Source organism: Mchenga conophoros, linkage group LG7 (assembly GCF_057382185.1).
Source record: "Mchenga conophoros isolate Kocher_MC1m ecotype Shallow Benthic linkage group LG7, M_conophoros_male_GT1.1, whole genome shotgun sequence".
Lineage (NCBI taxonomy): Eukaryota > Metazoa > Chordata > Actinopteri > Cichliformes > Cichlidae > Mchenga > Mchenga conophoros.
This window is the reverse complement of record NC_140532.1, coordinates 8,412,165-8,484,001: the sequence shown is the minus strand read 5'-3', so window position 1 is coordinate 8,484,001 and position 71,837 is coordinate 8,412,165. Positions and strand designations below refer to the sequence as shown.

Sequence of the window (71,837 nt, the reverse complement as noted above, 5' to 3'; positions counted from 1 at the left end):
AGAAAAATGAGAGCACAAGTTAGCTAAATGTTGCTTATGTTGTCTGATATGAACAACGTATGGTTTTCTGGACTGTGGATGAAAAGCAGTCCATCATTACTAGTCTTTAAAAAGGGACTAATCGATCACCAAGGTGGCAATATGGCTCAACGAGGCCATAGACAGAGTTAAATAGGCAATCACTGTTAAGCACTGAAAAGCCCCAGTAACCTGCAGCTATAATAAGGCCTACTGCAGCAACACCTAAACCTATTTTAAGTAGGCGTTTGGCACCATGACGCCATGAACCACTAGTCGGAGCCACGTCAGGAGATGGTTCTGAGACAGGAGAATCAAGCTCCTCAGGTTGAAGACCAAGATTCTCCTGTGTCGGAACCACGTCAGGAGGTGGTTCCAAAGCAGGAAAAAAAAGCTCCTCGGGTTCAGGAGCAAAATTCTCCTGTGTCAGGACCACAGGTGGTTCCAAGGCAGGAAAAAAAAGCTCCTCGGGTTCAGGAGCAAAATTCTCCTGTGTCAGGACCACAGGTGGTTCCAAGGCAGGAAAAAAAAGCTCCTCAGGTTCAGGAGCAAAATTCTCCAGCTGCAGAGCCTCCAGAGATTCCACCTGTGACTGTTGTTCTTGGTACTCAAGAGGCTCTAAAGTTTTCTTGAGTTCGTCTCTCTCCCTTTCAATAAGTGACAACTGAGCAGCAATGCTGCTGTTCTGTCTAAGGAGATATTCTTCCTTTTCCAGAAAGTCACGATCCATCATTTGAACGGTGTTAACCTGTTCCTCCAATTTAGCCTCCAGAGAATCCAGCCTTGACTGTTTTTCATCCAGAGCCTGTCTCATCCGACGCTGAAGAACACATATTTCTTTTTTCAGCTCAATTATTTGTTCAGTCTTGTGATCTATTTCTCTATTCTGTTTTTCTATTATCTCTTCTTTTTTTGTTATTTTGTGGTGAGCTTCTCCCACTTGGTGCTCAAGTCTCTCTAACTCTGCCTTGACATCACGGTGGATCGTACTAATTTGTTCTTGTATTTTCATTTGAAGGTCTCTATACGATATTTCTCTCTCCACTAACCCATATAGTCTTTGTGATTCCGCTGGAATCGCTCTGTCAGACTGTGAATTATTGACTATTTCTCGTGACATTTCTTTAAAAGCTTAATGCAACGTGTCGAAAGAAAAATACGTGTGCTTAATTATTTAACTTTAAAATAGTCCCTTTCTGAAAGGTTTCTGGTTTGCTAAACACAACTCGCTGTTTCTGAAAATGTTCCAAGTAAAACTGTGTTTGCAAAGGTGAAGAGGGGCTATTTATAGACTTTTGTGGCAGCGAATTTGACGTCAGCGCTCTTTGAGCCTTTGATCCTTTGTTTGGTCACAGGATCACATGACAGCTGTGCGTAATTCTGCGCATGCTCAGAGAATACCCATTGTGATGCACGGTTTTGTTTTGAATTTTTTTAAATACCCTGAAAACAGTCCAAACAGTGTTGCCAACTTAGCGATTTTGTCGCTATATTTAGGGAGTTTTCAAACCCCCCTTAGCGTCGTTTTTTTTTTTTCTAAAAAGCGACTAGCGACAAATCTGGCGGCTTTTTCTGGTGTTATTGGAGACTTATTTATGACGACTTTTGACGTGAAAGCGTTGTTACTCTCAACAAGCAGCGGGTGCTGCCGTGGGCACATCGCTCGTGCCAAAGCGCTCACAGGCGGAGGATAGTCCTCCTCCAGCCGCTATCAGGGCAGGAGATGTTCACGTGCGTCCAAACTGCAAATGAATCGCGCACGAGCAAAGCCGCCGCTCCCGCACTGACTGTAACGCAGTCAATTCTTCTTTTACTGTTATGCTGTTTTGTGGATCACAAGGTTTAAAACTACTTGTAAACACACACACATACAGTAACTCCACCCTAACCTGCAGCTGCAGCGCAAATAACAACGAAAATTGTTTGTAAACGTGTCCTGGAGTTTACAGGTGCAGACAGTGCAACAGCTTCCAGGTCATTTATTCTGCCAATATGGCAAGAAGGTAGTGATGGCCCGCTTGAAGCTGACGCTCCGGAGCGTGTGTCGAAAAAAACAACACACTGGTTCAGAAGCACTGTGTCGAGGCTTGCTTCGTTTGGCAAAAGTCACGTGACCAGTGACGTCCGAAGCTTCATTACGCACGTAACTGCTTCGGTACCTGATTCAAACGGATATAAGGAAGTGAATCATCCACGGGATTCGTGGAGTGTGTTGATGGTGACAGAGAGCGAAGAGGTGATCATTCCACTGACAGATATGGAGCCAGCGAGGAAGAGAGGACATTCTGGCGTGTGGGAATATTTTGAGTTGATTTTGCTCAATTCATTTTATCTGCCGAAGTGAAAAACTTGAAATGTCCAAAATCATGTTTTCATAATGTAAATATCATTACAGCATATGACTTCAGGAACACTTCCATGTGAATTAAAGCTAATGAAGACTACAAAAATGTATTTGACACTATACGTACATTACATTGCTACACAGTTTAGAAAATCATTTTGTTTATTGTTTTTAGGTGATAGTCTGCAGGACCCAGGAATACCTGCATATCTACCAGCTTGCAGTGTAGTTCCTGCACTCCACAGCCTCTTCTGTTCCATGCAAGTGGATTTTCTCCAGGGCAGGAGAAACTATTTCTAAGAAACGAAACAGACTCAGCCAGCGCACAGTAACACTAATCCTCTTTTTAAATGTAAATAACAAAAGGGCTACCTGACATAGAGCATGTTTTTACTTTGCAAGTTCTTGATTAGGGGTGGGTTTTGATTATCGCCTTTCTGATTACAATCCATGCTAAATTGAATAAAGTGATATTGATTCATTAAAATCCCGTGTCGATTTGTAAATTAACGTTATTATGCCTGAAACGCCAGCATCTCAGGTTAAACCTCACAACATGTCGTCAAACACCATACAGCTAAAACAGTAACTGGGAGCAGGTTTACGGATTCTGCATACAAACGTGAACACAGAGCGCGGACCCGACGCGTCAGAGTCAGATTTTGGTGCGTCGTCGGGTCCGCGCTGTGTTTGCCTCTCTTTTTTTCCGCTGGCTTCTGCAGCTGCAGGTTTCATAACTCTCTGTTTACATCTCTAATTAAGTCTCACATGTGTCAGCTTTCTTTTAATAGATACGAAATTATGGATATATACTGTTAAATGATCAGAATTGTAATATTTCTGACTGAGGCAAAACTTTCCAGATTCCAATCAAATTGAATCGGATCCTGTATCGAATCAAAAATGATTCTACAAATCAGTAACGATGCAGCCGTACTCAGCTCCCTAAGCATTTTCCCTTTCCAGTTCACAATCAATCCCACCCCTAGGTCAAAAATATGTATAGGACAATTGGCCTCATCTAATATTTTGTATGAACCTGTCCAGCTGTCCAGTGATTAAACGACAAGTAGATGGAGGCAGGACTTCACAGCAGGGGCATACTCCATAATGTGCTGTGCATTCTCATATGTATATTATATATATTGCTCACTTATTGTATTTACCAACATCAAGGAGTTATGAGCAAAGAAAGGCCACACCATAGTGCATGTTTAAATAGGGAAAGTTTATTGATCAAAATGTATTACGCAAATACGCATTACATTTTTTTCAGCCCCCCAATCGAGAAAACAAAACCAATTACATGTTCAAAGCAACGGAACGGTGGCCCAATATCAGAGAGAACTCCACTCTTGAGTGAGCAGCGATGATTGAGCAGTCCGTTTTATTTTGCAGATTCAAGCTGCTCTTCAAAATTTTCACCACCAGATGTCACCGGAGAGGACTGTGTTGAAAAGCTTCGAGTAATGAACCGTTTTTCAATACAAGCTTCAGTGCTTCGGAAAGCTTCATTTGGCCATCACTACAAGAAGGTCATAACTGCTTCAAGCACTGTCTATATCAGGGGTAGGCAACGCCAGGCTTCGAGGGCCGGTGTCCTGCAGGCTTTAGATCTCACCCTGGGTCAACACACCTGAATCAAATGATTAGTTCATTACCAGCCCCCTGGAGAACTTCAAGACATGTTGAGGAGGTAATTTAGCCATTTGAATCAGCTGTGTTGGTTCAAGGACACATCTAAAACCTGCAGGACTCTGAGACAGGAGAGTCAAGCTCTTCACGTTGAGGACCAAGATTCTCCTGTGTCGGGACCACATCAGTAGATGGTTCTGAGACTGGAGAAACAAGCTCCTCAGGTTCAGGAGCACTACTATGACAATTTCCCACATGCCAAAGCAACGGAGGAATGTGCTTCATTTGAGCACAACACACAGGGAACCAGCAGTCAGTGATGGGCAATAGAGGAAGCCTGGAAGCAAGAAGCAATCCTGGACTACAATAGGCACAAATACAGCTTGGATAACCTAGAGAGGATGTCAGTCAGTACAGCCTTCCCTTGTTAGCAAGTAAAACCTGGTTCCGTTTTGTTTCCTTGCTTTCGTGAATGAGAATAAGTTTCTAAATTAGCGGGGCCTGTGGAAGCGCAGACCTAACAGAGTGTGCCATGTGTTGTGCTGTGTGTCACGTCACATGTGTATTCATACCTCACAGTGAATATAAACCACTAAGCCCACCAGCTAAATCCTGCAACCACACAGACCATACTGATGGATTACCACAGAGTAAAAATGGCTTGAGCAAGAAAGATCAGAACTCAGCCTAAACCTCCTGTGAATGAGACGAACTGTGTTTGACCTCCAGTGGGACAGATCATCTTAGAATTGTAGACATATTCTTGCTCTATGACAGATTCCCCGACTCATCTTCAGCCTGTTTCCAGCATTTCCTTTTCTGTTAGCTGCCACTTTAGCCAAGCAGCAGCGTGAGTACAAATTACAACCTAAAAAAGCCAAAAAACTGTGACCTGTTCTCAGTTTTCTACCACGGTCTATCCATCTCTTAAATCTTAATGTTGATTCAGAGGTTTGCCTCTTATCTTTATTTAATTTAATAACAGTACAGTACTTTGTTTTTGGTAAGCATTGTTCTTAAGGTAAATATGTAAAAATTGTGTGTGTTTCAGTTCTGTGTCTTGTGTACTGTTTGTTCGTACATGTGTCTTTCTTGCTACTGTTACATCCAAATTTCCCCTTGTGGGACAATTCAAGGATTATTCTATTCTATGTCATTTGTTCACAGCCTCTCCCAGTCAGAGCTTTTCTCCATGCTTGTCTTACTGCACATGATGTTATTAGCACAACCACTTTAAAGGTGATAATTTAGGACTTCATCAATAACACAGACAGCAATGTAGTTAAACATCTTACACTTCATTTTTATTAGCAATGAACTTAACCTACATACACATTGTATTTATCACTACCACTCATTACAATATTCATTGTTTGCTCAAATGTAATTAATACTTTCATTTTTCTAAAAATACCTCAAAACACAATTGTATGGAAGTAATAAAACACAAACAAATCAGTAAAATATGTATTTTACAAAATTGTGCTAGATAACATTCTGCAGTATTGCACAAACTCTTTCCAATGACAAGTAAAATATAAACTATTTTGACCACTTTTTTCCATTTGACTGCATAAAAATGAACATTTACAAAGAGTTATCTTATCTTATCTAACTGTTAATTTAGACTTCATCATTATGCAATGCATACCCTGCTGCATCTAAGCCCAAACCAGTAACCAGGCAGAAGTACAGAACAGTGTCCCTGGTAAATGAAGAGGAATCAAACGGGGCTTGCGTTTGTGTGTGTGTATTTGTGTTTTAATACATGGTGGTGAAGCATCTTTTTTAAGACCCAAAGGGTTACTTTGGATATTTACAAGTCTGCTTTAACTCCAAATGATCAAAATTTAGATATCTATAAATTTCTAAGAGATCATAGTCATGTTTCTGCAGTCAAGCGACTAGTCTAAATTATGCGTGGTGACACTGCACTATTTTACAGAACCAGACTTCTAAAGGTCCAAACTAATCCTTTAACATTATATAGAAACATATGCACATTTACAAAAAACAACAAAAAGCAAAACAAAACAAATCGAGAACTCCAAGGAAGATCTCCTCTATTTTGTTCGCTAGCTGTCTAGCTTCACATGGTCACGTGTCGTGAGGGCAGCATAGTGAGGCTGCACTGACTTACAAAGCTTGCTCTACCCTAGGCAGTTCAAACACAGAACATGTCTTTGTACAAGCACAAGACACAGCAGTCGCTAAATAAACTAGAAAAGATTTGTCACCTGAACAGAGTTTGTGTGGATTCTATCAGTCATGTGTTAGCAGGGTGAACAGCAGTGGGCTGTGTTTATTCCTAGTGAGTCCAACTTCTTTACCAGCTTCTGGGGAAGTTAGGTTATATATTACCAGTAACTTTTCAGATCAAAAGGTGATAAAGTTCAGATTTCTTTTCACCATATCATTGATGAAACTTACTTTTTTTTAAAATTTGAGCATCAGGGACAAGGCTGTTAATTGTTAAGGTCAAGGTTAAGCATGTGTACTCTGTGTGAACACTCGAGAGCAACAGAACATGATCTGGGACGCACTGAACAGGTTCCTGAAAACTGTGGAACAAACCAAAAATGCTTATAAATATGTGACCTCATGCAGTGTGTGCACTTAACAAACAATGAAAATAGAGATTTTCCATTATTAAAATATGTAAAAGGACTCTGATGTGTGAGTGACATCTGTTGTTATATCTTACACCGATTAGTTTTCTCTGAAATGTAAAAAGAAGAAACAAACATGTACTCCCCCTCCATCTGTTCTCACCTATCATTTTAGTGATAAATATGTCTTGAATTCTCGAATTGACTCGTTAAATATTTAACCTAATTAAACCCTAAAAATGGAGTCATAAGACTTTTGTCCAAATGTTACCTGCAGTCACAACAACAGTCACCTGAAGGGGCTGAATACTGCAAAGACCCCACAGAACAATCAGACAATCCACTGTCAGTAAATGTGAGTAAATCTGTGATTCTGTGAGTAACACACTGGCTCCAGTTTGGAGGCTGAAGTGGAGCTCTCCCTCGCCAGGCCGACAGCCGTCTGTGTCACAGTTAATCTCATGCAGTGCTGATTTAAAAACTCTCACATATTTGGACAATCTATAATCTTCTAACACAAAAACATACAAATGTTCATTGAAGTAAACACACAGAGCAGTAGCAGATTTTTTTAAATGTGTTTTATTTATTTTCATTTGCTGCTAACTGCCTTGTTTTCATTTGTAGTTTTTGTAGTAGGAAGAACTACAAAATCTACAAATAAAAGTGCAGTTAACAAATGTAGTGCTCTCCACTATGTGAACCCCTCACCTGAATTTTTTAGGTTTTTCAGTTCAAGCCAATTAAATGAAATCTAAAAATTCAGCCCCAACAATCAAATGATCCCCTATGAGCAAGCACTCTGGCAACGGTGGAGAGGAAAAACTCCCTTTTAACAGGAAGAAACCTCTGGCAGAACCAGGTTCAGGGAGGGGCGGTCTTCTGCCATGACTGGTTGGGGGGTGAGGGGCAAAATAAAATCAAACATAAAGGAGAGCACAGCGTATTTATAAGATAAAGTTTTATAAAAATTTTATAAGATCAGATTATTATCAGGGGTGCACATAGGTGGTCCGCAGGTGCACATGCGATCTTGAGGAGATCAAACACGCATTGCAAATTCTTATCTGGTGCGCGTCTTTTATTTTGACAGCGCATGCGGACCACTTATGTGCACCCCTGATAATAATCATGACCCCACAGAGCGGGACATTCACTCAGCCAAAGAGGTTTGAGATGGCCGAGCAAGCTGTAGGAACAACAATGGCCACTGTGGCAACACCCAAGCCTACTTTACACCACCAAGTATGGGTCTCCACAGTTTCCTTGAGTTCTGCATTGTCTTTTCTAAGCTGTGCGTTCTCCTGCAGAGCCTCCAGAGATTCCACCTGTGACTGTTGTTCTTGGTACTCAAGAGGCTCTAAAGTTTTCTTGAGTTCGTCTCTCTCCCTTTCAATAAGTGACAACTGAGCAGCAATGCTGCTGTTCTGTCTAAGGAGATATTCTTCCTTTTCCAGAAAGTCACGGTGCATCATTTGAACGGTGTTAACCTGTTCCTGCAATTTAGCCTGAAGAACACATATTTCTTTTTTCAGCTCAATTATTTGTTCAGTCTTGTGATCTATTTCTCTATTCTGTTTTTCTATTATCTCTTCTTTTTTTGTTATTTTGTGGTGAGCTTCTCCCACTTGGTGCTCAAGTCTCTCTAACTCTGCCTTGACATCACGGCGCATCGTACTAATTTGTTCTTGTATTTTCATTTGAAGGTCTCTATACGATATTTCTCTCTCCATCAACCCATATAGTTCGTTTGATTCCGCTGGAATCGCTCTGTCAGACTGTGAATTATTGACTATTTCTCGTGACATTTCTTTAAAAGCTTAATGCAACGTGTCGAAAGAAAAATACGTGTGCTTAATTATTTAACTTTAAAATAGTCCCTTTCTGAAAGGTTTCTGGTTTGCTAAACACAACTCGCTGTTTCTGAAAATGTTCCAAGTAAAACTGTGTTTGCAAAGGTGAAGAGGGGCTATTTATAGACTTTTGTGGCAGCGAATTTGACGTCAGCGCTCTTTGAGCCTTTGATCCTTTGTTCGATCACAGGATCACATGACAGCTGTGCGTAATTCTGCGCATACTCAGAGAATACCCATTGTGACGCACGGTTTTGTTTTGAATTTTTTTTAAATACCCTGAAAACAGTCCAAACAGTGTTTCCAACTTAGCGATTTTGTCGCTATATTTAGGGAGTTTTCAAACCCCCCTTAGCGTCGTTTTTTTTTTTTTTTTTTCTAAAAAGCGACTTGCGACAAATCTGGCGGCTTTTTCTGGTGTTATTGGAGGCTTATTTATGACGACTTTTGACGTGAAAGCGCTTGTTGCTCTTACTCTCAACAAGCAGCGGGTGCTGCCGTGGGCACCTCGCTCGTGCCAAAGCGCTCACAGGCGGAGGATAGTCCTCCTCCAGCCGCTGTCAGGGCAGGAGATGTTCACGTGCGTCCAAACTGCAAATGAATCGCGCACGAGCAAAGCCGCCGCTCCCGCACTGACTGTAACGCAGTCAATTCTTCTTTTACTGTTATGCTGTTTTGTGGATCACAAGGTTTAAAACTACTTGTAAACACACATACAGTAACTCCACCCTAACCTGCAGCTGCAGCGCAAATAACAACGAAAATTGTTTGTAAACGTGTCCTGGAGTTTACAGGTGCAGACAGTGCAACAGCTTCCAGGTCATTTATTCTGCCAATATGGCAAGAAGGTCATAACTGCTTCAAGCACTGTCTATATCAGGGGTAGGCAACGCCAGGCTTCGAGGGCCGGTGTCCTGCAGGCTTTAGATCTCACCCTGGGTCAACACACCTGAATCAAATGATTAGTTCATTACCAGCCCCCTGGAGAACTTCAAGACATGTTGAGGAGGTAATTTAGCCATTTGAATCAGCTGTGTTGGTTCAAGGACACATCTAAAACCTGCAGGACTCTGAGACAGGAGAGTCAAGCTCTTCACGTTGAGGACCAAGATTCTCCTGTGTCGGGACCACATCAGTAGATGGTTCTGAGACTGGAGAAACAAGCTCCTCAGGTTCAGGAGCACTACTATGACAATTTCCCACATGCCAAAGCAACGGAGGAATGTGCTTCATTTGAGCACAACACACAGGGAACCAGCAGTCAGTGATGGGCAATAGAGGAAGCCTGGAAGCAAGAAGCAATCCTGGACTACAATAGGCACAAATACAGCTTGGATAACCTAGAGAGGATGTCAGTCAGTACAGCCTTCCCTTGTTAGCAAGTAAAACCTGGTTCCGTTTTGTTTCCTTGCTTTCGTGAATGAGAATAAGTTTCTAAATTAGCGGGGCCTGTGGAAGCGCAGACCTAACAGAGTGTGCCATGTGTTGTGCTGTGTGTCACGTCACATGTGTATTCATACCTCACAGTGAATATAAACCACTAAGCCCACCAGCTAAATCCTGCAACCACACAGACCATACTGATGGATTACCACAGAGTAAAAATGGCTTGAGCAAGAAAGATCAGAACTCAGCCTAAACCTCCTGTGAATGAGACGAACTGTGTTTGACCTCCAGTGGGACAGATCATCTTAGAATTGTAGACATATTCTTGCTCTATGACAGATTCCCCGACTCATCTTCAGCCTGTTTCCAGCATTTCCTTTTCTGTTAGCTGCCACTTTAGCCAAGCAGCAGCGTGAGTACAAATTACAACCTAAAAAAGCCAAAAAATTGTGACCTGTTCTCAGTTTTCTACCACGGTCTATCCATCTCTTAAATCTTAATGTTGATTCAGAGGTTTGCCTCTTATCTTTATTTAATTTAATAACAGTACAGTACTTTGTTTTTGGTAAGCATTGTTCTTAAGGTAAATATGTAAAAATTGTGTGTGTTTCAGTTCTGTGTCTTGTGTACTGTTTGTTCGTACATGTGTCTTTCTTGCTACTGTTACATCCAAATTTCCCCTTGTGGGACAATTCAAGGATTATTCTATTCTATGTCATTTGTTCACAGCCTCTCCCAGTCAGAGCTTTTCTCCATGCTTGTCTTACTGCACATGATGTTATTAGCACAACCACTTTAAAGGTGATAATTTAGGACTTCATCAATAACACAGACAGCAATGTAGTTAAACATCTTACACTTCATTTTTATTAGCAATGAACTTAACCTACATACACATTGTATTTATCACTACCACTCATTACAATATTCATTGTTTGCTCAAATGTAATTAATACTTTCATTTTTCTAAAAATACCTCAAAACACAATTGTATGGAAGTAATAAAACACAAACAAATCAGTAAAATATGTATTTTACAAAATTGTGCTAGATAACATTCTGCAGTATTGCACAAACTCTTTCCAATGACAAGTAAAATATAAACTATTTTGACCACTTTTTTCCATTTGACTGCATAAAAATGAACATTTACAAAGAGTTATCTTATCTTATCTAACTGTTAATTTAGACTTCATCATTATGCAATGCATACCCTGCTGCATCTAAGCCCAAACCAGTAACCAGGCAGAAGTACAGAACAGTGTCCCTGGTAAATGAAGAGGAATCAAACGGGGCTTGCGTTTGTGTGTGTGTATTTGTGTTTTAATACATGGTGGTGAAGCATCTTTTTTAAGACCCAAAGGGTTACTTTGGATATTTACAAGTCTGCTTTAACTCCAAATGATCAAAATTTAGATATCTATAAATTTCTAAGAGATCATAGTCATGTTTCTGCAGTCAAGCGACTAGTCTAAATTATGCGTGGTGACACTGCACTATTTTACAGAACCAGACTTCTAAAGGTCCAAACTAATCCTTTAACATTATATAGAAACATATGCACATTTACAAAAAACAACAAAAAGCAAAACAAAACAAATCGAGAACTCCAAGGAAGATCTCCTCTATTTTGTTCGCTAGCTGTCTAGCTTCACATGGTCACGTGTCGTGAGGGCAGCATAGTGAGGCTGCACTGACTTACAAAGCTTGCTCTACCCTAGGCAGTTCAAACACAGAACATGTCTTTGTACAAGCACAAGACACAGCAGTCGCTAAATAAACTAGAAAAGATTTGTCACCTGAACAGAGTTTGTGTGGATTCTATCAGTCATGTGTTAGCAGGGTGAACAGCAGTGGGCTGTGTTTATTCCTAGTGAGTCCAACTTCTTTACCAGCTTCTGGGGAAGTTAGGTTATATATTACCAGTAACTTTTCAGATCAAAAGGTGATAAAGTTCAGATTTCTTTTCACCATATCATTGATGAAACTTACTTTTTTTTAAAATTTGAGCATCAGGGACAAGGCTGTTAATTGTTAAGGTCAAGGTTAAGCATGTGTACTCTGTGTGAACACTCGAGAGCAACAGAACATGATCTGGGATGCACTGAACAGGTTCCTGAAACCTGTGGAACAAACCAAAAATGCTTATAAATATGTGACCTCATGCAGTGTGTGCACTTAACAAACAATGAAAATAGAGATTTTCCATTATTAAAATATGTAAAAGGACTCTGATGTGTGAGTGACATCTGTTGTTATATCTTACACCGATTAGTTTTCTCTGAAATGTAAAAAGAAGAAACAAACATGTACTCCCCCTCCATCTGTTCTCACCTATCATTTTAGTGATAAATATGTCTTGAATTCTCGAATTGACTCGTTAAATATTTAACCTAATTAAACCCTAAAAATGGAGTCATAAGACTTTTGTCCAAATGTTACCTGCAGTCACAACAACAGTCACCTGAAGGGGCTGAATACTGCAAAGACCCCACAGAACAATCAGACAATCCACTGTCAGTAAATGTGAGTAAATCTGTGATTCTGTGAGTAACACACTGGCTCCAGTTTGGAGGCTGAAGTGGAGCTCTCCCTCGCCAGGCCGACAGCCGTCTGTGTCACAGTTAATCTCATGCAGTGCTGATTTAAAAACTCTCACATATTTGGACAATCTATAATCTTCTAACACAAAAACATACAAATGTTCATTGAAGTAAACACACAGAGCAGTAGCAGATTTTTTTAAATGTGTTTTATTTATTTTCATTTGCTGCTAACTGCCTTGTTTTCATTTGTAGTTTTTGTAGTAGGAAGAACTACAAAATCTACAAATAAAAGTGCAGTTAACAAATGTAGTGCTCTCCACTATGTGAACCCCTCACCTGAATTTTTTAGGTTTTTCAGTTCAAGCCAATTAAATGAAATCTAAAAATTCAGCCCCAACAATCAAATGATCCCCTATGAGCAAGCACTCTGGCAACGGTGGAGAGGAAAAACTCCCTTTTAACAGGAAGAAACCTCTGGCAGAACCAGGTTCAGGGAGGGGCGGTCTTCTGCCATGACTGGTTGGGGGGTGAGGGGCAAAATAAAATCAAACATAAAGGAGAGCACAGCGTATTTATAAGATAAAGTTTTATAAAAATTTTATAAGATCAGATTATTATCAGGGGTGCACATAGGTGGTCCGCAGGTGCACATGCGATCTTGAGGAGATCAAACACGCATTGCAAATTCTTATCTGGTGCGCGTCTTTTATTTTGACAGCGCATGCGGACCACTTATGTGCACCCCTGATAATAATCATGACCCCACAGAGCGGGACATTCACTCAGCCAAAGAGGTTTGAGATGGCCGAGCAAGCTGTAGGAACAACAATGGCCACTGTGGCAACACCCAAGCCTACTTTACACCACCAAGTATGGGTCTCCACAGTTTCCTTGAGTTCTGCATTGTCTTTTCTAAGCTGTGCGTTCTCCTGCAGAGCCTCCAGAGATTCCACCTGTGACTGTTGTTCTTGGTACTCAAGAGGCTCTAAAGTTTTCTTGAGTTCGTCTCTCTCCCTTTCAATAAGTGACAACTGAGCAGCAATGCTGCTGTTCTGTCTAAGGAGATATTCTTCCTTTTCCAGAAAGTCACGGTGCATCATTTGAACGGTGTTAACCTGTTCCTGCAATTTAGCCTGAAGAACACATATTTCTTTTTTCAGCTCAATTATTTGTTCAGTCTTGTGATCTATTTCTCTATTCTGTTTTTCTATTATCTCTTCTTTTTTTGTTATTTTGTGGTGAGCTTCTCCCACTTGGTGCTCAAGTCTCTCTAACTCTTCCTTGACATCACGGTGCGTCGTACTAATTTGTTCTTGTATTTTCATTTGAAGGTCTCTATACGATATTTCTCTCTCCATCAACCCATATAGTTCGTTTGATTCCGCTGGAATCGCTCTGTCAGACTGTGAATTATTGACTATTTCTCGTGACATTTCTTTAAAAGCTTAATGCAACGTGTCGAAAGAAAAATACGTGTGCTTAATTATTTAACTTTAAAATAGTCCCTTTCTGAAAGGTTTCTGGTTTGCTAAACACAACTCGCTGTTTCTGAAAATGTTCCAAGTAAAACTGTGTTTGCAAAGGTGAAGAGGGGCTATTTATAGACTTTTGTGGCAGCGAATTTGACGTCAGCGCTCTTTGAGCCTTTGATCCTTTGTTTGGTCACAGGATCACATGACAGCTGTGCGTAATTCTGCGCATACTCAGAGAATACCCATTGTGACGCACGGTTTTGTTTTGAATTTTTTTAAATACCCTGAAAACAGTCCAAACAGTGTTGCCAACTTAGCGATTTTGTCGCTATATTTAGGGAGTTTTCAAACCCCCCCTTAGCGTCGTTTTTTTTTTTTTTCTAAAAAGCGACTAGCGACAAATCTGGCGGCTTTTTCTGGTGTTATTGGAGGCTTATTTATGACGACTTTTGACGTGAAAGCGTTGTTACTCTCAACAAGCAGCGGGTGCTGCCGTGGGCACATCGCTCGTGCCAAAGCGCTCACAGGCGGAGGATAGTCCTCCTCCAGCCGCTGTCAGGGCAGGAGATGTTCACGTGTGTCCAAACTGCAAATGAATCGCGCACGAGCAAAGCCGCCGCTCCCGCACTGACTGTAACGCAGTCAATTCTTCTTTTACTGTTATGCTGTTTTGTGGATCACAAGGTTTAAAACTACTTGTAAACACACACACATACAGTAACTCCACCCTAACCTGCAGCTGCAGCGCAAATAACAACGAAAATTGTTTGTAAACGTGTCCTGGAGTTTACAGGTGCAGACAGTGCAACAGCTTCCAGGTCATTTATTCTGCCAATATGGCAAGAAGGTAGTGATGGCCCGCTTGAAGCTGACGCTCCGGAGCGTGTGTCGAAAAAAACAACACACTGGTTCAGAAGCACTGTGTCGAGGCTTGCTTCGTTTGGCAAAAGTCACGTGACCAGTGACGTCCGAAGCTTCATTCATTCAAACGGATATAAGGAAGTGAATCATCCACGGGATTCGTGGAGTGTGTTGATGGTGACAGAGAGCGAAGAGGTGATCATTCCACTGACAGATATGGAGCCAGCGAGGAAGAGAGGACATTCTGGCGTGTGGGAATATTTTGAGTTGATTTTGCTCAATTCATTTTATCTGCCGAAGTGAAAAACTTGAAATGTCCAAAATCATGTTTTCATAATGTAAATATCATTACAGCATATGACTTCAGGAACACTTCCATGTGAATTAAAGCTAATGAAGACTACAAAAATGTATTTGACACTATACTAAAAAACAACAAAAATCAAAACAAAACAAATCGAGAACTCCAAGGAAGATCTCCTCTATTTTGTTCGCTAGCTGTCTAGCTTCACATGGTCACGTGTCGTGAGGGCAGCATAGTGAGGCTGCACTGACTTACAAAGCTTGCTCTACCCTAGGCAGTTCAAACACAGAACACGTCTTTGTACAAGCACAAGACACAGCAGGCGCTAAATAAACTAGAAAAGATTTGTCACCTGAACAGAGTTTGTGTGGATTCTATCAGTCATGTGTTAGCAGGGTGAACAGCAGTGGGCTGTGTTTATTCCTAGTGAGTCCAACTTCTTTACCAGCTTCTGGGGAAGTTAGGTTATATATTACCAGTAACTTTTCAGATCAAAAGGTGATAAAGTTCAGATTTCTTTTCACCATATCATTGATGAAACTTACTTTTTTTTTAAATTTGAGCATCAGGGACAAGGCTGTTAATTGTTAAGGTCAAGGTTAAGCATGTGTACTCTGTGTGAACACTCGAGAGCAACAGAACATGATCTGGGATGCACTGAACAGGTTCCTGAAACCTGTGGAACAAACCAAAAATGCTTATAAATATGTGACCTCATGCAGTGTGTGCACTTAACAAACAATGAAAATAGAGATTTTCCATTATTAAAATATGTAAAAGGACTCTGATGTGTGAGTGACATCTGTTGTTATATCTTACACCGATTAGTTTTCTCTGAAATGTAAAAAGAAGAAACAAACATGTACTCCCCCTCCATCTGTTCTCACCTATCATTTTAGTGATAAATATGTCTTGAATTCTCGAATTGACTCGTTAAATATTTAACCTAATTAAACCCTAAAAATGGAGTCATAAGACTTTTGTCCAAATGTTACCTGCAGTCACAACAACAGTCACCTGAAGGGGCTGAATACTGCAAAGACCCCACAGAACAATCAGACAATCCACTGTCAGTAAATGTGAGTAAATCTGTGATTCTGTGAGTAACACACTGGCTCCAGTTTGGAGGCTGAAGTGGAGCTCTCCCTCGCCAGGCCGACAGCCGTCTGTGTCACAGTTAATCTCATGCAGTGCTGATTTAAAAACTCTCACATATTTGGACAATCTATAATCTTCTAACACAAAAACATACAAATGTTCATTGAAGTAAACACACAGAGCAGTAGCAGATTTTTTTAAATGTGTTTTATTTATTTTCATTTGCTGCTAACTGCCTTGTTTTCATTTGTAGTTTTTGTAGTAGGAAGAACTACAAAATCTACAAATAAAAGTGCAGTTAACAAATGTAGTGCTCTCCACTATGTGAACCCCTCACCTGAATTTTTTAGGTTTTTCAGTTCAAGCCAATTAAATGAAATCTAAAAATTCAGCCCCAACAATCAAATGATCCCCTATGAGCAAGCACTCTGGCAACGGTGGAGAGGAAAAACTCCCTTTTAACAGGAAGAAACCTCTGGCAGAACCAGGTTCAGGGAGGGGCGGTCTTCTGCCATGACTGGTTGGGGGGTGAGGGGCAAAATAAAATCAAACATAAAGGAGAGCACAGCGTATTTATAAGATAAAGTTTTATAAAAATTTTATAAGATCAGATTATTATCAGGGGTGCACATAAGTGGTCCGCAGGTGCACATGCGATCTTGAGGAGATCAAACACGCATTGCAAATTCTTATCTGGTGCGCGTCTTTTATTTTGACAGCGCATGCGGACCACTTATGTGCACCCCTGATAATAATCATGACCCCACAGAGCGGGACATTCACTCAGCCAAAGAGGTTTGAGATGGCCGAGCAAGCTGTAGGAACAACAATGGCCACTGTGGCAACACCCAAGCCTACTTTACACCACCAAGTATGGGTCTCCACAGTTTCCTTGAGTTCTGCATTGTCTTTTCTAAGCTGTGCGTTCTCCTGCAGAGCCTCCAGAGATTCCACCTGTGACTGTTGTTCTTGGTACTCAAGAGGCTCTAAAGTTTTCTTGAGTTCGTCTCTCTCCCTTTCAATAAGTGACAACTGAGCAGCAATGCTGCTGTTCTGTCTAAGGAGATATTCTTCCTTTTCCAGAAAGTCACGGTGCATCATTTGAACGGTGTTAACCTGTTCCTGCAATTTAGCCTGAAGAACACATATTTCTTTTTTCAGCTCAATTATTTGTTCAGTCTTGTGATCTATTTCTCTATTCTGTTTTTCTATTATCTCTTCTTTTTTTGTTATTTTGTGGTGAGCTTCTCCCACTTGGTGCTCAAGTCTCTCTAACTCTTCCTTGACATCACGGTGCGTCGTACTAATTTGTTCTTGTATTTTCATTTGAAGGTCTCTATACGATATTTCTCTCTCCATCAACCCATATAGTTCGTTTGATTCCGCTGGAATCGCTCTGTCAGACTGTGAATTATTGACTATTTCTCGTGACATTTCTTTAAAAGCTTAATGCAACGTGTCGAAAGAAAAATACGTGTGCTTAATTATTTAACTTTAAAACAGTCCCTTTCTGAAAGGTTTCTGGTTTGCTAAACACAACTCGCTGTTTCTGAAAATGTTCCAAGTAAAACTGTGTTTGCAAAGGTGAAGAGGGGCTATTTATAGACTTTTGTGGCAGCGAATTTGACGTCAGCGCTCTTTGAGCCTTTGATCCTTTGTTTGGTCACAGGATCACATGACAGCTGTGCGTAATTCTGCGCATACTCAGAGAATACCCATTGTGACGCACGGTTTTGTTTTGAATTTTTTTTAAATACCCTGAAAACAGTCCAAACAGTGTTTCCAACTTAGCGATTTTGTCGCTATATTTAGGGAGTTTTCAAACCCCCCTTAGCGTCGTTTTTTTTTTTTTTTTCTAAAAAGCGACTTGCGACAAATCTGGCGGCTTTTTCTGGTGTTATTGGAGGCTTATTTATGACGACTTTTGACGTGAAAGCGCTTGTTGCTCTTACTCTCAACAAGCAGCGGGTGCTGCCGTGGGCACCTCGCTCGTGCCAAAGCGCTCACAGGCGGAGGATAGTCCTCCTCCAGCCGCTGTCAGGGCAGGAGATGTTCACGTGCGTCCAAACTGCAAATGAATCGCGCACGAGCAAAGCCGCCGCTCCCGCACTGACTGTAACGCAGTCAATTCTTCTTTTACTGTTATGCTGTTTTGTGGATCACAAGGTTTAAAACTACTTGTAAACACACATACAGTAACTCCACCCTAACCTGCAGCTGCAGCGCAAATAACAACGAAAATTGTTTGTAAACGTGTCCTGGAGTTTACAGGTGCAGACAGTGCAACAGCTTCCAGGTCATTTATTCTGCCAATATGGCAAGAAGGTCATAACTGCTTCAAGCACTGTCTATATCAGGGGTAGGCAACGCCAGGCTTCGAGGGCCGGTGTCCTGCAGGCTTTAGATCTCACCCTGGGTCAACACACCTGAATCAAATGATTAGTTCATTACCAGCCCCCTGGAGAACTTCAAGACATGTTGAGGAGGTAATTTAGCCATTTGAATCAGCTGTGTTGGTTCAAGGACACATCTAAAACCTGCAGGACTCTGAGACAGGAGAGTCAAGCTCTTCACGTTGAGGACCAAGATTCTCCTGTGTCGGGACCACATCAGTAGATGGTTCTGAGACTGGAGAAACAAGCTCCTCAGGTTCAGGAGCACTACTATGACAATTTCCCACATGCCAAAGCAACGGAGGAATGTGCTTCATTTGAGCACAACACACAGGGAACCAGCAGTCAGTGATGGGCAATAGAGGAAGCCTGGAAGCAAGAAGCAATCCTGGACTACAATAGGCACAAATACAGCTTGGATAACCTAGAGAGGATGTCAGTCAGTACAGCCTTCCCTTGTTAGCAAGTAAAACCTGGTTCCGTTTTGTTTCCTTGCTTTCGTGAATGAGAATAAGTTTCTAAATTAGCGGGGCCTGTGGAAGCGCAGACCTAACAGAGTGTGCCATGTGTTGTGCTGTGTGTCACGTCACATGTGTATTCATACCTCACAGTGAATATAAACCACTAAGCCCACCAGCTAAATCCTGCAACCACACAGACCATACTGATGGATTACCACAGAGTAAAAATGGCTTGAGCAAGAAAGATCAGAACTCAGCCTAAACCTCCTGTGAATGAGACGAACTGTGTTTGACCTCCAGTGGGACAGATCATCTTAGAATTGTAGACATATTCTTGCTCTATGACAGATTCCCCGACTCATCTTCAGCCTGTTTCCAGCATTTCCTTTTCTGTTAGCTGCCACTTTAGCCAAGCAGCAGCGTGAGTACAAATTACAACCTAAAAAAGCCAAAAAATTGTGACCTGTTCTCAGTTTTCTACCACGGTCTATCCATCTCTTAAATCTTAATGTTGATTCAGAGGTTTGCCTCTATCTTTATTTAATTTAATAACAGTACAGTACTTTGTTTTTGGTAAGCATTGTTCTTAAGGTAAATATGTAAAAATTGTGTGTGTTTCAGTTCTGTGTCTTGTGTACTGTTTGTTCGTACATGTGTCTTTCTTGCTACTGTTACATCCAAATTTCCCCTTGTGGGACAATTCAAGGATTATTCTATTCTATGTCATTTGTTCACAGCCTCTCCCAGTCAGAGCTTTTCTCCATGCTTGTCTTACTGCACATGATGTTATTAGCACAACCACTTTAAAGGTGATAATTTAGGACTTCATCAATAACACAGACAGCAATGTAGTTAAACATCTTACACTTCATTTTTATTAGCAATGAACTTAACCTACATACACATTGTATTTATCACTACCACTCATTACAATATTCATTGTTTGCTCAAATGTAATTAATACTTTCATTTTTCTAAAAATACCTCAAAACACAATTGTATGGAAGTAATAAAACACAAACAAATCAGTAAAATATGTATTTTACAAAATTGTGCTAGATAACATTCTGCAGTATTGCACAAACTCTTTCCAATGACAAGTAAAATATAAACTATTTTGACCACTTTTTTCCATTTGACTGCATAAAAATGAACATTTACAAAGAGTTATCTTATCTTATCTAACTGTTAATTTAGACTTCATCATTATGCAATGCATACCCTGCTGCATCTAAGCCCAAACCAGTAACCAGGCAGAAGTACAGAACAGTGTCCCTGGTAAATGAAGAGGAATCAAACGGGGCTTGCGTTTGTGTGTGTGTATTTGTGTTTTAATACATGGTGGTGAAGCATCTTTTTTAAGACCCAAAGGGTTACTTTGGATATTTACAAGTCTGCTTTAACTCCAAATGATCAAAATTTAGATATCTATAAATTTCTAAGAGATCACAGTCATGTTTCTGCAGTCAAGCGACTAGTCTAAATTATGCGTGGTGACACTGCACTATTTTACAGAACCAGACTTCTAAAGGTCCAAACTAATCCTTTAACATTATATAGAAACATATGCACATTTACAAAAAACAACAAAAAGCAAAACAAAACAAATCGAGAACTCCAAGGAAGATCTCCTCTATTTTGTTCGCTAGCTGTCTAGCTTCACATGGTCACGTGTCGTGAGGGCAGCATAGTGAGGCTGCACTGACTTACAAAGCTTGCTCTACCCTAGGCAGTTCAAACACAGAACATGTCTTTGTACAAGCACAAGACACAGCAGTCGCTAAATAAACTAGAAAAGATTTGTCACCTGAACAGAGTTTGTGTGGATTCTATCAGTCATGTGTTAGCAGGGTGAACAGCAGTGGGCTGTGTTTATTCCTAGTGAGTCCAACTTCTTTACCAGCTTCTGGGGAAGTTAGGTTATATATTACCAGTAACTTTTCAGATCAAAAGGTGATAAAGTTCAGATTTCTTTTCACCATATCATTGATGAAACTTACTTTTTTTTTTAAATTTGAGCATCAGGGACAAGGCTGTTAATTGTTAAGGTCAAGGTTAAGCATGTGTACTCTGTGTGAACACTCGAGAGCAACAGAACATGATCTGGGATGCACTGAACAGGTTCCTGAAAACTGTGGAACAAACCAAAAATGCTTATAAATATGTGACCTCATGCAGTGTGTGCACTTAACAAACAATGAAAATAGAGATTTTCCATTATTAAAATATGTAAAAGGACTCTGATGTGTGAGTGACATCTGTTGTTATATCTTACACCGATTAGTTTTCTCTGAAATGTAAAAAGAAGAAACAAACATGTACTCCCCCTCCGTCTGCTCTCACCTATCATTTTAGTGATAAATATGTCTTGAATTCTCGAATTGAAATATGTGTTCTTCAGGCTAAATTGCAGGAACAGGTTAACACCGTTCAAATGATGCACCGTGACTTTCTGGAAAAGGAAGAATATCTCCTTAGACAGAACAGCAGCATTGCTGCTCAGTTGTCACTTATTGAAAGGGAGAGAGACGAACTCAAGAAAACTTTAGAGCCTCTTGAGTACCAAGAACAACAGTCACAGGTGGAATCTCTGGAGGCTCTGCAGGAGAACGCACAGCTTAGAAAAGACAATGCAGAACTCAAGGAAACTGTGGAGACCCATACTTGGTGGTGTAAAGTAGGCTTGGGTGTTGCCACAGTGGCCATTGTTGTTCCTACAGCTTGCTCGGCCATCTCAAACCTCTTTGGCTGAGTGAATGTCCCGCTCTGTGGGGTCATGATTATTATCAGGGGTGCACATAAGTGGTCCGCATGCGCTGTCAAAATAAAAGACGCGCACCAGATAAGAATTTGCAATGCGTGTTTGATCTCCTCAAGATCGCATGTGCACCTGCGGACCACTTATGTGCACCCCTGATAATAATCTGATCTTATAAAATTTTTATAAAACTTTATCTTATAAATACGCTGTGCTCTCCTTTATGTTTGATTTTATTTTGCCCCTCACCCCCCAACCAGTCATGGCAGAAGACCGCCCCTCCCTGAACCTGGTTCTGCCAGAGGTTTCTTCCTGTTAAAAGGGAGTTTTTCCTCTCCACCGTTGCCAGAGTGCTTGCTCATAGGGGATCATTTGATTGTTGGGGCTGAATTTTTAGATTTCATTTAATTGGCTTGAACTGAAAAACCTAAAAAATTCAGGTGAGGGGTTCACATAGTGGAGAGCACTACATTTGTTAACTGCACTTTTATTTGTAGATTTTGTAGTTCTTCCTACTACAAAAACTACAAATGAAAACAAGGCAGTTAGCAGCAAATGAAAATAAATAAAACACATTTAAAAAAATCTGCTACTGCTCTGTGTGTTTACTTCAATGAACATTTGTATGTTTTTGTGTTAGAAGATTATAGATTGTCCAAATATGTGAGAGTTTTTAAATCAGCACTGCATGAGATTAACTGTGACACAGACGGCTGTCGGCCTGGCGAGGGAGAGCTCCACTTCAGCCTCCAAACTGGAGCCAGTGTGTTACTCACAGAATCACAGATTTACTCACATTTACTGACAGTGGATTGTCTGATTGTTCTGTGGGGTCTTTGCAGTATTCAGCCCCTTCAGGTGACTGTTGTTGTGACTGCAGGTAACATTTGGACAAAAGTCTTATGACTCCATTTTTAGGGTTTAATTAGGTTAAATATTTAACGAGTCAATTCGAGAATTCAAGACATATTTATCACTAAAATGATAGGTGAGAACAGATGGAGGGGGAGTACATGTTTGTTTCTTCTTTTTACATTTCAGAGAAAACTAATCGGTGTAAGATATAACAACAGATGTCACTCACACATCAGAGTCCTTTTACATATTTTAATAATGGAAAATCTCTATTTTCATTGTTTGTTAAGTGCACACACTGCATGAGGTCACATATTTATAAGCATTTTTGGTTTGTTCCACAGTTTTCAGGAACCTGTTCAGTGCATCCCAGATCATGTTCTGTTGCTCTCGAGTGTTCACACAGAGTACACATGCTTAACCTTGACCTTAACAATTAACAGCCTTGTCCCTGATGCTGAAATTTAAAAAAAAAGTAAGTTTCATCAATGATATGGTGAAAAGAAATCTGAACTTTATCACCTTTTGATCTGAAAAGTTACTGGTAATATATAACCTAACTTCCCCAGAAGCTGGTAAAGAAGTTGGACTCACTAGGAATAAACACAGCCCACTGCTGTTCACCCTGCTAACACATGACTGATAGAATCCACACAAACTCTGTTCAGGTAACAAATCTTTTCTAGTTTATTTAGCGACTGCTGTGTCTTGTGCTTGTACAAAGACATGTTCTGTGTTTGAACTGCCTAGGGTAGAGCAAGCTTTGTAAGTCAGTGCAGCCTCACTATGCTGCCCTCACGACACGTGACCATGTGAAGCTAGACAGCTAGCGAACAAAATAGAGGAGATCTTCCTTGGAGTTCTCGATTTGTTTTGTTTTGCTTTTTGTTGTTTTTTGTAAATGTGCATATGTTTCTATATAATGTTAAAGGATTAGTTTGGACCTTTAGAAGTCTGGTTCTGTAAAATAGTGCAGTGTCACCACGCATAATTTAGACTAGTCGCTTGACTGCAGAAACATGACTATGATCTCTTAGAAATTTATAGATATCTAAATTTTGATCATTTGGAGTTAAAGCAGACTTGTAAATATCCAAAGTAACCCTTTGGGTCTTAAAAAAGATGCTTCACCACCATGTATTAAAACACAAATACACACACACACAAACGCAAGCCCCGTTTGATTCCTCTTCATTTACCAGGGACACTGTTCTGTACTTCTGCCTGGTTACTGGTTTGGGCTTAGATGCAGCAGGGTATGCATTGCATAATGATGAAGTCTAAATTAACAGTTAGATAAGATAACTCTTTGTAAATGTTCATTTTTATGCAGTCAAATGGAAAAAAGTGGTCAAAATAGTTTATATTTTACTTGTCATTGGAAAGAGTTTGTGCAATACTGCAGAATGTTATCTAGCACAATTTTGTAAAATACATATTTTACTGATTTGTTTGTGTTTTATTACTTCCATACAATTGTGTTTTGAGGTATTTTTAGAAAAATGAAAGTATTAATTACATTTGAGCAAACAATGAATATTGTAATGAGTGGTAGTGATAAATACAATGTGTATGTAGGTTAAGTTCATTGCTAATAAAAATGAAGTGTAAGATGTTTAACTACATTGCTGTCTGTGTTATTGATGAAGTCCTAAATTATCACCTTTAAAGTGGTTGTGCTAATAACATCATGTGCAGTAAGACAAGCATGGAGAAAAGCTCTGACTGGGAGAGGCTGTGAACAAATGACATAGAATAGAATAATCCTTGAATTGTCCCACAAGGGGAAATTTGGATGTAACAGTAGCAAGAAAGACACATGTACGAACAAACAGTACACAAGACACAGAACTGAAACACACACAATTTTTACATATTTACCTTAAGAACAATGCTTACCAAAAACAAAGTACTGTACTGTTATTAAATTAAATAAAGATAAGAGGCAAACCTCTGAATCAACATTAAGATTTAAGAGATGGATAGACCGTGGTAGAAAACTGAGAACAGGTCACAATTTTTTGGCTTTTTTAGGTTGTAATTTGTACTCACGCTGCTGCTTGGCTAAAGTGGCAGCTAACAGAAAAGGAAATGCTGGAAACAGGCTGAAGATGAGTCGGGGAATCTGTCATAGAGCAAGAATATGTCTACAATTCTAAGATGATCTGTCCCACTGGAGGTCAAACACAGTTCGTCTCATTCACAGGAGGTTTAGGCTGAGTTCTGATCTTTCTTGCTCAAGCCATTTTTACTCTGTGGTAATCCATCAGTATGGTCTGTGTGGTTGCAGGATTTAGCTGGTGGGCTTAGTGGTTTATATTCACTGTGAGGTATGAATACACATGTGACGTGACACACAGCACAACACATGGCACACTCTGTTAGGTCTGCGCTTCCACAGGCCCCGCTAATTTAGAAACTTATTCTCATTCACGAAAGCAAGGAAACAAAACGGAACCAGGTTTTACTTGCTAACAAGGGAAGGCTGTACTGACTGACATCCTCTCTAGGTTATCCAAGCTGTATTTGTGCCTATTGTAGTCCAGGATTGCTTCTTGCTTCCAGGCTTCCTCTATTGCCCATCACTGACTGCTGGTTCCCTGTGTGTTGTGCTCAAATGAAGCACATTCCTCCGTTGCTTTGGCATGTGGGAAATTGTCATAGTAGTGCTCCTGAACCTGAGGAGCTTGTTTCTCCAGTCTCAGAACCATCTACTGATGTGGTCCCGACACAGGAGAATCTTGGTCCTCAACGTGAAGAGCTTGACTCTCCTGTCTCAGAGTCCTGCAGGTTTTAGATGTGTCCTTGAACCAACACAGCTGATTCAAATGGCTAAATTACCTCCTCAACATGTCTTGAAGTTCTCCAGGGGGCTGGTAATGAACTAATCATTTGATTCAGGTGTGTTGACCCAGGGTGAGATCTAAAGCCTGCAGGACACCGGCCCTCGAAGCCTGGCGTTGCCTACCCCTGATATAGACAGTGCTTGAAGCAGTTATGACCTTCTTGTAGTGATGGCCAAATGAAGCTTTCCGAAGCACTGAAGCTTGTATTGAAAAACGGTTCATTACTCGAAGCTTTTCAACACAGTCCTCTCCGGTGACATCTGGTGGTGAAAATTTTGAAGAGCAGCTTGAATCTGCAAAATAAAACGGACTGCTCAATCATCGCTGCTCACTCAAGAGTGGAGTTCTCTCTGATATTGGGCCACCGTTCCGTTGCTTTGAACATGTAATTGGTTTTGTTTTCTCGATTGGGGGGCTGAAAAAAATGTAATGCGTATTTGCGTAATACATTTTGATCAATAAACTTTCCCTATTTAAACATGCACTATGGTGTGGCCTTTCTTTGCTCATAACTCCTTGATGTTGGTAAATACAATAAGTGAGCAATATATATAATATACATATGAGAATGCACAGCACATTATGGAGTATGCCCCTGCTGTGAAGTCCTGCCTCCATCTACTTGTCGTTTAATCACTGGACAGCTGGACAGGTTCATACAAAATATTAGATGAGGCCAATTGTCCTATACATATTTTTGACCTAGGGGTGGGATTGATTGTGAACTGGAAAGGGAAAATGCTTAGGGAGCTGAGTACGGCTGCATCGTTACTGATTTGTAGAATCATTTTTGATTCGATACAGGATCCGATTCAATTTGATTGGAATCTGGAAAGTTTTGCCTCAGTCAGAAATATTACAATTCTGATCATTTAACAGTATATATCCATAATTTCGTATCTATTAAAAGAAAGCTGACACATGTGAGACTTAATTAGATATGTAACCAGAGAGTTATGAAACCTGCAGCTGCAGAAGCCAGCGGAAAAAAAGAGAGGCAAACACAGCGCGGACCCGACGACGCACCAAAATCTGACTCTGACGCGTCGGGTCCGCGCTCTGTGTTCACGTTTGTATGCAGAATCCGTAAACCTGCTCCCAGTTACTGTTTTAGCTGTATGGTGTTTGACGACATGTTGTGAGGTTTAACCTGAGATGCTGGCGTTTCAGGCATAATAACGTTAATTTACAAATCGACACGGGATTTTAATGAATCAATATCACTTTATTCAATTTAGCATGGATTGTAATCAGAAAGGCGATAATCAAAACCCACCCCTAATCAAGAACTTGCAAAGTAAAAACATGCTCTATGTCAGGTAGCCCTTTTGTTATTTACATTTAAAAAGAGGATTAGTGTTACTGTGCGCTGGCTGAGTCTGTTTCGTTTCTTAGAAATAGTTTCTCCTGCCCTGGAGAAAATCCACTTGCATGGAACAGAAGAGGCTGTGGAGTGCAGGAACTACACTGCAAGCTGGTAGATATGCAGGTATTCCTGGGTCCTGCAGACTATCACCTAAAAACAATAAACAAAATGATTTTCTAAACTGTGTAGCAATGTAATGTACGTATAGTGTCAAATACATTTTTGTAGTCTTCATTAGCTTTAATTCACATGGAAGTGTTCCTGAAGTCATATGCTGTAATGATATTTACATTATGAAAACATGATTTTGGACATTTCAAGTTTTTCACTTCGGCAGATAAAATGAATTGAGCAAAATCAACTCAAAATATTCCCACACGCCAGAATGTCCTCTCTTCCTCGCTGGCTCCATATCTGTCAGTGGAATGATCACCTCTTCGCTCTCTGTCACCATCAACACACTCCACGAATCCCGTGGATGATTCACTTCCTTATATCCGTTTGAATCAGGTACCGAAGCAGTTACGTGCGTAATGAAGCTTCGGACGTCACTGGTCACGTGACTTTTGCCAAACGAAGCAAGCCTCGACACAGTGCTTCTGAACCAGTGTGTTGTTTTTTTCGACACACGCTCCGGAGCGTCAGCTTCAAGCGGGCCATCACTACCTTCTTGCCATATTGGCAGAATAAATGACCTGGAAGCTGTTGCACTGTCTGCACCTGAAAACTCCAGGACACGTTTACAAACAATTTTCGTTGTTATTTGCGCTGCAGCTGCAGGTTAGGGTGGAGTTACTGTATGTGTGTGTGTTTACAAGTAGTTTTAAACCTTGTGATCCACAAAACAGCATAACAGTAAAAGAAGAATTGACTGCGTTACAGTCAGTGCGGGAGCGGCGGCTTTGCTCGTGCGCGATTCATTTGCAGTTTGGACACACGTGAACATCTCCTGCCCTGATAGCGGCTGGAGGAGGACTATCCTCCGCCTGTGAGCGCTTTGGCACGAGCGATGTGCCCACGGCAGCACCCGCTGCTTGTTGAGAGTAACAACGCTTTCACGTCAAAAGTCGTCATAAATAAGCCTCCAATAACACCAGAAAAAGCCGCCAGATTTGTCGCTAGTCGCTTTTTAGAAAAAAAAAAAAACGACGCTAAGGGGGGGGTTTGAAAACTCCCTAAATATAGCGACAAAATCGCTAAGTTGGCAACACTGTTTGGACTGTTTTCAGGGTATTTAAAAAAATTCAAAACAAAACCGTGCGTCACAATGGGTATTCTCTGAGTATGCGCAGAATTACGCACAGCTGTCATGTGATCCTGTGACCAAACAAAGGATCAAAGGCTCAAAGAGCGCTGACGTCAAATTCGCTGCCACAAAAGTCTATAAATAGCCCCTCTTCACCTTTGCAAACACAGTTTTACTTGGAACATTTTCAGAAACAGCGAGTTGTGTTTAGCAATCCAGAAACCTTTCAGAAAGGGACTATTTTAAAGTTAAATAATTAAGCACACGTATTTTTCTTTCGACACGTTGCATTAAGCTTTTAAAGAAATGTCACGAGAAATAGTCAATAATTCACAGTCTGACAGAGCGATTCCAGCGGAATCACAAAGACTATATGGGTTAGTGGAGAGAGAAATATCGGATAGAGACCTTCAAATGAAAATACAAGAACAAATTAGTACGATGCACCGTGATGTCAAGGAAGAGTTAGAGAGACTTGAGCACCAAGTGGGAGAAGCTCACCACAAAATAACAAAAAAAGAAGAGATAATAGAAAAACAGAATAGAGAAATAGATCACAAGACTGAACAAATAATTGAGCTGAAAAAAGAAATATGTGTTCTTCAGCGTCGGATGAGACAGGCTCTGGATGAAAAACAGTCAAGGGTGGATTCTCTGGAGGCCAAATTGCAGGAACAGGTTAACACCGTTCAAATGATGCACCGTGACTTTCTGGAAAAGGAAGAATATCTCCTTAGACAGAACAGCAGCATTGCTGCTCAGTTGTCACTTATTGAAAGGGAGAGAGACGAACTCAAGAAAACTTTAGAGCCTCTTGAGTACCAAGAACAACAGTCACAGGTGGAATCTCTGGAGGCTCTGCAGCTGGAGAATCTTGCTCCTGAACCTGAGGAGCTTTTTTTTCCTGCCTTGGAACCACCTGTGGTCCTGACACAGGAGAATTTTGCTCCTGAACCCGAGGAGCTTTTTTTTCCTGCCTTGGAACCACCTGTGGTCCTGACACAGGAGAATTTTGCTCCTGAACCCGAGGAGCTTTTTTTTCCTGCTTTGGAACCACCTCCTGACGTGGTTCCGACACAGGAGAATCTTGGTCTTCAACCTGAGGAGCTTGATTCTCCTGTCTCAGAACCATCTCCTGACGTGGCTCCGACTAGTAGTGGTTCATGGCGTCATGGTGCCAAACGCCTACTTAAAATAGGTTTAGGTGTTGCCGCAGTAGGCCTTATTATAGCTGCAGGTTACTGGGGCTTTTCAGTGCTTAACAGTGATTGCCTATTTAACTCTGTCTATGGCCTCGTTGAGCCATATTGCCACCTTGGTGATCGATTAGTCCCTTTTTAAAGACTAGTAATGATGGACTGCTTTTCATCCACAGTCCAGAAAACCATACGTTGTTCATATCAGACAACATAAGCAACATTTAGCTAACTTGTGCTCTCATTTTTCTTTTCTTTTGCCTCTCACCCCCCAACCAGTCGCGACAGATGGCTGCCCCTTCCTGAGCCTGGTTCTGTCAAAGGTTTCTTCCTGTTTAAAGGGAGTTTTTCCTTTCCACCGTGCCTAGTGCTTGCTCACAGGGGATCATTTGATTGTTGGGGTTTAATTTGTTAAAAAACATAACAAATTAGGTGAGGGGTTCACATAATAGAGAGCACAACAAAAACTACAAATTTTTAAAAAATTTGTTAGTTGCAAATCAAAATAAAGACAACAGTTTCTGAAAAACATCTCTTACGGCTCTGTTTATTTGCTTAAATGAATACTTGTATTTTTTTTCATAGAAGAATATACATTGTCTTAAGTATTTAATAATTTTAAATTTAGCCCTGCGCTGCATGAGATAAACTGAGATGAGATAAACACAGACGGCTGTCGGCCTGGCGAGGGAAAGTTCCTCTTCAACCTCCAAACTGAACCCAGTTTGTTACTCGCAGCATCGCAAAATTAGACACAGCAATTTCTTAGAGTCTGGTTTAAGTCCTGAAATGACATCTCCTTACCTGTCACGATTCTGGGTCAGTTTGACCCAGTATTTTGAGTTGTTATGTTTTGGTGTGTTTTTGCATTATGGATAGTTTTCTTATTCTCTTGTGGTGCTTTTGTTGGTTATGATGATGATGATGATTAATCTATGTTTTAGTTCTTCTTGTTTAGGGATTAGTTCTTAGGTTTTGTGTTCTCATGTTTTTTGCTGGTTTAGTTCAGTGTCTAGTCTGTCTCTCTCTGTCCGTGTCTTAGTTTAGTGTGTATTGTTTCCTGTTTTATTTTGAAGGATTGTGTCTTATGTCAGTGTGTCCAGCTTCGATCCCCTGACTCGTTAGCCCCAATCTCTCCCAGCTGTGTCTCCCTCCTGTTTTCCATTCCCTGATTACTTCCCTGTGTATATTAGCCCTGTGTTTGCCCTTGCTCAGTGCTGCATCGTACCGTCGGATTATGCCTGTGTGTTTTATACTGTGTTCAGTATTTTCGTGTTCACTACCCTTGTTCAGTTCATGTTTTAATTTCTCCAGCAATAAAGCTGAGGTTTTGAGTTACAATTCTGTGTTTGAGTCCTGCATTTGGATCCTCATCTCCGCCTGCCCGCACACAGAGCCCTGTATTTAAAATCCAACTCTTACCTGAACTCTGCTGCCTTTCTGTCTCTCTCGCTGCTTTGTAACGCACCATCCCCCTTTTGACATTAGATAATGGTACATCAAACCTGCACTGCAGAGAGGTTGGCATGACAGGAAGTCGAGATGATAACGATAGACCAGCCTTCAAACTAAGACGCGTGATGTATAAAAGTCTTTCTACTGAGTAAAGGGCAGTTTGAGTTTCCTGCTGGCACCATGCACTGTCTTCACAAGTTTCTTCTTTGTTTTCTACCATGTCTACAAGGCATCAGTGTGAACATCAAATATATCTGATTTATCTTACGGCTGTAAACGGCACACTAACTTTATCATCTTCTTTTTTTTTTTAATTTACCAGAGTTTTCAACAGGAATTATTCATGGAACAAAAGCTCCGGACAACTCGATACCCTACATGGGATCAGTTCAGAATAACAAGGGTCAACATGTCTGTGGAGAATTCCTCATCACTGAAGACTTTGTGCTCACTGCTGCACACTGTGACCGGTTGTGAGTTAGATTTCCTGTTCATGAAGTTCATCCAAAAACAAACTTTTTCAAACTTGTGTTTATTGATCAGATCACTCGAAGTTATTGATAAGGCAGATGTTATTTCGAGGGAAAATAAAACACAATTAAGTGCAATAGCATCAAATAAAAATGACCTTTGACTTCTGACAGCCGTTGGTTACAGCAATGCTGACATTAACCTGCTTGTGACGATTGCCTAATGAGAAATAAAGATATCAGTTTAAAATTGTTGACATTTTTAATTCCCTCTCAATGATTACTCACACAGTGACCGCACACACTGATCATCCCAAAATAAAGATTGAGAGAAAATGAAATCCATGAAGGATACCAAAACACTGAACATGCTAATGACATCATTGAAAGCAGCATCAGTTTCATGTGATGTATTTGTAGAATAATTATATTTTTAAAAGAGTTTTTACATGAAAATGTGTTTCTATTTTTTACTTCATGTTGTGTCTCCAGTTGTGTGTGAACGTTCGATTAGTTCACAGAGTACAAACAATTCAGCCTCCACGTGCTGAAATAAACCTAAAAGAAAATCAAGTGTTTCTGGTGGCGAACCTGTTGATGAGCCGACGGTGGTGGACGTGTCTGTCATCGAACCAAAGGTCTGTAAGAAACACTGGCCTGATCTTCCTGCCAGTGTTTCCTGTGCAGGTGGATATGGAACAACCAAAGGATTCTGTCAGGTATGTTTTCTGTGATTTCAGTGGAAACTTGTGTTCTGTTGACAAATGTATAAAAAAAAAGAATATAATCTGACATATTAAAATCCTCACAGGGTGAGGTAATACCAGGATGCTCTGTAGAATCCTGACCACTTTTTCATGGGAATTGATCGGCTGCTGACCGCAAGGCACTGCAGCGGGTGATATAAACAGCCCAATTATTCCACCATTTATACTGGCCTTATCTGTATTTATACATGTAAATGGTAAACGGCAAATGTACTGGTTCTTATAGAGCTACTCTTTCTACTGTTCTTTACACAACTTGTGCATTCACCCATTCGCACAAGCACATTTTTCTAGGTGCTTTCTAAGTAACATTCACACACACTCTGTGTGAATGTCGGAGATGATCTGCTCTACCACCTGAGCTACAGCCACCCCGTGTGTGTTGACAATAAACTGAAATCCTAATCCTAAAATGTGGGTCGTGTTTTGGGTCTGCCACTTGAGGATACACAGAAATAAGCCATGCTGAACAGATTTCCACATCTTTTCATCTCATCACAAATGCCTCCAAGATACCTGAAAAGCTTCTGTTTCATTTTATATGGAGAAATAAAAGCTAATATTTACAAACAGTATTTTGTTTAATGTTAAAAGAATCTGGTGGTTTGGAAGTTTAAAGTTTGAGACATTAAAGTTACACGGTTAACTACTGTAAGGAACAAAAAGACACTGTTAGAAACTCTTTCTTCAAACATATCCTTCATTTGATACATTAAATGATGCATGAATTCTACTAATTCTATTCTACTACATCAGTCATGCGTGATAAGCACTGTTGATGATTCACCAGCAGGATCGTTTTATGCTGAAATCATTTTGAAATCAGGACGGTGTGTGGCCACAAAATAAATGATTCATATCAAATGTGTTAAACCTAAAGTAAGAAGCTCATTTTGGAAATGTGAGGGGGGAGAAAGTGGAGACGTTTGACTTCAGATGTTTGGTGTAAAAACAAAGCTCTCAGGAGACTCCTCGAATACTGTAACTCTGTGAGTACAGTAATGGAGTATTTTTACTTTGTTACATCATTGATTAACATCAGTCAGCCTTTTAATATCATTTATTTAAAAAGACGTTTGTCTGTCTGTGTGCGTGATGCTCTGCGAAGCGTCCTGCATTAGAAACAATGGAAAACTATCCACATCTCTCATTTTCAGCGACTCGTTTGATTTCTGATGCAGTACGCTCATTTGGCCACACAGCGGCGCTGCTGACTTGTTAAATAGCTCAGCAGAAACATTTCAAATTATTTCATTCAGCATTCGTTTCGTGTCTCACTATGAAAAGGCCTCATGCGTGACCTCATCAGAAGCTCAAATGCCATTACAGCAGCCATAAGTGACGCCCATGTCAGGAGCGACAAGTTTCTGGTCACCTTCTGGTGTGCTGTATACAAAAGCCAGCCGGCCCTCATAGATCCAGTTAAAATTTTTAATTTTATCTTAAAATATCTGAAAAGCTGGAGCTGCTTTTATTTGAACTCATTTATCACAAAAGAGAAAACACATTAATAGAGGAAAGGGGAGGACGAGTCACAGATATCCTCGGTCCTGCTATGTTTTCTGAAGCGTCTCATTCTGTGGCTTGGAGCAACCCGTTCTCACTCCCGACACGTAAAATAATGATGATTTGTCGCGTCCCTTAACTTCTCATGCTGACGCTAAAGGTATCCTTCCACGTTTTTATGTGACGCTGTGGGTTGTCAATTCATTCCAATATGAACCCGCTCGCGCGATCAGAGACGCTTCGAGCAGAGGCTCCAGCCATCCATTTACTCCAATAATAATCCCGTCACAGCGAAACATGACGCTGTGAAGCACAATCTAACTGGAGAACCGGGGACCCTCTCCGCGAACGGGTTTTTCTCCCTAATTTAATGCTTTCTTTTAATGGACATCGTTAACATTTCTCAACAAAAACACATGAAAGTATCACTGATAATGCAACAATAAAATCGCTTCATGTTGTGGCCATCACACAGTGTTTTCCAAACTGATTCACGAGCTGAAAGTGCTCAGATTTAACGTACATAATCCTTTGTTAGGTTTATTATTTTCATTTCACACGTAAAACACATTTATAGATTCATCCACCACTCCTGTTAGTTTTGGATGTGCTCGGCTCCAACCAATCAGATGCAACCTGTGTAAGCAAAGGATGATGGGAGAATGGAGAGACCCATTTATAAGAATAAGAAAATGAGGCGGAACTGATTGATTCTAATGCAGGTATGTAAAAATACATATTTAAAGTAATAGGGCAGCACGGTGGTTAGCACTGTTGCCGCACAGCAAGAAGGTCCTGAGTTCAATTCCACCATCAGGCTGGGGTCTTTCTGTGTGGAGTTTGCAAGTTCTCCCCGTGTTTGCGTGGGTTCCCTCTGGGTACTCCGGCTTCCTCCCACCGTCCAAAGACATGCAGCTTGTGGGGATAGGTTAATTGGATAATCCAAATTGCCACTAGGTGTGAATGTGAGTGTGAATGGTTGTCTGTCCCTATGTGTTAGCCCTGCGACAGACTGGCGACCTGTCCAGGGTGTATCCCGCCTTTCGCCCTATGTCAGCTGGGATAGGCTCCAGCGCCCCCCGCGACCCTGAAAAGGATAAGCGGAAGCGAATGGATGGGTGGATGGATCTTGATGTGTGTTTCAAAGTTTGTTTTTCATAAAAGCTTCAAACAAACAGAGGTGACTGATCTCGAAACGGTTTAATGCATTTAAAAATGACTACAGCTACCGTCAGCATGCTTGCTAGGTAACGACTACACGTGGCTACTGCAGCATTAGCCATTTAATCCAACGATGATGGATTAAATCTATTACAAACGTTAAAGGACTTGTGTGCTGCAAAATACCCTCACATGGTGCGTAAAGCAGTTTTTGCGTTAGAGTTCTGCTAGCTTTTTATAAACTGATGATGCCAACGTTAATTGCTAACGTTAACTGGAGCGCCAAGACTGAAAATCATTTGAGTTGCGTTAGTTATGCGTTTATGTCACAGAGTTCTGCAAAAATCTCTTTCCTCTTTAGCTTGAAAATGAGCGATTCAGAGGATCCCGAGCTGGAGGAAGAGCTTCAGGCTGCTGACGAACTCCTTCAAGATATGCAGGTAATATTTTTAGTGGAAACAGTTGTTAAAGAGGGAACACGCTTGTCTAATATTTTGTACGGAGTAAACGTTATATTATTTGAAATTTTTTTTTATATATGTGTATATATAAGTTTGTCAAATTAAGTTGGTTAACTTAAGATGTTTGATAATCTTTGCTTTATGGACTGTATTTTAGGTGTTCCCTTTTTTCCTTGTTAATTGCGTAGAATGATGCACAGAGTGAACCTCAGCCAAGACCAGTGCGCTGGAAAACACGTGACAGACAGACAGGGAGATTTTATTCCTCAAAGACCATCAACCAGTCGATGTACTAGTTGCATGCCACGTGGTCAGTGTTCACACAACCAATGATTTTATCTCACAACTTGTTTTCACCAAAGAATTTCAGTAAGTAAATATTCTTCAATCTCTTTTTTTCCTCCCAGTGTCCAGAGAGCAGCATCAATGTCCACGTGAAGAACCTAGTTATGTTGCCAGTGTCAACCCAACAAAAGGTACTTTACCTTCTTGTATATGTTGTGATTTCTGTTTACTTTTATATTTGTTGTTATAGTTGAGTTAGGCAGGGCTTTTGTGCAGTCCTAAGAAACATACTGCCTAGAGTGTTTTTCACTTTGTGGAAGAGTTTCTTCCTTTATTTTTTTTCTGTTAGTGTATGGAACTGAGGTGCTTCGTCAGGAGCTCCTTCAGTTGTTGGAGGATGGAGAAGAGGACGCAGCCATGACTTGTGAGACGTCGTCTGAGTCAGCTGCTACTCACTGGGCGATCAGAAATATGGTGTCCTCGCAAAAGTGGAAAGAGGCCAGGCCTTGTCTTATAGATAATATGTTAGCTACTCTGGATCCACAGTCACACCGTGTGTGTCAGTGTGGCAAACAAGTAGTTGTGAGGTGTCTGGACTGCCTGCCTCTCCCATTCCTTTGTGCTGACTGTGATATTGCAGTTCACACACGCTTTGTCCTGCACAACAGAGAGGCAGTAACAGGAGGGTTTTTGCAGCCTTCATCACAGTTTAGGTACGGTTTTTAAGTCTTATGCATTTCTTGCTATGTACTATGAGTGGGTGCTGTTATTGTATATTTGTTGTGTATCAGTTAATTTCCAATTCCTTTTTATATATATATTGTGTGTTTTAATGTTAGTTCGGCTGTTGCCTGTGCAAAGGCCAGAACATGTGTGTGACTGCCCAGCAGGTAACGTTGAGGTTTCACGCGGCGCAATTGTGGCTCTTGTAACCATAAATGGTAAGTTGCCCTTTTGTCACACACTACATACACAATAGATGTGTTTGGAGTATGGCTGCCACGATTAGTCAACTAGTCACGATTACGTCGACTATCAAAATCGTCGACGACTGATTTAATAGTCGACGCGTCGTTTGAAGCTTTGTAAGATCCCAAAAGACGCAGGTATAAGTAGTAGGATTTAAGAGTGTAATAACGGACTGAAACAGAAGATGGCAGCACTGCATGTACAAGGATGCCAGCTGCCGTTAAACCCCGAAGAAGAAGAAGAAGAAGCTGTGTCCCAGAATTCATAGCGCGGCCCAGCTCAGTTTCCAACAATGGCGGCAGCTAGTTAGTTTTAATATTACTCTTATTATTCTTTCTGGGTCACAAAATAAACGTTTAACATATTTTCAGGCGAGAATGTAGCTGTGTAAACCTCAAATATCTGCTCAGTTTATCAAGACACCACATATTTTCAAAAGCGCTCCTACGTTTTCGGAGCCGTCTGTTACCCACTAGCTCGATAGCTAACCGGGGGCTAGGCTCAAGAGCCGTGAGAACACCGGACTCCCGGCAAATTTCGCTACTCAGGTTAAACATGATATAGAAGTCACTTGGTGGATAACTTCCAAATGTTATTTGGCTTTTTTCAGTATTTTATTTGTTCCTGAGTAAATCGGTTTGGCTGAGATTAAAGTTATAGTTTTTACACAGCTGAATAAACATCAAGCAGACAGCTGATTATCAGAAGTGTGAGATTAGGGGTGGGTTTTTATAATCGATTCATCGATTAAAATCGATTCTGGCTTGGATAACGTAAAATCGATTCATTAAAATCCTGAATCGATTTTTTTAATATAAATTTATTTTGCCCGAAATGCCAGAATCTCTGGTGACATCTCACAAAATTTCAAGAACCACCAAAGAGCTAAGACAGTAAATGAGAGCAGGTACACGGATTCTGCACATAGACTTAAACACACAGCGCGACCCGCGGATCAGAATCAGTTAGATGTTGCCTTTCTCACGGTGGGGGTGAAAGCCGACAGCGCGCTGATTCTTTGAATCGCGCTTTGTGTTCACGCCCTTAATGAGCCGATTCTAAAGCTGTTAGTTTGATCTCTCTCCAAACAATATTGACCGAACCAGCAGCAAAAGAAGATCCAAACGCTTTACATAAACATCGTCATGAATTCACTCTGACTTTCACTGTTTTGCTTCCACCGCGATGCGCAGCTCTCTCTCCCTCTCTCTCTCTCTCTGTACTTCAAGAACAGTTTCCCTTTCTTCATTATTGGCTTGCTTGTTACACACCAGTCTACTGTTGTTTACAGCGCTGTCAGCCGCTGTTTTTTTTCCCTTTTACATTTTCCGAAAAGAAAACCTAATTTCTGCCGTTCAATACTGAACAAATTTAAACTTTTTAAAATTATTCAAAATGCAAAACGCTTAACCGTGTCTCTAATAAAACCGCTGTAACTTCAGAGGTAATGTTCATATATTGATTAATGGTTTTCTTTCGTTTTTGATGTACTGCAGAATATTTTTATAAAATCCCAGGCCAGGAAAATCACCTTCATGTTTTTCTGTGTTTTATCTTCAGCTACTTTGACACAAAGGCCTCTGCTGTGACGCTCACACCTGTGATAAAGTCTTGCGTGTGTCAGCTTCCTTTTTATTGATACAAAAATATGTAAATGTATTGATCTGAATTATAATATTTCTGACTGTCAAAATTTCCCAGATTTAAATAGAATCGAATTAAATCGAATTAAATCGAATCGTGGATCGAATCGATTCGGGACCTTGTGAATCGGAATTGAATCGATTCTAGAAATCAGTGACGATACCTAGCCCTATGTGAGATGCTCGAGAATTTACTCCGGTGTCCTGTTATATTTTAGATAGCAAGGAGTTTATTAAACTCCACCGAGACAATCTGCTAATTTCATTAAAATTTAATAAACTATCATCTTGTCTTTATTTTTAGTTAGCACGTACCTTAAACACTTAAAGCTGTAAGCTAATGATAGTTATATAAGAGCAGACGCTGCTGGTGCAATAAGCTGTACGCTTTACGTCCAATGGATGATGATCTGATTAGTCGACTAATCGCAAAAATAATCGGTGACTAGTCGACTATCAAAATAATCGTTTGTGGCAGCCCTAGTTTGGAGGTTTTATTGCAAATTGTGCATTGCTATCTTGGTTTGAATTACCCTCGGCCCGCAGTATATGTGGGCACCTGTCAAAGGTCATTTGGATTTACCAGACCGATTTGAAAACAACATGAAAAAAATGAATGCTTTGAGCCATGACTGAATTTATCCTGATCCTTTCTAAAGGCCGTTATAACCTTGCACTGCCAGTGGTGAGCTGCACCAGCTGTGGCCTAATGTGGTCCCCCTCAGTTAAGGACATCCTGGGTAGTGGATATTGGCCTGGCACCTTAAATTTCTGCACCCTGTTTTCAATGGATGTCTTTCAGTCTTTCTATGACATTAAGAAGGCTGCACCAGGGATGTCACTTAAGGCATTTGTCAAAGTGCTGGATGAACGAACAGCCATTTTGGAAGGGTGAGTTTCTAAATTTGCCAAGTTTAAGGAAATTGTGTAAATCAATGTTTATGATGACTGTCCTTGAATATTCTGTTGTATGTCCTCTATGTAAAAGACTGGCCGAATATCAGCTGATGCCTTCAGTAAAAGTTTCTTGGAGTGGAGTGCTGTAAAGTTTGAGGTGGACAGGATGTGCAAGGAGCCATGCTTTAGCTGCCCTGCCTGCACTCCAGACATGCTTGCCGTCTCAGTTGATGGAAACCGCAAGCTTTATCGCTTTCAGTCTAATGCAAGGTACGTTATGCATTGTGTACATAAGTCAAATATGGATTTGTAGAAAAATGTATTTTAATGTTTCTTTTCAAACAACTGTCACTGTGTTCGTTCAGCACTTCAGAGCAGGGGAACTTTGAAGGTGTCTTCATTGAAAAAGATGAGGAAGATTCTGAGTTTGTGAAATACATCCAGAGACACACAAATCATGTAAGATACACATGTATATTAGTGCTGTTAGCGTTAATCTTGTTAAAATGACGTTAATGCCATAACCATATACACATACGTGTGTGTGTGTGTGTGTGTGTACATATATGGATGGGTGGATATTTATTTTATTTTTCTCTTAGTGTTGTCGTAATACTGTTTACTTTACTTTATCTTAATGTGTACTTAATTTTGTCACCATGTGTATTTAAAAAAAAAAACAACAACATGATTTTTATTTTGTGTTGTCAGTGCTGTCCTGGGGAGATATGAGGTCTCGTGTAACTTAAGGCTAATTCAGCTAATTGTTATGCATTTGTTTTAAAAAGTTTGTCCCTGATAGGGCTTAATCATGCCGAGTCTTTTATGTTAAAATCTTTGGGTGTATAGGTCCCAGGGAAAGGGTTGTGCGGATCTTCATCTTGGACTGCAGCAAAGGAGTCGTCCAAAAAGTCCACTGGGAAGTTGGATGAAGAGGGCGTGGAAATAGCTGTTTGTCACCACGGAGTCCTCTTAGCTGCATTGAACATGTTTCGAGGGGAGATCTTTGCTTACCCTCTTTTTCTCCAGAGGAAGTTGGCAGCTAGCTTCCCAGGACATATTACGTTCCTTTGCTCTGATGTGGCCTGTAAATATTTCCCCTATTTAACCAAGGTGGCTCAGCAGTGCCCTGAGCTGAGGAACCTCTTGTCAATGCGTCCTTTTCTCTCCGTCATGTATGCAAAGGCTCACACTTGGAAATGCGAGGTATACTGCAGCCTCGATACGCGCTTCGCGGAAACGCCCCCTCCATTACTCGACACACGCTCCGAAGCCTCGATACAGAACGACCCATCACTACCTGCCCGGGTGTGGCAGCGTGTGTGGAGTTTTGGAGCGAGTGTGCGGAGGAGCTGTGGCGGTGACTGTGTGGAAGAGGAAGCGTGTGTGTGGATTTCCCCCCTCCTTCTCTCCTTGGAGCGCTGGACCCCCCTCCCAACTCACTGTACATATATATAGCACTGAGGTGATCCCTGTTGTAAATAAATCTCCTTTTGTTCTCTGAGAAAGAACTGTCTGCGCGTGAGTCCATTCAGTAGCCATGACAGATCTGTTTCTTGTGTGGTAAGCTTCCTGCTTTTATGATCCTTTTGGTGAGCAGCAGGTCACACAAACATGAGAATGAGAATAAGTTTCTAAATTGGCTGTGGAAGCACACAGCAAAATCTCCAGTGTTAAATTAACACTATAGAGTGTCTATATATGGGTCCACACCTCTGAGTGTTAAATACAACACTGTTGAGTGTTAAATTACAGTTTTTTTATAGCCGCTAGGACAAATTTCTCAATACTTACGTCACTTTTGCAAAACTCCTCACACAGTGAGCACAACAGAAGTCTATGTGGGCTAAACTGAGGATCAGTTATCATTGTTTTGGCACAAAATGCATTCAATGACTACATCTCTCAAATTTCATGAATTATTTTCTCACTCAGACACAACTGCCAAAAATCTTTGTACGTACAGGACATTTTGCATGTACTTACATACTATTTTCAAAACTTAAACTTATGGTCAAAACAATAACATAATGCAAAACTGAATGAGACAGCAAAATTCAACAGCAATATTTTATTGAAACATATTTTAAATCTAAAAGTGCAGTTTAACCAGCAACAGCTGATTCTCATTGTAGATGAACATCTACACAGGTGTTACGCCTTCAATTTCATTACAAAAGGAGACAACTGCTGAATAGGTTTGTTTTGTGATGTAAACATGGACCCAGCCAGAAATGGAGAAGTGGCTGAAAGAGGAAGAAGAGTGGCTGGGAGGGGGCGAGGTATGCGTGGTGGAAGAAGAATAAGAGGAAGATCAAGAGCTGTAGTCTCAGATGAGATCAGAGCTACTGTAATTGATCATGTAGTAAATCATGGTCACTCAATGAGAGAGGCTGGTCAGAGAGTGCAGCCAAATCTGCAACGCTCTACAGTGGCATCTATTGTTAGAGTTTTCCGGCAAACCAACAGGTAACTTGTATTCTGCAGGGGCATTTGCACATTTCAGAAGTAAATAAGCTTTTGTGTAATTTTTGTTGCATTTCTGCTTAGGACTCAACAGTTACCTCACATAGGAGGGAGAGGACGGATGTTCACTGATGTGCAGGAAACTGCCATTGTTGATATGGTCATCAGAAACAATGGGATAAAACTCACTGAAATTAGACAGAGTCTTGGCAGACAACGTTACTTTCGCAAATATTCACAGTGTAAGCATAACAACAATTTCTAAAGTCCAGAAAAAACATCAGGTCAGGATGAAACAGTTGTACACTGTGCCTTTTGAGAGGAACTCTGAACATGTCAAGCAACTCAGGAACCAGTATGTCCAGGTAAGATCACAATAAAATACAGATCTGTTTTTGAACAAAACCAAACACACACAAAGACAATTTTTACAAATTTACTACTGTAACAGCTTATGTTGCCTTGTGGATTTATGTTAGAGAGTCATGGAGATTGAAGGCAGGCAAACGCACCACATTTTCATCTTTGTGGATGAGGCAGGTTTCAACTTGGCCAAAGCACGGCGACGAGGGAGGAATGTGATTGGGAAGAGAGCCACAGTGACTGTCCCAGGCCAGAGGGGTGCCAACATCACAATGTGCGCAGCAATATCCACCGATGGACTGCTGTTACACAGACCACTAATTGGGCCATACAACACTGAACGGCTCCTTGCGTTCCTGCATGATCTCTATGGACGGGTTGTGCTAGGTGAGGAAAGGGATGCAGAGAGAAGGAATCAGCCAACATTTATAATTGTATGGGACAACGTGGCATTTCATCACTCCCGTGCAGTCACCAAGTGGTTTGCAGCCCATCCCAGAATGGAGTCTCTTTTCCTCCCACCTTACTCTCCATTCCTCAACCCCATAGAGGAATTCTTTTCCTCATGGCGGTGGAAGCTTTACCACCATCATCCACATGATCAAATGTCCCTCCTGGATGCAATGAATGCTGGATGCCTGGAAATATCAGCAGAAGATTGCCAGGGATGGATCAGGCATGCCAGGAGATTCTTTCCTAGGTGTATCGCCCTAGATGACATAAGATGTGATGTGGATGAGAACCTGTGGCCAAATGGAGAAGACCGAGTAGATTAGCATTACTATTGTATGTGTATCAGTGGATGGTGTGTATACAAATTCTTGTATTTTGGGATTACTTAGTGCAAAAAAATAAAAATACATAAACATAAACATAAATACATGATGTCTGATTCATTCCAGTAACATATATTGAAATTATAAACAGAGATGTGTCCTTGTTTTACACAAGAAAACACTGTGTAATGCTACATGTTGTTAGTGTTTTTTAGGTCATTGTTTTGTGGGTGACAAAGTGTGTTTGTCGGCTGTCAACCTTTGCTAGTGTTCTGGAAGAATGAGTTTATTTGAGACCTGAATAAAGTGTTTTGGTAGTTGTAGTGCATTTTGAATGTGAAATGAACTGCTTTGCCAAGCTGAAGGTCAGTTAGAGGAGTTGTGTGAAGAGTTTTGCAAAAGTGACCTAAGTATTGAGAAATGTGTCCTAGTGGCTGTAAAAAAACAAAAAACAAAAAAAAAAACCTGTAACACTTTTGACAGTGTTATATGTTTAAAAGTAACCTAGTCAGTTTTGAAGATTAACAATGGCTAACACTGAGCAGTGCTGATTTTCTAACACTGGAATATTTCTAACATTTTGAGTTATTTTCCAGTGTTAGAAAATCAGCACTACTAGCACGTAGAGGCCTCCTCTGTGCTACGATAAGCCAGCCAAACACTGGCTGTAGCTTCAGATGTCCTGCACAAACATGAGAGGCAGCAGTGCTCTTATAACACTCAGCAAGAAGGTGAAGATCAAAAGTCAAAAAGATTTCTTTGAGTTTATTGCTGTTTATTGCTTTATGTCCCTCCTTTTAACTTTTTGTCCCTTGCATCATATCCTTTCTAGGTTTTTAATGACGTTTGAGTTTTGTATTCTTCATGTATGAGTGTAGTTTTACGGTGGTTTAAAGACCCATCTAAGAATGGGCACAGTAAGCAACCCTAGGCTACATATGTGCTTCTAGAAAGTGCTGCAGGAACAAACCTGAAATGCCTGAAATAAGTTTGCATTTTGCACTTACTGGTCCCTTTTCTCTCAAATCCTGTGGGTTATATTTTCTGAACAGTTCACAAGTTCTGTGGGTAAGTTACAAGTTACATTTTTGAGAGGTGGAAATAAAGCAAGTAAAAAGTAGACATAAAGCGAAAAATAGAGCAATCTACTAATAGTATTTCCTACATGACAACTCTGTACAGAGAGGGTGGTAATGCACGTATTTGCTGGCGAGAATCCAAATAGCATTCTGGGTATTTCACACATAGTATTGCACCTTTTGATATTTAGAATATTTTACCTAATATTGCACCTGTTTCTCAAATCAGTTTCAGTAAGCATATTGTACATTAAACAGACAGTGATTTATCACATTGTACATTCGAAGTGAGGTGAGGTAGTGTTGTATTATTTCACGCGTCCAGTGTTTTGTTTTGCCATCAGTCTGACTGTGGCGGGGAAGAAGCTGTTGAAAAACCTTGTTCTGTGTGTAATGATCCGGTCCGCTCTGTTGTGTCTCACTTTGTACAGTTTTTGTGTCTCAGCAGAGAGTGAGCTGGATGGTGAGTCCCAGATAATTCCCTCTGCTCTTTTTCGGCAGCATTGTACATACAGATTACATGGAAGGAAGTTTTGTCCCTGTGATCTCTCTGCAGTCTTTATGACTCTTTTCAGAGCCTTCCTCTCTGCCTGTGTGATGTTCCCATACCAGACAGTGATGCCTGCAGTGAGGATCAGTCCTCTGTAAAAAAAATAAAAAAAATCATCCCTACCTTCAATATGATGGTGATGGGGGCATCCTCTGACAGCGTGTTGTGCCTCAGGTAGACTTGGCCCTGTATAACAGTAATATTAGTTCTGCTTTTCTTTTCATGAGTGGAGCTGGACACAAAGAGCAGAGCAAACACAAGCGTGATTAGTGTCATGTTCTTGTTCTTTTGCATGTTCACCCTAAAACTGTGTGGTCTCTCTGCATACTCAGACTTCCTCCCACAGTCCAAAAACTTAATGGCTACATCTGAAACTAATAAATATATGTACAATATATAATAGTATATGCATTTCTGGATGTGTATACTAAATATTTTTCTACGTGTGTGTGTGTGTGTACACATATTTACAAATTAAATAGAGTAAACAATAAGTAGAATATTTAAAATAATAAAATAAAATATACAGAGTGATAATAAACTGGTCAAAGGTGTGAATGGTTTTCTCTGCTGATCTAGGAATCTGAGCAGAGCTCCAACACAACCCCAAACTGGACAATGAGTCAGAAATTAGATGGATCCACTAATATAAGACTAAAAGCTTAAGCTTCTGCCCCAAAGGTAAATGTAAATATAACAATACAGTCTACTTCTTGTGTATTCTTAAAAGAAAACCAATTAATATACTCTAAAGTATAAGACTAAAATATTTGCTATATTAGAAGAGTAGAGTTTACTACTCCTTTCACAGAAAAGTGCAAACCAGACTGAACCATAACAAAAGTTGGAGAACTGAGTGCAGAACTGAGGAAGGGTACAAAGGTCATTCAGTGTCAGCTCATCAAATGTCTCCCACCTGACCATGTGAGATTTTCTTGAAAAGTGACACTACAGCTAGATAAAAAGAGTTGTTCCTTTCATATTAAAGCTTTAATGTCTATAAAACAATTCACATGATTTAAACTGTTAATTTGAAATCATAATTAAACAATATCATGGACATTGTGTACGACCAGGGGTAGGCAACTCCAGGCCTCGAGTGCTGGTGTCCTGCAGGTTTTAGATGTGTCCTTGAACCAACACAGCTGATTCAAATGGCTAAATTACCTCCTCAACATGTCTTGAAGTTCTCCAGGGGGCTGGTAATGAACTAATCATTTGATTCAGGTGTGTTGACCCAGGGTGAGATCTAAAACCTGCAGGACACCGGCCCTCGAGGCCTGGCGTTGCCTACCCCTGATATAGACAGTGCTTGAAGCAGTTATGACCTTCTTGCCATATTGGCAGAATAAATGACCTTGAAGCTGTTGCACTGTCTGCACCTGTAAACTCCAGGACACGTTTACAAACAATTTTCGTTGTTATTTGCGCTGCAGCTGCAGGTTAGGGTGGAGTTACTGTGTGTGTGTTTACAAGTAGTTTTAAACCTTGTGATCCACAAAACAGCATAACAGTAAAAGAAGAAATGACTGCGTTACAGTCAATGCGGGAGCGGCGGCTTTGCTCGTGCGCGATTCATTTGCAGTTTGGACGCACGTGAACATCTCCTGCCCTGATAGCGGCTGGAGGAGGACTATCCTCCGCCTGTGAGCGCTTTGGCACGAGCGATGTGCCCACGGCAGCACCCGCTGCTTGTTGAGAGTAACAACGCTTTCACGTCAAAAGTCGTCATAAATAAGCCTCCAATAACACCAGAAAAAGCCGCCAGATTTGTCGCTAGTCGCTTTTTAGAAAAAAAAAAAAAACGACGCTAAGGGGGGGTTTGAAAACTCCCTAAATATAGCGACAAAATCGCTAAGTTGGCAACACTGTTTGGACTGTTTTCAGGGTATTTAAAAAAATTCAAAACAAAACAAAACCGTGCGTCACAATGGGTATTCTCTGAGTATGCGCAGAATTACGCACAGCTGTCATGTGATCCTGTGATCGAACAAAGGATCAAAGGCTCAAAGAGCGCTGACGTCAAATTCGCTGCCACGAAAGTCTATAAATAGCCCCTCTTCACCTTTGCAAACACAGTTTTACTTGGAACATTTTCAGAAACAGCGAGTTGTGTTTAGCAAACCAGAAACCTTTCAGAAAGGGACTATTTTAAAGTTAAATAATTAAGCACACGTATTTTTCTTTCGACACGTTGCATTAAGCTTTTAAAGAAATGTCACGAGAAATAGTCAATAATTCACAGTCTGACAGAGCGATTCCAGCGGAATCAATCGAACTATGTGGGTTAGTGGAGAGAGAAATATCGGAGCCTAGGGACCTTCAAATGAAAATACAAGAACTCCAGTTGGAGTTAAGCACCCTAAAGCGCAAAAAGAAATATTACAAAAAGAATTACTATCGCTTTAAAAATGAGCGTGAACAAATGAGTAGAGATGTGCATGACAGGAATGTCCACTTTAGGGAAAGCATGGTTGAGCTTGAAGAAGTGACTCAACAGTCAGATAACATCCAAGCTCTAATTGTTGCAGAGAATAAAAATTTGCAAGCAGAGGTTAGAACCTTTCGGATGATGCTCCATGAATTTCAGGAAAAGGAAGCATCTCTGCTTGAGCAGAACAGCAACATTGTTGCTGAGTTGTCTCAGATTGAAAGGGAGAGAAATGAACAGAAGAAAGAGAACGCACATCTCAAGGAAGCGTTAGTGAGACTTGAGCACCAAGTGGGAGAAGCTCACCACAAAATAACAAAAAAAGAAGAGATAATAGAAAAACAGAATAGAGAAATAGATCACAAGACTGAACAAATAATTGAGCTGAAAAAAGAAATATGTGTTCTTCAGCGTCGGATGAGACAGGCTCTGGATGAAAAACAGTCAAGGGTGGATTCTCTGGAGGCTAAATTGCAGGAACAGGTTAACACCGTTCAAATGATGCACCGTGACTTTCTGGAAAAGGAAGAATATCTCCTTAGACAGAACAGCAGCATTGCTGCTCAGTTGTCACTTATTGAAAGGGAGAGAGACGAACTCAAGAAAACTTTAGAGCCTCTTGAGTACCAAGAACAACAGTCACAGGTGGAATCTCTGGAGGCTCTGCAGCTGGAGAATTTTGCTCCTGAACCTGAGGAGCTTTTTTTTCCTGCCTTGGAACCACCTGTGGTCCTGACACAGGAGAATTTTGCTCCTGAACCCGAGGAGCTTTTTTTTCCTGCCTTGGAACCACCTGTGGTCCTGACACAGGAGAATTTTGCTCCTGAACCCGAGGAGCTTTTTTTTCCTGCTTTGGAACCACCTCCTGACGTGGTTCCAACACAGGAGAATCTTGGTCTTCAACCTGAGGAGCTTGATTCTCCTGTCTCAGAACCATCTCCTGACGTGGTTCCGACTAGTGGTTCATGGCGTCATGGTGCCAAACGCCTACTTAAAATAGGTTTAGGTGTTGCCGCAGTAGGCCTTATTATAGCTGCAGGTTACTGGGGCTTTTCAGTGCTTAACAGTGATTGCCTATTTAACTCTGTCTATGGCCTCGTTGAGCCATATTGCCACCTTGGTGATCGATTAGTCCCTTTTTAAAGACTAGTAATGATGGACTGCTTTTCATCCACAGTCCAGAAAACCATACGTTGTTCATATCAGACAACATAAGCAACATTTAGCTAACTTGTGCTCTCATTTTTCTTTTCTTTTGCCTCTCACCCCCCAACCAGTCGCGACAGATGGCTGCCCCTTCCTGAGCCTGGTTCTGTCAAAGGTTTCTTCCTGTTTAAAGGGAGTTTTTCCTTTCCACTGTGCCTAGTGCTTGCTCACAGGGGATCATTTGATTGTTGGGGTTTAATTTGTTAAAAAACATAACAAATTAGGTGAGGGGTTCACATAATAGAGAGCACAACAAAAACTACAAATTTTTAAAAAATTTGTTAGTTGCAAATCAAAATAAAGACAACAGTTTCTGAAAAACATCTCTTACGGCTCTGTTTATTTGCTTAAATGAATACTTGTATTTTTTTTCATAGAAGAATATACATTGTCTTAAGTATTTAATAATTTTAAATTTAGCCCTGCGCTGCATGAGATAAACTGAGATGAGATAAACACAGACGGCTGTCGAGGCCTGGCGAGGGAAAGTTCTTCTTCAACCTCCAAACTGAACCCAGTTTGTTACTCACAGCATCGCAAAATTAGACACAGCAATTTCTTAGAGTCTGGTTTAAGTCCTGAAATGACATCTCCTTACCTGTCACGATTCTGGGTCAGTTTGACCCAGTATTTTGAGTTGTTATGTTTTGGTGTGTTTTTGCATTATGGATAGTTTTCTTATTCTCTTGTGGTGCTTTTGTTGGTTATGATGATGATGATTATTAATCTATGTTTTAGTTCTTCTTGTTTAGGGATTAGTTCTTAGGTTTTGTGTTCTCATGTTTTTTGCTGGTTTAGTTCAGTGTCTAGTCTGTCTCTCTCTGTCCGTGTCTTAGTTTAGTGTGTATTGTTTCCTGTTTTATTTTGAAGGATTGTGTCTTATGTCAGTGTGTCCAGCTTCGATCCCCTGACTCGTTAGCCCCAATCTCTCCCAGCTGTGTCTCCCTCCTGTTTTCAATTCCCTGATTACTTCCTTGTGTATATTAGCCCTGTGTTTGCCCTTGCTCAGTGCTGCATCGTACCGTCGGATTATGCCTTTGTGTTTTATACTGTGTTCAGTATTTTCGTGTTCACTACCCTTGTTCAGTTCATGTTTTAATTTCTCCAGCAATAAAGCTGAGCTTTTGAGTTACAATTCTGTGTTTGAGTCCTGCATTTGGATCCTCATCTCCGCCTGCCCGCACACAGAGCCCTGTATTTAAAATCCAACTCTTACCTGAACTCTGCTGCCTTTCTGTCTCTCTCGCTGCTTTGTAACGCACCATCCCCCTTTTGACATTAGATAATGGTACATCAAACCTGCACTGCAGAGAGGTTGGCATGACAGGAAGTCGAGATGATAACGATAGACCAGCCTTCAAACTAAGACGCGTGATGTATAAAAGTCTTTCTACTGAGTAAAGGACAGTTTGAGTTTCCTGCTGGCACCATGCACTGTCTTCACAAGTTTCTTCTTTGTTTTCTACCATGTCTACAAGGCATCAGTGTGAACATCAAATATATCTGATTTATCTTACGGCTGTAAACGGCACACTAACTTTATCATCTTCTTTTTTTTTTTAATTTACCAGAGTTTTCAACAGGAATTATTCATGGAACAAAAGCTCCGGACAACTCGATACCCTACATGGGATCAGTTCAGAATAACAAGGGTCAACATGTCTGTGGAGAATTCCTCATCACTGAAGACTTTGTGCTCACTGCTGCACACTGTGACCGGTTGTGAGTTAGATTTCCTGTTCATGAAGTTCATCCAAAAACAAACTTTTTCAAACTTGTGTTTATTGATCAGATCACTCGAAGTTATTGATAAGGCAGATGTTATTTCGAGGGAAAATAAAACACAATTAAGTGCAATAGCATCAAATAAAAATGACCTTTGACTTCTGACAGCCGTTGGTTACAGCAATGCTGACATTAACCTGCTTGTGACGATTGCCTAATGAGAAATAAAGATATCAGTTTAAAATTGTTGACATTTTTAATTCCCTCTCAATGATTACTCACACAGTGACCGCACACACTGATCATCCCAAAATAAAGATTGAGAGAAAATGAAATCCATGAAGGATACCAAAACACTGAACATGCTAATGACATCATTGAAAGCAGCATCAGTTTCATGTGATGTATTTGTAGAATAATTATATTTTTAAAAGAGTTTTTACATGAAAATGTGTTTCTATTTTTTACTTCATGTTGTGTCTCCAGTTGTGTGTGAACGTTCGATTAGTTCACAGAGTACAAACAATTCAGCCTCCACGTGCTGAAATAAACCTAAAAGAAAATCAAGTGTTTCTGGTGGCGAACCTGTTGATGAGCCGACGGTGGTGGACGTGTCTGTCATCGAACCAAAGGTCTGTAAGAAACACTGGCCTGATCTTCCTGCCAGTGTTTCCTGTGCAGGTGGATATGGAACAACCAAAGGATTCTGTCAGGTATGTTTTCTGTGATTTCAGTGGAAACTTGTGTTCTGTTGACAAATGTATAAAAAAAAAGAATATAATCTGACATATTAAAATCCTCACAGGGTGAGGTAATACCAGGATGCTCTGTAGAATCCTGACCACTTTTTCATGGGAATTGATCGGCTGCTGACCGCAAGGCACTGCAGCGGGTGATATAAACAGCCCAATTATTCCACCATTTATACTGGCCTTATCTGTATTTATACATGTAAATGGTAAACGGCAAATGTACTGGTTCTTATAGAGCTACTCTTTCTACTGTTCTTTACACAACTTGTGCATTCACCCATTTGCACAAGCACATTTTTCTAGGTGCTTTCTAAGTAACATTCACACACACTCTGTGTGAATGTCGGAGATGATCTGCTCTACCACCTGAGCTACAGCCACCCCGTGTGTGTTGACAATAAACTGAAATCCTAATCCTAAAATGTGGGTCGTGTTTTGGGTCTGCCACTTGAGGATACACAGAAATAAGCCATGCTGAACAGATTTCCACATCTTTTCATCTCATCACAAATGCCTCCAAGATACCTGAAAAGCTTCTGTTTCATTTTATATGGAGAAATAAAAGCTAATATTTACAAACAGTATTTTGTTTAATGTTAAAAGAATCTGGTGGTTTGGAAGTTTAAAGTTTGAGACATTAAAGTTACACGGTTAACTACTGTAAGGAACAAAAAGACACTGTTAGAAACTCTTTCTTCAAACATATCCTTCATTTGATACATTAAATGATGCATGAATTCTACTAATTCTATTCTACTACATCAGTCATGCGTGATAAGCACTGTTGATGATTCACCAGCAGGATCGTTTTACGCTGAAATCATTTTGAAATCAGGACGGTGTGTGGCCACAAAATAAATGATTCATATCAAATGTGTTAAACCTAAAGTAAGAAGCTCATTTTGGAAATGTGAGGGGGGAGAAAGTGGAGACGTTTGACTTCAGATGTTTGGTGTAAAAACAAAGCTCTCAGGAGACTCCTCGAATACTGTAACTCTGTGAGTACAGTAATGGAGTATTTTTACTTTGTTACATCATTGATTAACATCAGTCAGCCTTTTAATATCATTTATTTAAAAAGACGTTTGTCTGTCTGTGTGCGTGATGCTCTGCGAAGCGTCCTGCATTAGAAACAATGGAAAACTATCCACATCTCTCATTTTCAGCGACTCGTTTGATTTCTGATGCAGTACGCTCATTTGGCCACACAGCGGCGCTGCTGACTTGTTAAATAGCTCAGCAGAAACATTTCAAATTATTTCATTCAGCATTCGTTTCGTGTCTCACTATGAAAAGGCCTCATGCGTGACCTCATCAGAAGCTCAAATGCCATTACAGCAGCCATAAGTGACGCCCATGTCAGGAGCGACAAGTTTCTGGTCACCTTCTGGTGTGCTGTATACAAAAGCCAGCCGGCCCTCATAGATCCAGTTAAAATTTTTAATTTTATCTTAAAATATCTGAAAAGCTGGAGCTGCTTTTATTTGAACTCATTTATCACAAAAGAGAAAACACATTAATAGAGGAAAGGGGAGGACGAGTCACAGATATCCTCGGTCCTGCTATGTTTTCTGAAGCGTCTCATTCTGTGGCTTGGAGCAACCCGTTCTCACTCCCGACACGTAAAATAATGATGATTTGTCGCGTCCCTTAACTTCTCATGCTGACGCTAAAGGTATCCTTCCACGTTTTTATGTGACGCTGTGGGTTGTCAATTCATTCCAATATGAACCCGCTCGCGCGATCAGAGACGCTTCGAGCAGAGGCTCCAGCCATCCATTTACTCCAATAATAATCCCGTCACAGCGAAACATGACGCTGTGAAGCACAATCTAACTGGAGAACCGGGGACCCTCTCCGCGAACGGGTTTTTCTCCCTAATTTAATGCTTTCTTTTAATGGACATCGTTAACATTTCTCAACAAAAACACATGAAAGTATCACTGATAATGCAACAATAAAATCGCTTCATGTTGTGGCCATCACACAGTGTTTTCCAAACTGATTCACGAGCTGAAAGTGCTCAGATTTAACGTACATAATCCTTTGTTAGGTTTATTATTTTCATTTCACACGTAAAACACATTTATAGATTCATCCACCACTCCTGTTAGTTTTGGATGTGCTCGGCTCCAACCAATCAGATGCAACCTGTGTAAGCAAAGGATGATGGGAGAATGGAGAGACCCATTTATAAGAATAAGAAAATGAGGCGGAACTGATTGATTCTAATGCAGGTATGTAAAAAATACATATTTAAAGTAATAGGGCAGCACGGTGGTTAGCACTGTTGCCGCACAGCAAGAAGGTCCTGAGTTCAATTCCACCATCAGGCTGGGGTCTTTCTGTGTGGAGTTTGCAAGTTCTCCCCGTGTTTGCGTGGGTTCCCTCTGGGTACTCCGGCTTCCTCCCACCGTCCAAAGACATGCAGCTTGTGGGGATAGGTTAATTGGATAATCCAAATTGCCACTAGGTGTGAATGTGAGTGTGAATGGTTGTCTGTCCCTATGTGTTAGCCCTGCGACAGACTGGCGACCTGTCCAGGGTGTATCCCGCCTTTCGCCCTATGTCAGCTGGGATAGGCTCCAGCGCCCCCCGCGACCCTGAAAAGGATAAGCGGAAGCGAATGGATGGGTGGATGGATGGATGGATCTTGATGTGTGTTTCAAAGTTTGTTTTTCATAAAAGCTTCAAACAAACAGAGGTGACTGATCTCGAAACGGTTTAATGCATTTAAAAATGACTACAGCTACCGTCAGCATGCTTGCTAGGTAACGACTACACGTGGCTACTGCAGCATTAGCCATTTAATCCAACGATGATGGATTAAATCTATTACAAACGTTAAAGGACTTGTGTGCTGCAAAATACCCTCACATGGTGCGTAAAGCAGTTTTTGCGTTAGAGTTCTGCTAGCTTTTTATAAACTGATGATGCTAACGTTAATTGCTAACGTTAACTGGAGCGCCAAGACTGAAAATCATTTGAGTTGCGTTAGTTATGCGTTTATGTCACAGAGTTCTGCAAAAATCTCTTTCCTCTTTAGCTTGAAAATGAGCGATTCAGAGGATCCCGAGCTGGAGGAAGAGCTTCAGGCTGCTGACGAACTCCTTCAAGATATGCAGGTAATATTTTTAGTGGAAACAGTTGTTAAAGAGGGAACACGCTTGTCTAATATTTTGTACGGAGTAAACGTTATATTATTTGAAAATTTTTTTTATATATGTGTATATATAAGTTTGTCAAATTAAGTTGGTTAACTTAAGATGTTTGATAATCTTTGCTTTATGGACTGTATTTTAGGTGTTCCCTTTTTTCCTTGTTAATTGCGTAGAATGATGCACAGAGTGAACCTCAGCCAAGACCAGTGCGCTGGAAAACACGTGACAGACAGACAGGGAGATTTTATTCCTCAAAGACCATCAACCAGTCGATGTACTAGTTGCATGCCACGTGGTCAGTGTTCACACAACCAATGATTTTATCTCACAACTTGTTTTCACCAAAGAATTTCAGTAAGTAAATATTCTTCAATCTCTTTTTTTCCTCCCAGTGTCCAGAGAGCAGCATCAATGTCCACGTGAAGAACCTAGTTATGTTGCCAGTGTCAACCCAACAAAAGGTACTTTACCTTCTTGTATATGTTGTGATTTCTGTTTACTTTTATATTTGTTGTTATAGTTGAGTTAGGCAGGGCTTTTGTGCAGTCCTAAGAAACATACTGCCTAGAGTGTTTTTCACTTTGTGGAAGAGTTTCTTCCTTTATTTTTTTTCTGTTAGTGTATGGAACTGAGGTGCTTCGTCAGGAGCTCCTTCAGTTGTTGGAGGATGGAGAAGAGGACGCAGCCATGACTTGTGAGACGTCGTCTGAGTCAGCTGCTACTCACTGGGCGATCAGAAATATGGTGTCCTCGCAAAAGTGGAAAGAGGCCAGGCCTTGTCTTATAGATAATATGTTAGCTACTCTGGATCCACAGTCACACCGTGTGTGTCAGTGTGGCAAACAAGTAGTTGTGAGGTGTCTGGACTGCCTGCCTCTCCCATTCCTTTGTGCTGACTGTGATATTGCAGTTCACACACGCTTTGTCCTGCACAACAGAGAGGCAGTAACAGGAGGGTTTTTGCAGCCTTCATCACAGTTTAGGTACGGTTTTTAAGTCTTATGCATTTCTTGCTATGTACTATGAGTGGGTGCTGTTATTGTATATTTGTTGTGTATCAGTTAATTTCCAATTCCTTTTTATATATATATATTGTGTGTTTTAATGTTAGTTCGGCTGTTGCCTGTGCAAAGGCCAGAACATGTGTGTGACTGCCCAGCAGGTAACGTTGAGGTTTCACGCGGCGCAATTGTGGCTCTTGTAACCATAAATGGTAAGTTGCCCTTTTGTCACACACTACATACACAATAGATGTGTTTGGAGGTTTTATTGCAAATTGTGCATTGCTATCTTGGTTTGAATTACCCTCGGCCCGCAGTATATGTGGGCACCTGTCAAAGGTCATTTGGATTTACCAGACCGATTTGAAAACAACATGAAAAAAATGAATGCTTTGAGCCATGACTGAATTTATCCTGATCCTTTCTAAAGGCCGTTATAACCTTGCACTGCCAGTGGTGAGCTGCACCAGCTGTGGCCTAATGTGGTCCCCCTCAGTTAAGGACATCCTGGGTAGTGGATATTGGCCTGGCACCTTAAATTTCTGCACCCTGTTTTCAATGGATGTCTTTCAGTCTTTCTATGACATTAAGAAGGCTGCACCAGGGATGTCACTTAAGGCATTTGTCAAAGTGCTGGATGAACGAACAGCCATTTTGGAAGGGTGAGTTTCTAAATTTGCCAAGTTTAAGGAAATTGTGTAAATCAATGTTTATGATGACTGTCCTTGAATATTCTGTTGTATGTCCTCTATGTAAAAGACTGGCCGAATATCAGCTGATGCCTTCAGTAAAAGTTTCTTGGAGTGGAGTGCTGTAAAGTTTGAGGTGGACAGGATGTGCAAGGAGCCATGCTTTAGCTGCCCTGCCTGCACTCCAGACATGCTTGCCGTCTCAGTTGATGGAAACCGCAAGCTTTATCGCTTTCAGTCTAATGCAAGGTACGTTATGCATTGTGTACATAAGTCAAATATGGATTTGTAGAAAGGTGTGTGTGTGTGTGTGTGTGTGTGTATATGTATACATATATGGATGGGTGGATATTTATTTTATTTTTCTCTTAGTGTTGTCGTAATACTATTTACTTTATCTTAATGTGTACTTAATTTTGTCACCATGTGTATTTATTTTGATTTTTATTTTGTGTTGTCAGTGCTGTCCTGGGGAGATATGAGGTCTCGTGTAACTTAAGGCTAATTCAGCTAATTGTTATGCATTTGTTTTAAAAAGTTTGTCCCTAATAGGGCTTAATCATGCCGAGTCTTTTATGTTAAAATCTTTGGGTGTATAGGTCCCAGGGAAAGGGTTGTGCGGATCTTCATCTTGGACTGCAGCAAAGGAGTCGTCCAAAAAGTCCACTGGGAAGTTGGATGAAGAGGGCGTGGAAATAGCTGTTTGTCACCACGGAGTCCTCTTAGCTGCATTGAACATGTTTCGAGGGGAGATCTTTGCTTACCCTCTTTTTCTCCAGAGGAAGTTGGCAGCTAGCTTCCCAGGACATATTACGTTCCTTTGCTCCGATGTGGCCTGTAAATATTTCCCCCTATTTAACCAAGGTGGCTCAGCAGTGCCCTGAGCTGAGGAACCTCTTGTCAATGCGTCCTTTTCTCTCCGTCATGCATGCAAAGGCTCACACTTGGAAATGCGAGGTATACTGCAGCCTCGATACGCGCTTCGCGGAAACGCCCCCTCCATTACTCGACACACGCTCCGAAGCCTCGATACAGAACGACCCATCACTACATGCCCGGGTGTGGCAGCGTGTGTGGAGTTTTGGAGCGAGTGTGCGGAGGAGCTGTGGCGGTGACTGTGTGGAAGAGGAAGCGTGTGTGTGGATTTCCCCCCTCCTTCTCTCCTTGGAGCGCTGGACCCCCCTCCCAACTCACTGTACATATATATAGCACTGAGGTGATCCCTGTTGTAAATAAATCTCCTTTTGTTCTCTGAGAAAGAACTGTCTGCGCGTGAGTCCATTCAGTAGCCATGACAGATCTGTTTCTTGTGTGGTAAGCTTCCTGCTTTTATGATCCTTTTGGTGAGCAGCAGGTCACACAAACATGAGAATGAGAATAAGTTTCTAAATTAGCTGTGGAAGCACACAGCAAAATCTCCAGTGTTAAATTAACACTATAGAGTGTCTATATATGGGTCCACACCTCTGAGTGTTAAATACAACACTGTTGAGTGTTAAATTACAGTTTTTTTATAGCCGCTAGGACAAATTTCTCAATACTTACGTCACTTTTGCAAAACTCCTCACACAGTGAGCACAACAGAAGTCTATGTGGGCTAAACTGAGGATCAGTTATCATTGTTTTGGCACAAAATGCATTCAATGACTACATCTCTCAAATTTCATGAATTATTTTCTCACTCAGACACAACTGCCAAAAATCTTTGTACGTACAGGACATTTTGCATGTACTTACATACTATTTTCAAAACTTAAACTTATGGTCAAAACAATAACATAATGCAAAACTGAATAAGACAGCAAAATTCAACAGCAATATTTTATTGAAACATATTTTAAATCTAAAAGTGCAGTTTAACCAGCAACAGCTGATTCTCATTGTAGATGAACATCTACACAGGTGTTACGCCTTCAATTTCATTACAAAAGGAGACAACTGCTGAATAGGTTTGTTTTGTGATGTAAACATGGACCCAGCCAGAAATGGAGAAGTGGCTGAAAGAGGAAGAAGAGTGGCTGGGAGGGGGCGAGGTATGCGTGGTGGAAGAAGAATAAGAGGAAGATCAAGAGCTGTAGTCTCAGATAAGATCAGAGCTACTGTAATTGATCATGTAGTAAATCATGGTCACTCAATGAGAGAGGCTGGTCAGAGAGTGCAGCCAAATCTGCAACGCTCTACAGTGGCATCTATTGTTAGAGTTTTCCGGCAAACCAACAGGTAACTTGTATTCTGCAGGGGCATTTGCACATTTCAGAAGTAAATAAGCTTTTGTGTAATTTTTGTTGCATTTCTGCTTAGGACTCAACAGTTACCTCACATAGGAGGGAGAGGACGGATGTTCACTGATGTGCAGGAAACTGCCATTGTTGATATGGTCATCAGAAACAATGGGATAAAACTCACTGAAATTAGACAGTCTTGGCAGACAACGTTACTTTCGCAAATATTCACAGTGTAAGCATAACAACAATTTCTAAAGTCCAGAAAAAACATCAGGTCAGGATGAAACAGTTGTATACTGTGCCTTTTGAGAGGAACTCTGAACATGTCAAGCAACTCAGGAACCAGTATGTCCAGGTAAGATCACAATAAAATACAGATCTGTTTTTGAACAAAACCAAACACACACAAAGACAATTTTTACAAATTTACTACTGTAACAGCTTATGTTGCCTTGTGGATTTATGTTAGAGAGTCATGGAGATTGAAGGCAGGCAAACGCACCACATTTTCATCTTTGTGGATGAGGCAGGTTTCAACTTGGCCAAAGCACGGCGACGAGGGAGGAATGTGATTGGGAAGAGAGCCACAGTGACTGTCCCAGGCCAGAGGGGTGCCAACATCACAATGTGCGCAGCAATATCCACCGATGGACTGCTGTTACACAGACCACTAATTGGGCCATACAACACTGAACGGCTCCTTGCGTTCCTGCATGATCTCTATGGACGGGTTGTGCTAGGTGAGGAAAGGGATGCAGAGAGAAGGAATCAGCCAACATTTATAATTGTATGGGACAACGTGGCATTTCATCACTCCCGTGCAGTCACCAAGTGGTTTGCAGCCCATCCCAGAATGGAGTCTCTTTTCCTCCCACCTTACTCTCCATTCCTCAACCCCATAGAGGAATTCTTTTCCTCATGGCGGTGGAAGCTTTACCACCATCATCCACATGATCAAATGTCCCTCCTGGATGCAATGAATGCTGGATGCCTGGAAATATCAGCAGAAGATTGCCAGGGATGGATCAGGCATGCCAGGAGATTCTTTCCTAGGTGTATCGCCCTAGATGACATAAGATGTGATGTGGATGAGAACCTGTGGCCAAATGGAGAAGACCGAGTAGATTAGCATTACTATTGTATGTGTATCAGTGGATGGTGTGTATACAAATTCTTGTATTTTGGGATTACTTAGTGCAAAAAAATAAAAATACATAAACATAAACATAAATACATGATGTCTGATTCATTCCAGTAACATATATTGAAATTATAAACAGAGATGTGTCCTTGTTTTACACAAGAAAACACTGTGTAATGCTACATGTTGTTAGTGTTTTTTAGGTCATTGTTTTGTGGGTGACAAAGTGTGTTTGTCGGCTGTCAACCTTTGCTAGTGTTCTGGAAGAATGAGTTTATTTGAGACCTGAATAAAGTGTTTTGGTAGTTGTAGTGCATTTTGAATGTGAAATGAACTGCTTTGCCAAGCTGAAGGTCAGTTAGAGGAGTTGTGTGAAGAGTTTTGCAAAAGTGACCTAAGTATTGAGAAATGTGTCCTAGTGGCTGTAAAAAACAAAAAAACAAAAAAAAAAACCTGTAACACTTTTGACAGTGTTATATGTTTAAAAGTAACCTAGTCAGTTTTGAAGATTAACAATGGCTAACACTGAGCAGTGCTGATTTTCTAACACTGGAATATTTCTAACATTTTGAGTTATTTTCCAGTGTTAGAAAATCAGCACTACTAGCACGTAGAGGCCTCCTCTGTGCTACGATAAGCCAGCCAAACACTGGCTGTAGCTTCAGATGTCCTGCACAAACATGAGAGGCAGCAGTGCTCTTATAACACTCAGCAAGAAGGTGAAGATCAAAAGTCAAAAAGATTTCTTTGAGTTTATTGCTGTTTATTGCTTTATGTCCCTCCTTTTAACTTTTTGTCCCTTGCATCATATCCTTTCTAGGTTTTTAATGACGTTTGAGTTTTGTATTCTTCATGTATGAGTGTAGTTTTACGGTGGTTTAAAGACCCATCTAAGAATGGGCACAGTAAGCAACCCTAGGCTACATATGTGCTTCTAGAAAGTGCTGCAGGAACAAACCTGAAATGCCTGAAATAAGTTTGCATTTTGCACTTACTGGTCCCTTTTCTCTCAAATCCTGTGGGTTATATTTTCTGAACAGTTCACAAGTTCTGTGGGTAAGTTACAAGTTACATTTTTGAGAGGTGGAAATAAAGCAAGTAAAAAGTAGACATAAAGCGAAAAATAGAGCAATCTACTAATAGTATTTCCTACATGACAACTCTGTACAGAGAGGGTGGTAATGCACGTATTTGCTGGCGAGAATCCAAATAGCATTCTGGGTATTTCACACATAGTATTGCACCTTTTGATATTTAGAATATTTTACCTAATATTGCACCTGTTTCTCAAATCAGTTTCAGTAAGCATATTGTACATTAAACAGACAGTGATTTATCACATTGTACATTCGAAGTGAGGTGAGGTAGTGTTGTATTATTTCACGCGTCCAGTGTTTTGTTTTGCCATCAGTCTGACTGTGGCGGGGAAGAAGCTGTTGAAAAACCTTGTTCTGTGTGTAATGATCCGGTCCGCTCTGTTGTGTCTCACTTTGTACAGTTTTTGTGTCTCAGCAGAGAGTGAGCTGGATGGTGAGTCCCAGATAATTCCCTCTGCTCTTTTTCGGCAGCATTGTACATACAGATTACATGGAAGGAAGTTTTGTCCCTGTGATCTCTCTGCAGTCTTTATGACTCTTTTCAGAGCCTTCCTCTCTGCCTGTGTGATGTTCCCATACCAGACAGTGATGCCTGCAGTGAGGATCAGTCCTCTGTAAAAAAAATAAAAAAAATCATCCCTACCTTCAATATGATGGTGATGGGGGCATCCTCTGACAGCGTGTTGTGCCTCAGGTAGACTTGGCCCTGTATAACAGTAATATTAGTTCTGCTTTTCTTTTCATGAGTGGAGCTGGACACAAAGAGCAGAGCAAACACAAGCGTGATTAGTGTCATGTTCTTGTTCTTTTGCATGTTCACCCTAAAACTGTGTGGTCTCTCTGCATACTCAGACTTCCTCCCACAGTCCAAAAACTTAATGGCTACATCTGAAACTAATAAATATATGTACAATATATAATAGTATATGCATTTCTGGATGTGTATACTAAATATTTTTCTACGTGTGTGTGTGTGTGTACACATATTTACAAATTAAATAGAGTAAACAATAAGTAGAATATTTAAAATAATAAAATAAAATATACAGAGTGATAATAAACTGGTCAAAGGTGTGAATGGTTTTCTCTGCTGATCTAGGAATCTGAGCAGAGCTCCAACACAACCCCAAACTGGACAATGAGTCAGAAATTAGATGGATCCACTAATATAAGACTAAAAGCTTAAGCTTCTGCCCCAAAGGTAAATGTAAATATAACAATACAGTCTATTTCTTGTGTATTCTTAAAAGAAAACCAATTAATATACTCTAAAGTATAAGACTAAAATATTTGCTATATTAGAAGAGTAGAGTTTACTACTCCTTTCACAGAAAAGTGCAAACCAGACTGAACCATAACAAAAGTTGGAGAACTGAGTGCAGAACTGAGGAAGGGTACAAAGGTCATTCAGTGTCAGCTCATCAAATGTCTCCCACCTGACCATGTGAGATTTTCTTGAAAAGTGACACTACAGCTAGATAAAAAGAGTTGTTCCTTTCATATTAAAGCTTTAATGTCTATAAAACAATTCACATGATTTAAACTGTTAATTTGAAATCATAATTAAACAATATCATGGACATTGTGTACGACCAGGGGTAGGCAACTCCAGGCCTCGAGTGCTGGTGTCCTGCAGGTTTTAGATGTGTCCTTGAACCAACACAGCTGATTCAAATGGCTAAATTACCTCCTCAACATGTCTTGAAGTTCTCCAGGGGGCTGGTAATGAACTAATCATTTGATTCAGGTGTGTTGACCCAGGGTGAGATCTAAAACCTGCAGGACACCGGCCCTCGAGGCCTGGCGTTGCCTACCCCTGATATAGACAGTGCTTGAAGCAGTTATGACCTTCTTGCCATATTGGCAGAATAAATGACCTTGAAGCTGTTGCACTGTCTGCACCTGTAAACTCCAGGACACGTTTACAAACAATTTTCGTTGTTATTTGCGCTGCAGCTGCAGGTTAGGGTGGAGTTACTGTGTGTGTGTTTACAAGTAGTTTTAAACCTTGTGATCCACAAAACAGCATAACAGTAAAAGAAGAAATGACTGCGTTACAGTCAATGCGGGAGCGGCGGCTTTGCTCGTGCGCGATTCATTTGCAGTTTGGACGCACGTGAACATCTCCTGCCCTGATAGCGGCTGGAGGAGGACTATCCTCCGCCTGTGAGCGCTTTGGCACGAGCGATGTGCCCACGGCAGCACCCGCTGCTTGTTGAGAGTAACAACGCTTTCACGTCAAAAGTCGTCATAAATAAGCCTCCAATAACACCAGAAAAAGCCGCCAGATTTGTCGCTAGTCGCTTTTTAGAAAGAAAAAAAAAACGACGCTAAGGGGGGGTTTGAAAACTCCCTAAATATAGCGACAAAATCGCTAAGTTGGCAACACTGTTTGGACTGTTTTCAGGGTATTTAAAAAAATTCAAAACAAAACAAAACCGTGCGTCACAATGGGTATTCTCTGAGTATGCGCAGAATTACGCACAGCTGTCATGTGATCCTGTGATCGAACAAAGGATCAAAGGCTCAAAGAGCGCTGACGTCAAATTCGCTGCCACGAAAGTCTATAAATAGCCCCTCTTCACCTTTGCAAACACAGTTTTACTTGGAACATTTTCAGAAACAGCGAGTTGTGTTTAGCAAACCAGAAACCTTTCAGAAAGGGACTATTTTAAAGTTAAATAATTAAGCACACGTATTTTTCTTTCGACACGTTGCATTAAGCTTTTAAAGAAATGTCACGAGAAATAGTCAATAATTCACAGTCTGACAGAGCGATTCCAGCGGAATCAATCGAACTATGTGGGTTAGTGGAGAGAGAAATATCGGAGCCTAGGGACCTTCAAATGAAAATACAAGAACTCCAGTTGGAGTTAAGCACCCTAAAGCGCAAAAAGAAATATTACAAAAAGAATTACTATCGCTTTAAAAATGAGCGTGAACAAATGAGTAGAGATGTGCATGACAGGAATGTCCACTTTAGGGAAAGCATGGTTGAGCTTGAAGAAGTGACTCAACAGTCAGATAACATCCAAGCTCTAATTGTTGCAGAGAATAAAAATTTGCAAGCAGAGGTTAGAACCTTTCGGATGATGCTCCATGAATTTCAGGAAAAGGAAGCATCTCTGCTTGAGCAGAACAGCAACATTGTTGCTGAGTTGTCTCAGATTGAAAGGGAGAGAAATGAACAGAAGAAAGAGAACGCACATCTCAAGGAAGCGTTAGTGAGACTTGAGCACCAAGTGGGAGAAGCTCACCACAAAATAACAAAAAAAGAAGAGATAATAGAAAAACAGAATAGAGAAATAGATCACAAGACTGAACAAATAATTGAGCTGAAAAAAGAAATATGTGTTCTTCAGCGTCGGATGAGACAGGCTCTGGATGAAAAACAGTCAAGGGTGGATTCTCTGGAGGCTAAATTGCAGGAACAGGTTAACACCGTTCAAATGATGCACCGTGACTTTCTGGAAAAGGAAGAATATCTCCTTAGACAGAACAGCAGCATTGCTGCTCAGTTGTCACTTATTGAAAGGGAGAGAGACGAACTCAAGAAAACTTTAGACCCTCTTGAGTACCAAGAACAACAGTCACAGGTGGAATCTCTGGAGGCTCTGCAGCTGGAGAATTTTGCTCCTGAACCTGAGGAGCTTTTTTTTCCTGCCTTGGAACCACCTGTGGTCCTGACACAGGAGAATTTTGCTCCTGAACCCGAGGAGCTTTTTTTTCCTGCCTTGGAACCACCTGTGGTCCTGACACAGGAGAATTTTGCTCCTGAACCCGAGGAGCTTTTTTTTCCTGCTTTGGAACCACCTCCTGACGTGGTTCCGACACAGGAGAATCTTGGTCTTCAACCTGAGGAGCTTGATTCTCCTGTCTCAGAACCATCTCCTGACGTGGTTCCGACTAGTGGTTCATGGCGTCATGGTGCCAAACGCCTACTTAAAATAGGTTTAGGTGTTGCCGCAGTAGGCCTTATTATAGCTGCAGGTTACTGGGGCTTTTCAGTGCTTAACAGTGATTGCCTATTTAACTCTGTCTATGGCCTCGTTGAGCCATATTGCCACCTTGGTGATCGATTAGTCCCTTTTTAAAGACTAGTAATGATGGACTGCTTTTCATCCACAGTCCAGAAAACCATACGTTGTTCATATCAGACAACATAAGCAACATTTAGCTAACTTGTGCTCTCATTTTTCTTTTCTTTTGCCTCTCACCCCCCAACCAGTCGCGACAGATGGCTGCCCCTTCCTGAGCCTGGTTCTGTCAAAGGTTTCTTCCTGTTTAAAGGGAGTTTTTCCTTTCCACCGTGCCTAGTGCTTGCTCACAGGGGATCATTTGATTGTTGGGGTTTAATTTGTTAAAAAACATAACAAATTAGGTGAGGGGTTCACATAATAGAGAGCACAACAAAAACTACAAATTTTAAAAAAATTTGTTAGTTGCAAATCAAAATAAAGACAACAGTTTCTGAAAAACATCTCTTACGGCTCTGTTTATTTGCTTAAATGAATACTTGTATTTTTTTTCATAGAAGAATATACATTGTCTTAAGTATTTAATAATTTTAAATTTAGCCCTGCGCTGCATGAGATAAACTGAGATGAGATAAACACAGACGGCTGTCGAGGCCTGGCGAGGGAAAGTTCTTCTTCAACCTCCAAACTGAACCCAGTTTGTTACTCACAGCATCGCAAAATTAGACACAGCAATTTCTTAGAGTCTGGTTTAAGTCCTGAAATGACATCTCCTTACCTGTCACGATTCTGGGTCAGTTTGACCCAGTATTTTGAGTTGTTATGTTTTGGTGTGTTTTTGCATTATGGATAGTTTTCTTATTCTCTTGTGGTGCTTTTGTTGGTTATGATGATGATGATTATTAATCTATGTTTTAGTTCTTCTTGTTTAGGGATTAGTTCTTAGGTTTTGTGTTCTCATGTTTTTTGCTGGTTTAGTTCAGTGTCTAGTCTGTCTCTCTCTGTCCGTGTCTTAGTTTAGTGTGTATTGTTTCCTGTTTTATTTTGAAGGATTGTGTCTTATGTCAGTGTGTCCATCTTCGATCCCCTGACTCGTTAGCCCCAATCTCTCCCAGCTGTGTCTCCCTCCTGTTTTCAATTCCCTGATTACTTCCTTGTGTATATTAGCCCTGTGTTTGCCCTTGCTCAGTGCTGCATCGTACCGTCGGATTATGCCTTTGTGTTTTATACTGTGTTCAGTATTTTCGTGTTCACTACCCTTGTTCAGTTCATGTTTTAATTTCTCCAGCAATAAAGCTGAGGTTTTGAGTTACAATTCTGTGTTTGAGTCCTGCATTTGGATCCTCATCTCCGCCTGCCCGCACACAGAGCCCTGTATTTAAAATCCAACTCTTACCTGAACTCTGCTGCCTTTCTGTCTCTCTCGCTGCTTTGTAACGCACCATCCCCCTTTTGACATTAGATAATGGTACATCAAACCTGCACTGCAGAGAGGTTGGCATGACAGGAAGTCGAGATGATAACGATAGACCAGCCTTCAAACTAAGACGCGTGATGTATAAAAGTCTTTCTACTGAGTAAAGGACAGTTTGAGTTTCCTGCTGGCACCATGCACTGTCTTCACAAGTTTCTTCTTTGTTTTCTACCATGTCTACAAGGCATCAGTGTGAACATCAAATATATCTGATTTATCTTACGGCTGTAAACGGCACACTAACTTTATCATCTTCTTTTTTTTTTTAATTTACCAGAGTTTTCAACAGGAATTATTCATGGAACAAAAGCTCCGGACAACTCGATACCCTACATGGGATCAGTTCAGAATAACAAGGGTCAACATGTCTGTGGAGAATTCCTCATCACTGAAGACTTTGTGCTCACTGCTGCACACTGTGACCGGTTGTGAGTTAGATTTCCTGTTCATGAAGTTCATCCAAAAACAAACTTTTTCAAACTTGTGTTTATTGATCAGATCACTCGAAGTTATTGATAAGGCAGATGTTATTTCGAGGGAAAATAAAACACAATTAAGTGCAATAGCATCAAATAAAAATGACCTTTGACTTCTGACAGCCGTTGGTTACAGCAATGCTGACATTAACCTGCTTGTGACGATTGCCTAATGAGAAATAAAGATATCAGTTTAAAATTGTTGACATTTTTAATTCCCTCTCAATGATTACTCACACAGTGACCGCACACACTGATCATCCCAAAATAAAGATTGAGAGAAAATGAAATCCATGAAGGATACCAAAACACTGAACATGCTAATGACATCATTGAAAGCAGCATCAGTTTCATGTGATGTATTTGTAGAATAATTATATTTTTAAAAGAGTTTTTACATGAAAATGTGTTTCTATTTTTTACTTCATGTTGTGTCTCCAGTTGTGTGTGAACGTTCGATTAGTTCACAGAGTACAAACAATTCAGCCTCCACGTGCTGAAATAAACCTAAAAGAAAATCAAGTGTTTCTGGTGGCGAACCTGTTGATGAGCCGACGGTGGTGGACGTGTCTGTCATCGAACCAAAGGTCTGTAAGAAACACTGGCCTGGTCTTCCTGCCAGTGTTTCCTGTGCAGGTGGATATGGAACAACCAAAGGATTCTGTCAGGTATGTTTTCTGTGATTTCAGTGGAAACTTGTGTTCTGTTGACAAATGTATAAAAAAAAATATATATATAATCTGACATATTAAAATCCTCACAGGGTGAGGTAATACCAGGATGCTCTGTAGAATCCTGACCACTTTTTCATGGGAATTGATCGGCTGCTGACCGCAAGGCACTGCAGCGGGTGATATAAACAGCCCAATTATTCCACCATTTATACTGGCCTTATCTGTATTTATACATGTAAATGGTAAACGGCAAATGTACTGGTTCTTATAGAGCTACTCTTTCTACTGTTCTTTACACAACTTGTGCATTCACCCATTCGCACAAGCACATTTTTCTAGGTGCTTTCTAAGTAACATTCACACACACTCTGTGTGAATGTCAGAGATGATCTGCTCTACCACCTGAGCTACAGCCACCCCGTGTGTGTTGACAATAAACTGAAATCCTAATCCTAAAATGTGGGTCGTGTTTTGGGTCTGCCACTTGAGGATACACAGAAATAAGCCATGCTGAACAGATTTCCACATCTTTTCATCTCATCACAAATGCCTCCAAGATACCTGAAAAGCTTCTGTTTCATTTTATATGGAGAAATAAAAGCTAATATTTACAAACAGTATTTTGTTTAATGTTAAAAGAATCTGGTGGTTTGGAAGTTTAAAGTTTGAGACATTAAAGTTACACGGTTAACTACTGTAAGGAACAAAAAGACACTGTTAGAAACTCTTTCTTCAAACATATCCTTCATTTGATACATTAAATGATGCATGAATTCTACTAATTCTATTCTACTACATCAGTCATGCGTGATAAGCACTGTTGATGATTCACCAGCAGGATCGTTTTACGCTGAAATCATTTTGAAATCAGGACGGTGTGTGGCCACAAAATAAATGATTCATATCAAATGTGTTAAACCTAAAGTAAGAAGCTCATTTTGGAAATGTGAGGGGGGAGAAAGTGGAGACGTTTGACTTCAGATGTTTGGTGTAAAAACAAAGCTCTCAGGAGACTCCTCGAATACTGTAACTCTGTGAGTACAGTAATGGAGTATTTTTACTTTGTTACATCATTGATTAACATCAGTCAGCCTTTTAATATCATTTATTTAAAAAGACGTTTGTCTGTCTGTGTGCGTGATGCTCTGCGAAGCGTCCTGCATTAGAAACAATGGAAAACTATCCACATCTCTCATTTTCAGCGACTCGTTTGATTTCTGATGCAGTACGCTCATTTGGCCACACAGCGGCGCTGCTGACTTGTTAAATAGCTCAGCAGAAACATTTCAAATTATTTCATTCAGCATTCGTTTCGTGTCTCACTATGAAAAGGCCTCATGCGTGACCTCATCAGAAGCTCAAATGCCATTACAGCAGCCATAAGTGACGCCCATGTCAGGAGCGACAAGTTTCTGGTCACCTTCTGGTGTGCTGTATACAAAAGCCAGCCGGCCCTCATAGATCCAGTTAAAATTTTTAATTTTATCTTAAAATATCTGAAAAGCTGGAGCTGCTTTTATTTGAACTCATTTATCACAAAAGAGAAAACACATTAATAGAGGAAAGGGGAGGACGAGTCACAGATATCCTCGGTCCTGCTATGTTTTCTGAAGCGTCTCATTCTGTGGCTTGGAGCCACTGCTGGATGAAACACGAGTCGACTTTTCAGGAATGGAAGAGAACCTGCTTTAATTTTGCAGCTGTAACTTGGAGTGTTTTACAACAATTTGTAAGCAGCTCCACAGCGACAGTCGGGCTCCCTGGCTGCATAAAAGTCACTTTTTTTTTTGTTGCCTTTTTTAGGTTGTAATTTGTACTCACACTGCTGCTTGGCTAAAGTAGCAGCTAACAGACACACACACACACACACACACACACATTTTGTTGCTGTTTCTCCCTCTCATGTTAACTTTGGGCAGAAAAAACAGGCTATGTGGTCAATCAAATTTAACTTTCAGTTGATAAGGCAAAAAAACTTGAGATAAAATGATCATAATGCAACATTTATTTTATTATGCTGTTAGTGGTTTGTCTTTCAGTGCACCGTTTCCTAGCTGCACTTCCTGCCGGGCTGTAGAAGGTTTGCTATAGAAACTAATAGTGTCAGTTGAATTATGATTATGGTACAAAAATTCCCTTGTCAGAGGAAACTTTCAATAAATCTGACTTTTGTCCAACAAATTACTATTTTTCATCTGCCTCCATCTCACCCTATCTCTAGCATCCTCCCACATCACACCAACCCTCTGTCCTCCTTCATTCACAAACCTCCTCTGAGGTTGTCTTCTTTTACTCCTGCCTGGCAGCTCCATCTTCAACATCCTTTGACAATCCTTCCTCTGCACATGTACAAGCAAGCTCAACTTTGCCTCTCTAACTTCAGACCACCAAAGCACCCAACCTGAGCTGTCTATTTACTTGTACTTTCTTATAATCCTGTTTCTCCGGGTCTCTGATAAACAATAATCATAGCATCTTTAAATCTGTAACCTCCACACACACACAAAGTGGTTATTCATACTTTCATAAGGTGAGAGGAAGAGTACACGCTAGACAGGTCATCAGTCTGTCCGCTGTGAGGCGGCACAAAATCTGAATGCTGCTGAGTTTAGACGTGTGAACTGCTGTGGCTCTAAATGACAGAACACTCATTAAACTTATGAGATGTGTTCTGCACAAGAGTCCTGGTTCAGTGGTGAGGTACACCCACCTCTGACCTCTGTACTGGTGATATATATCACGCCACTACAGTGTAACCTACTATAATAATGCTGTTGACATGTGGTCACTCTACAGGACATGCTCACATAGTTAACAAATATGCATGCTCCTGCTCAGAGGTAAACCAGGACAGCTACATTCCTGGGCAGAGTGAGACCATTAACCTTTTTCCAAAGAACTAAATTTAATCTAGGCCGTTAACTTTTAATTTTAGCATGTTGGTGAATTTTAAAGCACAGAGGCTTTCATTTCTGAGAAAACATTTTCTGCTGTTTGACAGCAGCGGTTTGAAAGCTCAGTACGCTCCCTTGTGTTCAGGGCATAGATCCCTGCCTTTCCCTAGATTTACATTTCACCTTACTTTTGCACAGCCTACTTTATCTACTCAATGAATATAGTGTCTACCCTTCTCTTATCCCCCTTTACACTGAAACAATACATGAGAAACATTTCACTGAGACTCTGGATGGGACCTGATATTAAATTGTATCAAGTATGTGTTGGTTTATAAGCTAAGTTGCATGAAAAATAAAAATTAAAACCACCTGAAGCTGCATCGCTGTATCACTTTAGTAAAAGTTCATGCAAAACTATAGAGAGAGGCTGTGCCCTGAAATGAGGCGCCATCTGGTGGTTAAAAGTGGGTCTCAGGCTCAGAAAGGCCCCTGCAAGATTCTGGGTGGAGGCTGGACCTTTAGACAGACAGGCTGTGTGTGAGTCCTCTGCTGCAGTCCAGTTTGTTTACTCCAACGCTTCACTGGCTGATGAGCTGAACAGGTTTTATGCTCTCTTCCACACTGCAGCAATTAAAACAATTAAAATAACAAACGGCTGCACGTGCTCGGAGTGCACCAGTGAAGACGTTACATTCATCATCACAGAGCATGCCGTGAGGAACACCTTCAGGAGGGTGAACACCAGGAAGGCAGCAGGACCAGATGCAATCCCTGCCTGCGCTGACCAGCTAGCACCGGTGTTCACTGAGATCTTCAACCTTTCCCTGGCCCAAGCAGTGGTTCCCATGTGCTTCAAACAGTCCATCATTGTCCCTGTTCCAAAGAAACAACAGCCTGCTTGCCACAATGACTACCATCCAGTAGCACTGACTTCAATTGTAATGAAGTGTTTTGAAAGACTGATGAGAGATCACATCACTTCTTCACTTCCTGCCACCATCGACTCACTTCAGTTTGCTTACCAGACTAATCGTTCCACAGACGATGCCATATCTCACCTGCTCCACACATCCCTGAGTCACCTGGACACTTGCAGAGGGAATTATGTTAGGATGCTGTTCGTGGACTACAGTTCAACACAATAATTCCCTCTAAGCTTTTTACCAAGTTGACGGATCTAGGACTCAGCACATCACTGTGTCAGTGGATCCTCAACTTCCTCACAGACAGACCCCAATCAGTGAGGGTGGGAAAACAAGTCTCCATCTCACTCAGCACTGGAGTGCCTCAGGGATGTATTTTAAGCCCCCTGCTGTACTCACTGTACACTTATGACTGTGTAGCCACATCAGACACCACCTCCATTGTCAAGTTTGCTGACGAAACTGTTGTTGTGGGCCTGATCTCCGACAGCATCGAAACGGCCTACCTGGAGGAGATTAGGAACCTGGAGACCTGGTGCCAGGAGAATAACCTCCTCCTAAACGTCAGCAAGACTAAGGAGCTGATTGTGGACTTCACTACAAAGCAGGCGAGGAATTACAAGCCCCTCATCATCAGTGGCACGCCAGTGGAGAGAGTGGACAGTTTCCGATACCTGGGTGTCCACATCACTCAGGACCTGCCATGGTCCTGTCACATCAACACCCTGGTTAAGAAAGCCCGTCAACATCTCTTCTTCCTCAGAAGATTTAGAGACTTCCATCTGCCACTGAAGGTGCTTAAGAACTTTTACTCCTGCACCATCGAGAGCGTCCTGAAGGGAAACATCTGCACCTGGTTTGGAAACAGCACAGACGAGATCTGCAAAGAGTGGTGCGCTCGGCCGAACGCATCATTCAATCAGAGCTCCCTGACCTGCTGTCCATCTACACCAAGCGGTGCAAGTCCAAAGCTAGGAAGATTATGATGGACCTCTCCCATCCCAACAATGGACTCTTCTCACTGTTGAGGTCTGGGAAGCGCTTCTGCTCCCTTAAGGCCAAAACAGAGAGAATGAGGAGGAGCTTCTTCCCCCAGGCTATTCGGGCCCTGAGCCAGGTGTTGGGCTGGACTCTCACACACACATCACATCACTATAAGACTGGACTCTCACACACATCACATCACCACACGCACTCTGGATTTTCTTCATGCACACTTCCTATAATTTATAATCTCTTTCTGCTATTTGCACATTTTTACTGTAAATTTCTAAGTTAAATCTGTAAATTTTGTAATAACCTGTAAATTGTAAATACTGTAAAACCACAGTCATTTAATGGTTGGGCATTGCGCAGCTACAAGCATTTCACCTCATGTCACACTGTGTATGGTTGTGTGTGTAACAAATAAAATTTGAATTTGATGCACGAGCAGCTGATTACAGGTCAGAACATTGCTGCTTTTCCCATGTAACTGTTTTCACATCGGTTATATGCAGGTTGTTCTGTGGATTTCTGCTCCTTGCAGTGTTCCTCAGTGGACTGAATGGATCAAGGTACAGTGGTATAACCCAAACTCTGCTGATGTTTCCTCCATTTTTGTGTGCATGCGTCAAATGTTTGCATAGCCTCTGTCTGACACTTTCTATAACAGACCAGCTGTAAAGCAGGAGCTGTCAGCTATTCTCAATGAGCTGTGGAGTTTATGTGTAAATCACATGACAGCTGGGATAGACTACACGATCTCTGTTCAGGTGACAAATCTTTTCTAGTTTATTTAGCGCCTGCTATGTCTTGTGCTTGTACAAAGACGTGTTCTGTGTTTGAACTGCCTAGGGTAGAGCAAGCTTTGTAAGTCAGGGCAGTGCAGGATCAAGCCTCACAGCCGCTCTT

The 71,837-nt window shown here is 40.9% G+C and overlaps 3 protein-coding genes and 3 long non-coding RNA genes across 8 annotated transcripts; all 6 read left to right on the top strand.

Moving 5' to 3' along the window:
- Positions 1-34,698: 34,698 nt before the first annotated feature.
- LOC146569510 (uncharacterized) lies at positions 34,699-36,276 on the top strand. Of its 2 annotated transcripts, XR_014893330.1 has the most exons (6): positions 34,699-34,801; positions 34,968-35,046; positions 35,256-35,377; positions 35,475-35,543; positions 35,702-36,065; positions 36,192-36,276. It is a non-coding gene; the product is annotated as an uncharacterized LOC146569510 (long non-coding RNA). The 2 variants fall into 2 exon arrangements; XR_014893329.1 differs by having other exon boundaries at positions 35,475-36,065.
- Positions 36,277-37,689: 1,413 nt separating this feature from the next.
- Positions 37,690-40,330, top strand: LOC146569509 (uncharacterized). The gene is made up of 4 exons (XM_085281855.1): positions 37,690-38,855; positions 38,953-39,131; positions 39,227-39,320; positions 39,711-40,330. The coding sequence occupies exons 2-4, from the start codon at positions 39,028-39,030 to the stop codon at positions 40,317-40,319; spliced, it is 807 nt and encodes a 268-aa protein (XP_085137981.1). The 5' UTR covers positions 37,690-38,855; positions 38,953-39,027; the 3' UTR covers positions 40,320-40,330.
- A 5,347-nt stretch (positions 40,331-45,677) lies between these two features.
- On the top strand, positions 45,678-48,053 carry LOC146569508 (uncharacterized). Its single transcript, XM_085281852.1, has one exon. It carries the CDS (start codon positions 46,311-46,313, stop codon positions 47,667-47,669), a length of 1,359 nt encoding a protein of 452 aa, XP_085137978.1. The 5' UTR covers positions 45,678-46,310; the 3' UTR covers positions 47,670-48,053.
- Positions 48,054-49,269: 1,216 nt separating this feature from the next.
- Positions 49,270-50,307, top strand: LOC146569507 (granzyme B-like; the record flags this gene model as incomplete). The annotated part of the gene is made up of 2 exons (XM_085281367.1): positions 49,270-49,454; positions 50,017-50,307. Coding segments are annotated over 2 exons (354 nt in total), but the record flags the coding sequence as incomplete, so codon positions are not given.
- A 2,679-nt stretch (positions 50,308-52,986) lies between these two features.
- Positions 52,987-54,566, top strand: LOC146569506 (uncharacterized). Of its 2 annotated transcripts, XR_014893332.1 has the most exons (6): positions 52,987-53,089; positions 53,256-53,334; positions 53,544-53,665; positions 53,763-53,831; positions 53,990-54,353; positions 54,482-54,566. It is a non-coding gene; the product is annotated as an uncharacterized LOC146569506 (long non-coding RNA). The 2 variants fall into 2 exon arrangements; XR_014893331.1 differs by having other exon boundaries at positions 53,763-54,353.
- Positions 54,567-54,599: 33 nt separating this feature from the next.
- Positions 54,600-56,280, top strand: LOC146569505 (uncharacterized). Its single transcript, XR_014893333.1, has 3 exons — positions 54,600-55,033; positions 55,131-55,309; positions 55,660-56,280. It is a non-coding gene; the product is annotated as an uncharacterized LOC146569505 (long non-coding RNA).
- Positions 56,281-71,837: the final 15,557 nt, after the last annotated feature.

Coding starts and splice junctions, on each gene's coding strand:
- LOC146569509 (XM_085281855.1), top strand. CDS start 39,028: ATGTGCAAGGAGCCATGCTTTAGCTGCCCTGCCTGCACTCCAGACATG. Junction 39,132..39,226: donor CGCTTTCAGTCTAATGCAAG/GTACGTTATGCA, acceptor GTGTTCGTTCAG/CACTTCAGAGCAGGGGAACT. Junction 39,321..39,710: donor TCCAGAGACACACAAATCAT/GTAAGATACACA, acceptor TTGGGTGTATAG/GTCCCAGGGAAAGGGTTGTG.
- LOC146569508 (XM_085281852.1), top strand. CDS start 46,311: ATGTCACGAGAAATAGTCAATAATTCACAGTCTGACAGAGCGATTCCA.